General features: G+C 33.2%; 3 protein-coding genes and 1 non-coding gene across 7 annotated transcripts in view; 3 read left to right on the top strand and 1 right to left on the bottom strand.

Annotated features, from left to right (window-relative positions):
* Positions 1–7,534: 7,534 nt before the first annotated feature.
* LOC136208608 (uncharacterized) lies at positions 7,535–16,087 on the top strand. 2 transcript variants are annotated; one of them, XM_065999667.1, is made up of 7 exons: positions 7,535–7,652; positions 7,729–7,816; positions 7,934–8,024; positions 12,797–12,881; positions 12,960–13,116; positions 14,795–14,967; positions 15,656–16,087. In XM_065999667.1, exons 1-6 carry the CDS (start codon positions 7,563–7,565, stop codon positions 14,938–14,940), a joined length of 657 nt encoding a protein of 218 aa, XP_065855739.1. In that variant the 5' UTR covers positions 7,535–7,562; the 3' UTR covers positions 14,941–14,967; positions 15,656–16,087. The 2 variants fall into 2 exon arrangements, with proteins under 2 accessions (XP_065855739.1, XP_065855740.1); XM_065999668.1 differs by lacking the exon at positions 14,795–14,967.
* Positions 13,461–13,579, top strand: LOC136210046 (5S ribosomal RNA). The gene has a single exon (XR_010677758.1). It is a non-coding gene; the product is annotated as a 5S ribosomal RNA (ribosomal RNA).
* A 596-nt stretch (positions 16,088–16,683) lies between the features above and the next one.
* Positions 16,684–30,591, bottom strand: LOC136208607 (uncharacterized). 2 transcript variants are annotated; one of them, XM_065999665.1, is made up of 24 exons: positions 30,378–30,591; positions 26,672–26,802; positions 26,438–26,522; positions 26,258–26,311; positions 25,999–26,090; positions 25,811–25,914; positions 25,124–25,196; positions 24,269–24,650; positions 23,721–24,044; positions 23,419–23,613; positions 23,246–23,341; positions 23,069–23,132; positions 22,583–22,710; positions 22,097–22,343; positions 21,822–21,949; positions 21,626–21,750; positions 20,890–21,013; positions 20,754–20,809; positions 20,372–20,468; positions 20,118–20,292; positions 19,736–19,840; positions 18,428–18,546; positions 17,731–17,790; positions 16,684–17,031 (listed from the first exon to the last, which is right to left on the bottom strand). In XM_065999665.1, the coding sequence occupies exons 1-24, from the start codon at positions 30,417–30,419 to the stop codon at positions 16,927–16,929; spliced, it is 3,111 nt and encodes a 1,036-aa protein (XP_065855737.1). In that variant the 5' UTR covers positions 30,420–30,591; the 3' UTR covers positions 16,684–16,926. The 2 variants fall into 2 exon arrangements, with proteins under 2 accessions (XP_065855737.1, XP_065855738.1); XM_065999666.1 differs by lacking the exon at positions 26,258–26,311 and having other exon boundaries at positions 16,685–17,031.
* Positions 30,592–64,520: 33,929 nt separating this feature from the next.
* LOC136208951 (uncharacterized protein At4g17910) overlaps positions 64,521–72,089 on the top strand; it is a 10,793-nt gene continuing 3,224 nt past the window's right edge. The window contains exons 1-13 of one of the 2 annotated variants that reach the window (XM_066000251.1): positions 64,521–64,670; positions 64,776–64,851; positions 64,942–65,025; positions 65,102–65,165; positions 65,261–65,303; positions 65,582–65,715; positions 67,045–67,115; positions 67,235–67,310; positions 67,396–67,485; positions 68,333–68,406; positions 69,441–69,528; positions 70,685–70,811; positions 70,897–71,001. In XM_066000251.1, the coding sequence (XP_065856323.1) occupies positions 64,976–65,025; positions 65,102–65,165; positions 65,261–65,303; positions 65,582–65,715; positions 67,045–67,115; positions 67,235–67,310; positions 67,396–67,485; positions 68,333–68,406; positions 69,441–69,528; positions 70,685–70,811; positions 70,897–71,001 (922 nt within the window). In that variant the 5' untranslated portion in view covers positions 64,521–64,670; positions 64,776–64,851; positions 64,942–64,975. The remainder of the gene's footprint in view (positions 64,671–64,775; positions 64,852–64,941; positions 65,026–65,101; positions 65,166–65,260; positions 65,304–65,581; positions 65,716–67,044; positions 67,116–67,234; positions 67,311–67,395; positions 67,486–68,332; positions 68,407–69,440; positions 69,529–70,684; positions 70,812–70,896; positions 71,002–72,089) is intronic. The other variant, XM_066000250.1, reaches the window with a different exon arrangement.

Genomic DNA, 72,089 nt, shown 5'->3' on the forward strand with positions numbered 1-72,089 from the left:
GTAACTAACAATTCATACTACATCTACAAGGTCTACATTCTGATCCATCACCACTTTCACTCCATAATCATGCACTTTTGTAATACTATATTAATTGATTATAACACCAGTTAAGAAATTAATTCTATAAGACCAAGGAATTTAGGAAACAAAGTTGCTTTGCTAAAACTTCATACTCAAAGCCAAGCTGAACAGTGCGTACCGAATGCCAAGGTTGTTGACACTGGTTTGACAGAGCCAGGGGCGGATCCAGCCCAGAGCCCGTGGGGGCCGAAGCCCCCACGGCCATCGGCTCCGCCCTTGAGTGTCGTTATTTTTGTCCTGTGTAGCCCCCCAAATATTAGTATATATTTAACCTATGTAGCATTATCTCAAAAGTTTAAAATAGTTGAGTTGGTTAAAAGCCCTGTCTTAAGGTGAGAGGTTATGGGTTCAAACCAAATCAAACTCATTTTTTTGTTTTTATATGAAGCTGTTTTTATTATATCTCTTTTTTTAAGAATTTATTATCTTTTTTCTATAAAACAAATCAATTTCTTATTTTGAGATTCAATTTAACTTAATTTCTAAATTAAATTTCATGAAAGTTATAAAAAAACTATAGCTAAAAGTAAAAAATAAAAAGTTTAAAAATGTTAGAATTTTTAGCTAACATACCAAAACCATAAAGTCTAAGGCCATCTCCAAGGCTCTCTAAATATAAAGAGAGCTCTTGCAATCCTTAAAAATGTTATGTGAAAAATGAATATAATAATAATAAAAGTTTTAAAGAGTGGGTAAAATAGAGTATATGGTTGGAGAACTTTTACTGTAGCAACTCTAAAAGCTTAAAAAAAATTCCACCCCCAACAGACTGACTTCGAAAAATTACTCCCGACATAAAGTTTAAGTGTGCTAAAAGCTTAAAAAAAAATTTCCACCCCCAACAGACTGGATTTTGAAAAATTACTCCCAATAATCGGACTAAAATCAGCCCCCACGGACGTCGATTCCTGGATCCGCCACTGGACAGAGCGTCCTGATATTTCAATAAAAGAAACCAAGTGTATGAGCAGTTGAATTAGAAGCAGTATTACACTTCAATACCACTTCCACAAACCTCTATTGCCAAGAGAGGAAAAACAAAAAGAAAGAAAGCTATAAAACAATATTGTAAAATCAACATCGGTTGCAATATGATCATGTGATTTTGTTGTCATGCTTTAAAGTTCGAGATATAATTGAACAGGACTTCATAAAATTATGATATTACACTAACTGTAACTATTAATTGACATGTGGATTTAATGCTTTAGGTTTCATTACTAATGGCGTCTCTGTGTACATATTTCACACTTTTTAAACATATGGTAGTATTTTTATGATTTATTTTATTTTATTTGCATGCTTTACAGGGACAATCATGGATTTAAACAACAAGACCTTTGTTTGTGTGGTTCAAATTCAAACCAGATTATATATGGATATAATGGTATCACTATAATTTATTGAGGACTTGATGTGCCAAATTAAAATATCAAAGGCTCAATGTGAATAAATAAAAAAGATTAAGGGCCCATGTAATGCTTTGTTTCCTCTGTCAAATTCTAAATGGCTAGAAGCAGAATAAGATAGGTATTAGATCTATAAAGTGTTGAAATAATAAACTTATAATTAATAGAGTCTTTAATGTGGTTCAGTGTGTTATCCAAAAGTCATTTCTGTATCTGTATCTGTATTTATAGAGAGTTAATGTTGTTTACTAAGAGTCATGTTTGTAATCTATAAATACCTATCAATACAAAGTAGTAAGAAAAGAGAATCAGAAGAGAATTTCTTCCAGCAATTATACTCTTCATCTGTACCTCTGAAAGTTTATTTATTTGATCCAACAAATTGGTATCAGAGCCAGACAAAAATTCTCCTGAAAATTAAGAATAATGGTGAAAAGAGAAATCGCCATTGATTCGTGGGAGACCAAGTCCCAGATTTGGAAAGCTATGCGCTTATGCATAGATGACATCAAAGAACAAGTCGATTCTTTGACCTTCGAGGAGATCAGGAGGTTGTTGGAGAAGGAATTGGGATTGGAGAAATATACATTGGATGGACAAAAGAAATATGTCATGCAATGTCTGGTGGAATCCTTAGAAAATGATGATGATGAGAATTCCGAGGATTTAGGAGAAATTGGTGAAAGACATGCGAAGGTACAAGAACATGTATTTGATGATGAGGAGAAAATGGAAGATTCTCTTGTGATGGGTCTTTTGCCAGAAACTGATCCAGTCAGTAAGAAGAAAGAAGTTCCAAGTAAGTTCAACATTAGCAAGGCCATGATGAAGAGAGTTTCCTATATTAAAGCCAATTATGAGGAATTTACAACGGTCCGTCTTTGTCGACTGTTAGAGGAAGATATGGGAATTGAGAAATTTGCACTTGATCCATACAGGAAATATATAAGCAATCATATAGATGACGTATTGCAATGGGCTGATGAGAATTCGGAGTCTTCAGACAGAGAGATTGATGAGGACGACGAAGATGAAGTAAAACCAGAGAAGATAATTTGTGCAAAGCAAAATGTGCAAAATTCTGAAGTATCTAAAAAGAAGAAGAGGCTTGAAAAGGAAGTCAAAGCATCAGGCACGAAGCACATGAAGCTTATGGAAGAAGAAGCAAAGGACAACAAAAGTGCTGAAGGTATTGAGAAAGCCTCTGATAAAATCAAGCATGTGCCAGAAAACATATGTGAAGTGAAGTCAATGAAGGAACCGAGTGAGATGTTTTCCAAAGAAATCATGGAAGTTAAAAAGAGAAAGGAAAGAGTGAAAGAACTTGAGGGTATTGACATAAGTAATATTGTGTCAAATTCACATAGAAGATACACTAGTCATATCCCTCATCCAAACCCCAAAATACAAGTTGACGATAATAATAGTGATGTTTATGGTACTGACGAAGATGATTGGGATGACGATGATGATGAGGAAGAAGAAAAGGATGGAGATAATAATGTCGATGATGAAATACTCCGTGAAAAGGTCAATAACAATCAAATTCGAAGAAAACGATGGAGATAATAATGGGAATGATGAAAGCTCGGAGTGAAGAGGTCAATAACAATCAAATTCGAAAATGTAGCAAATTAAGAACTGTTCTTGGTGTAACTAAGGGATAAAAATTATAAGTTTAAGGGGGTGTGTTGAAATAATAAACTTATAATTAATAGAGTCTTTAATGTGGTTCAATGTGTTATCCAAAAGTCATTTCTGTATCTGTATTTATAGAGAGTTAATGTTGTTTACTAAGAGTCATGTTTGTAATCTATAAATACCTATCAATACAAAGTAGTAAGAAAAGAGAATCAGAAGAGAATTTCTTCCAGCAATTATACTCTTCCTCTGTACCTCTGAAAGTTTATTTATTTGATCCAACATAAAGAACATTAAATAAAATGATGACCGAAGGAACAAGTACCATTCCTGAACTATATCAAAATGCTTCAATATGGTCCAAGAATAGACAGAGGCATGTTTTAAAGATTAATAAATTAAAAGTAATAATACTACATTAATAAATTTCTATTTATAAATAAGAAAAATACCTAATTGAAGAGTAACCAATGGAATTGTTATATCTTTTGGGAGATAAAACAACAATACAGAACTCAAACAGACACAAATTAATGCCAAATGTGTACAATGAATGTGATTTTCACATTTAACTTAAAGAGGCACATACATCTTATAAGAAAAGCAAACAATAAAAAAGTAAAGAAAAAAAGGCTTTCAATTCCTGTAAACAAAAAGTAATCATCATCTTTGTAGCAGACCAAATGCTAATGTTGGATTTGATCCATTTAAATTCACATATCCCATAACCAACCCTTCAGTACAAGCTACCTCAAATGCTAATATTGGATCTGGTACATTAATTCTAATTATTGATTATCAATTTCTCTTTATTGCAACATTCATTTAAATGTTCAAAAGTCATACATAGTTAACGAAAGTTATGAGTTTGTTGATAACTCTATTCATATCTTGATCATAAAGTTTTAGTTGTTGGAGATGGTTAATCCCAAAGATAATAAAAAATTATCTTGTTAGCTTAAACTTTTTGGTTAAATATTCCCTTGATATATGTGGTATCAGGGAGTGTGTTAGGCTAAAATAACCAACAGAGGCATAACTATTGAGTGGTACAGAACATCAATTGAAATAATAGATGTTAGATTAAAGGAAATAAAGCAAGTTGTATCTCACCTACAGTAAGCCAATTTGCTCTGTTCAAAATATTCACATCAAAAGCAAATGGTGTAGTAGTCCTCATCCTTGTGAAGTTCAAACAATTATGAAGTATTATGTTGAAGTAAGTCATAGGATCATATCTATAGACTCTAGTTGTAGCATCAAATGTTAATGTCCCTTCTGCAGGAAGCTTTGGTTGGAAACTGACACATTTGAAACAGATATTGCTGCAATTACAACAAACATGATAGATCACGGTTAAGCAACCAAAATGTTTTTAGTTCCTAAAAGTATATTTGGTATGACAACTACAAAAAGAGTATTTCCTGCCCTAGCACATAAATAATATAGCACATACAGATAAATAGAGATAATATATATAGCAGATAGGTTGTAGATAGATATGGTTAATTTGAACTTGAAAATTTCGTTTTTGAAGGAAGTATAAAAAAACAAAAACAAATTTCTTCCACACAAATTAGAAGAAACCATGACCTAAGATTCTCAGAACTATACACGAAAGGTAGCAAGAACATTTGAACAACAAATACAAAGGAAACCCACTTAACATATGTATGACCCATATTAATAAACCTACGCAAAGTACATATGACCCATATACAACTGACTAAAGCTTTGTTTAAAGGCATACATACATGGAAAAAATAAGATTGATGAAGGTGGAAGAGAAGAGCTTACTAGTTACAGACTCGCAGAAGCTTCTTACTTAACACACCTGCAATTAGAGATTTAGGTTTTCGCGTGACGAGTAGCAATTCAGGTTGGAGAAGATGTCGGATACGATTACTGATTTAGGTCGGTATGAATTTCAGGCCGATATGGATTTATGTTGCAAAAGCCATGGATTGAGGTGTGGAGGTTTTGTCTAAAGCTTTATAATGATTTTCTGTTTGATGCACTTTAAGAATTGGCAATGAATTTTAAATTAGGAATTCGTGAGGTTTTGTCTAAAGCTTTAAGATTTGGGGCAAAAATTTGGGAGGGGTTGTTTGGAGGGAACACTTGGCGGTAAGTTGAAATATTGGGTATAATTATTTGGATAAAAAATAGTGAGAATAAAATGTATCATTAATATTATAGTTAAATAAAATAATAAGAATAATAATAAATGAAAACTAATAAATTGGCAAGAAATAAATATTAATGAGAATAAGATAAAAACTAATTTAATAAATATTTTTTTTTATGATTAATAATAAAAATATATAATTTATTCTCATTAAAGTTATTAAAATTATGCTTTTAGTGGAAATAGTTTTTATTCTCGCTAACCTTTTCTCGTTAATACCCATTTTTCTTGTAGTGCGTTATTTCTACAAAAACTAACCATATATATAATGAGACAAAAATGAAGCTCTGAACTAGAAAATTATTTAATAATTTGATTTATCGTGTTATATAGCTAGAAAGAGAATCAATAAAAAAAAATGCGGCACTTCTCTCTCTATACTGCAAATAGATAATTCTAATTTTCGAGGTTTATATGTTTATAAATGGTATGATGGGAAGTAAGGTTGTCAACACAAAGATAGCCCGTTATATACACGAATTGACACCATTATCATTTTTGTTACCCATTTTGACACTCTTAATGGAAATTTTAGGATTTGAATCTCTAAATGCATCCATATAGATTCTGAGTCTGTAGATATTTTAACTCTTGGGAAGTCTAGAGTAGATTGTTTTGAAATGAATTATTGTTATCATATCATAATCTGATTATGTACATTTATATATTCCACGAGATTATATATGATAGGAATGACACAAAAATCAACAAAAGAGCTATTTGGATTGAAGAACTTAATTGCATATAACAAAATAGACAAAATGCATTTAGGTCACACGTAGAGATGGCAACGGGATTGTACCCGCGGGTACCCGACACTATCTGTACCCTGTATCAAAGGGTATGAGATGAGTGTGGGATCAAAACCATTAGGGTAATGGCCGGGTATGGGAACACCCCAGGGTACCTGGTACCCATCATAACTCTTTTATATATTAAAAATATTATTATTTTTGGGATGTAAGATGTGGGATTTGAACCTCAATCTTTTGTTCTTCAACCACTGAGTAATACCGTTAAATTATTTTATTATTATTAATTAAGGTTCAATATGTTCAATTTTTAGATAGATGATTTATTAAATTTATACTTTGTTGATTTTGTAATATTTTTAGTTTTATTTATTGATTCTTAACGGGTAAAGGTATCCGTGAATTAAATGAGACGGGTATCGGATGCAAAAAGTATACCCATTAGAATAATGAGAAGTGTACAGGTAATTAAAAAATAAAGAGATAAAAGTTTGAGATTAACACTACGTGCGGGTACCCGACTCATTGCCATCCTTAGTCACACAATTTAATAACATTATAGTTCAAGTGTCGGGAATCTAATTTACCCTAATTATAGTAGTTAAATGCACTAAATTTTCATGGTTGTCTCCAAATAGCCACTCAACCAATTTTTCTCAATAAAACCATTCAATTTTGCATTTTGTCTCAATAAAGTCACTCCGACAACTTCAAAAGCAAAAAAAAATACTGGAAAAGTGACGTGACTACCACATTGCCAATAGTCAACTTTCACCGCTGACTGAAACAACACGTAACTGTCATTTACCTGGCCGAAATGACACGTGTCAACTAGGTAACAACCACATGTCGTTTCGGTGAAAGTTTACTAGTATTGACGTGAAAGACACGTCATATTTCTGGTTTCTTTTTGCTATTGAAGTCGTTAAAGTGATTTTATTAGTACAATATTTAAAGTTAAATGATTCTATTAAGATAAATTGAAATTAACGGCCATTTTAAGATAAATATAAAAATTCAATGACCATTAGTGTATTTAACCCTAACTATAAGGGTGAAATGCACCATTGGTCACTGAATTTACATAGTTGTCTCAAAATGGTTCCTCAATTTTAATTTGTCTCAATAAAATCATTCAACTTTGAGTTTATGTCAATTAGGTCACTCTGACGATTCGAGTGATAAAAAAGTCTCAAAATGATAACATACATGATATGTTTACATGAGTCAACTCAAATCTCTAACCGAAACGACACATGACATCCACGTGTCGGTTATTTTTATGAAAAAAAACTAAACTTGGATACGTGGATGTCATGTGTCGTTTCGGCCAGAGATTTGAGTTGACTCATGCAAACGTATCATGTATGTTATCATTTTGAGATTTTTTTATCACTAGAATCGTCAGAGTGACCTAATTGACTTGATTGATTTTATTGACACAAATTCAGATTGAATGACCATTTTAACAGGTAAGTTGGGTGACTAATGGTGCATTTAATACATATGAGTCGTGAGAAACATCACAGAAAAATGGCAGCTCTTGGAAAATGCTTGCTGCTGGTCACTGGCCCTCCTGTAAGTTTAATTCGATCAATTTTGTTTTTCCTTTTGGTGATTATTTCCTCTCTTTCAATGGCGATTTAAATTGCAGGGAGTAGGGAAAACCACTCTGATTATGAGGGTATTTGAGAGCCTTAAAATCTCAAACCCTAATTTGAAGATTCAGGGATTCTACACTCGTATGTTCTCTCTCTCTCTCTCTCTATATATATATATATATATATACTCGCACATTTTAGAATATATTGAAGAAAATGAAATGTTGAGGTTGAAGTTTCGATGTTTCTGAAATTTAGGTGAAATTAGGGAAGGGGGTGAAAGGGTTGGCTTTGAAGTTGTCACTTCGGATGGACGAAAAGCTCCACTTGCCTCTACTACAGTTTCTACGTAAGTTCGTTTCTCACCGTTTTATAGCTTTACAATTTGTTCTGTTTCTGTGTACAATGAGAAACGGTAAAACGTTGTTGCCGTGTGACCAGAGGTCACGGGTTCGAGTCTTAGGAGCGGCCTCTTGCCAATTAAATTGGCAAGGGAAGGCTTGCCCCAATACACCCTTGTGGTGGGACCCCTCCCCGGACCCTCGCTCAGCGGGGACGCGTAATGCGACCGGGCCGCCCTGTGTACAATGAGAAAGATGTTATGTTGCCCGGAAACTCCACTTTAGTAGCTTTTCGTGTGGCTGTGATAACTCAGTCAAATCATTTAATTTGAATTTTGTCTCAATTAAGTCTTTCCGGCTATATGTGGCTTCCATGTCAGCACCAAACCACCGACCGAAACGACATTTGGCTGCTACCTAGCTGACACTATGAAAGTTGACTACTGATGTGGCAACCACGTCAATGTTCAGATGTCTTTTTGCTCTTGAAATTTTCGGAGTGACTTTTTTGATACAAAATTCAAAGTTGAATGAATTTTTTGAGACAAATTGTAGTTGAGTAACCATTTTGAGAGAACCATGAAAACGATGCATTTAACCCATATGTGTACGTGTCCGTTTTCATTTGAAGGCTATTTACGAAGGTTATTTTACATTTACACTCCTCTTTAGTAGCGTTTCGTGTCCGTTTTCATTTGAAGGCTATTTTATAAAGTTTATGTTTTAGAAATAACGTTTCTGGTATCCGTATCGTTGTCTGTGCAAAATAGTAAAGATGTGGAAAGGGAAATAGTAAGCTTAATGCTATTGCTAGAATCCTATTATTAATATTATTCAAGTGCAAGAAGTTCTTTGAACATGAAGGACATTTTCCGCTAGATGTGGAGAATTCAATAAAAATGATTGATATATTGTGATTTTTCATGTCAATATGATTCATCTTCCTGAGTTCTAATGCTTGTTTAGAAAGGTATTCATATTGGCCCTGTTTGGCAAATAGTTGTTAGCTGTTGGCTGATTACGTTAGCTGATTACCTTTTTGTTTAGCTTATTTGACTAGCTGATTGTGTAAACTTGTTTGGTAAAACTTAGCTGATTGCTAATAGCTGTTTGGGTAAATGACAAATAAAGGCATGATAAAGTATTTATTTGGGGTTAAAGGGTAATAATTAGGGGTAAAAATGTCCTTCAAAAGAGATGGAGCAATAAGCTAATTGAAAAAGCTCCTAAAATGAGCTTTTTGGATACAATAAGCTATTTCAAAACAGGTTTGACTAGTCAAAATCTCTAAAGTGGATCAAACCTCTAATTTTACCCAAAAAGCTCCTTACCAAACAGGGCCAAAATGACAAATAAGAACATGGTAAAATCTTTATTTGAGGTTAGAGGGTAGTAAATAGGGGTAAAAATGTCCTTCAAAAGAGATGGAGCAATAAGCTAGTTGAAAAGGCTCCTAAAATGAGCTTTTTCAAAATTAGCTTTTTGAACCCAATATGTTCTTTCAAACCTCTCTCCACCAAACACCACTATTAGAGGTTTGACTAGTCAAAACCTCTAAAGTGGCTCAAACCTCTAATTTTGCCCCAAAAAGCTCTTTACCAAATAGGGTTTGACAATTTTTAGTTTGAATATTGCAATGGCATTACATTGCTTTGGGTGTATAGTCTGGATTAGATAGTGACTATGTTGCACAGAAACTTCTCTTAGTAACGTTTCCGTGTTTCGTGTCCGTAGTGTGTACCCATCTGTTTTTGTTTGAAGGCTATTTTTATGAAAGTTATGTTTTAGAAATAACGTTTCTGTGTCCGTGTCTGTGCAATGCTTCAGTGGTCGTCGAATTGTGGTATTCCTACAAAAGGTGCCGGTTTGGCCTTCTGATGCTCAAGTTCGAACTTGTATCAGAGAATAAAACAAGAGATTAATATGAGAGATTGAAATTCCATGCTTGAGTATCTCCTTCTCTACTTGTTTTGGGTAGATTTAACTTTTAAGGTATAAGCCCTGATTAGAGAGCTATGTTGCACGGACACAAAAACGAACACGGAAATGGAAACGAAACCGGACATCGAGAAAAGTTAATTCTAAAACATAGCCTTCACCAAAAACAGACATGGACACGAAACTGACACGGACATGAAACGCAGAAATGCTACTAAAGAGGAGTATCCGTGCAGCATAGTTAAAGAGTAGTTATCTTATTAGGGTGATCATGCCATTTTTCTAACTTTTTCATTTTATGGTATTTCGACCATTAAGCAATATTTGAGGTTATTGTCATATAGGGTAAGTAATTGAGTAAATAATTTATTAGTCCCTACACTTTACGTAACGCACTTTTTAATCCTCGCATTTTAATAATACATTGTTTAGTCCGTAACTTTTGTTCTATTCAACAGTTTAGTCCCTTATAGAGGGACTAAACTATTTAATAATTCAAACATTTGAGGGATTAGACTGTTGAATAGAACAAAAAGTTAAGGACTAAATTATTTACCCTATCATATATGATAGCTTTTCCCTACTCTCAGAGTTGCTTGATATCTCTATATCACTGTATAACAAGGTTGAGCTGATTGTATCGGGCCTAATACTACAACAACAACAACAACAAAGCCTTAGTCCCGAAATGATTCGGGGTCGGCTAACATGAACCATCATATAAAACCGTGAAATCAAGTCGTGTCAGCGACACAAATTCGCTCCCTCCACTCCGTCCTATCCACTACCATATTTTCCTCAATTCCCAGTAAACTCATATCACTCTCGATCACCCTCCTCCAAGTTTGCTTAGGTCTTCCCCTACCCCTCACCACTACATCCCTTTGCCACTCTTCGGTTCTCCTAACCGGCGCATCAAGCGCTCTACGTCTCACATGGCCAAACCACCTTAGTCGGTTTTCTCTCATTTTATTCTCAATAGATGTGACCCCTACTTTTGTCCTAATTATTTCATTACTCACCCGATCCTTTCTCGTATGACCACACATTCATCTCAACATACGCATCTCCGCCACCGACATCTTATGGATGTGGCAGTGTTTCACTGCCCAACACTCCGTACCATATAACAATGCTGGTCTAATTGCCGTCCGGTAGAATTTTCCCTTCAATCTATTAGGCATGCCGGGGTCACAAAGGAAACCCGTAGCACTCTTCCACTTCGACCAACCAGCTTTAATCCTATGAGTAACATCTCCATCTACTTCTCCATCCATTTGGATAATAGATCCTAAATACTGGAAGCAATCCGAGGCCTGAACAACTCTTCCATTTAGGGTGATTGTCCCTGCCTGCCTACTCCTATGGCCGCTAAACTTACACTCCAAATATTCTGTCTTACTTCGGCTCAACTTAAAGCCTCTAGATTCTAGAGTTTGTCTCCATAGTTCCAACTTCCTCTCCACTCCTTTCGTCTCATCAACCAACACAATATCATCTGCAAACAGCATGCACCATGGTATACCATCTTGAAGTGAACTTGTTAGTTCATCCATAACAATGGCAAAAAGAAATGGGCTTAGTGCGGAACCTTGATGCACTCCAATCGTAATAGGAAACTCTTCAGTCTTCCCAACACTCGTGCATGCTCCCTCATACATGTCTTTTATGATGTCAATATATTTCCGTGTATCGGGCCTAATGCAGAAGGAAAATTGTACAGCCTGGTCAATAGCACGTAGATATTGTCTGCTTTGGTCTAAGTCTCATTCCTTAGACCTCACGGATTTAAACGCTTCTATATGTATTGGAAACACACTTTTCTAATATAACTCAGTCACTCTCTCTCCATTTCCGACGAGGGATTCAGTTCATTCTTATCTCAATCATCATCCTTTAGGATCACTCTTTGACCTTCCCGGTGCCACCCCTTAACACCGGGTCATTATGAAAATATTAGTACTTCATGACTTTGCAAGAATCCAGCCATTGATAGTTTCTACTAAGCATTACAAAAATGTTATTCTTCTATATTTCTTTTTTTTCTTTCTAGAAAGTCCTTTGATCTATACTTCTGCAACGAATTCTCATTTGTTTCGTATTTGGTGTTCAAACTGGCAATTGCTGCTGATTTTTATGTTTCAAACATGATTTAGAGGTTGAAGGAATATCTTTTGATTCGATGAAAACGGCCTTCAACCTTTTGATTGTATGAAAACGGCCTCTGAATTTTTAAATTTGTGAGCGTTCTGAACTTTGTTATTTTTGTAGCTAACTAATTTGACCTCAACTCTATTTTTAACATGATCTCAAACTCTACGAATTTAATTAATTATAATTGTTTTCATACAATGAAATTTAGTTGGTTAGCCTATTTTGAAGATTAAAATCAATTATAGCATTTATTTTAAATGAAGAAACTTTTTAATTAGGTATGGGTAAAATTGTTTCATGTAGAGTTGTTTTATGATCGGGCACACTCGTATCTCTTTAAAAAGATTCTTCATTTATTCATTTAAAATAAATGCTATGATTGATTTTATTCTTCAAAATGGGCTAACCGAACTGTATGAAAACGATTATAATTAATTAAATTCGTAGAGTTGGAGATCATATTGAAAATAGAGTTAAGGTCAAACTAAAACATTTTTATACCATACGAAAATAACAAAGTTCAAAACACTGACAAATTTAAAAACTCAGAGGCCATTTTCATTGAATCAAAAGGTATTCCTTCAACCTCTGAATCAGGTTTGAAACATAAAAATCAGCAGCAAATGCCAGTTTTCGTTTAACTTGCCGCCTCAATTATCTCGTGTTAAACCACATATTACAATTGCAGGCCAGATTCTTTCAGATGGCCTACTGTTGGGAAATATAAAGTCGACATAGCTTCATTCGAGTCGCTTGCATTACCCGAGTTGCAGGTCACTAGCAATGCCTACTCATTTGTTTATTCTATGAAATAATATTAGGTGACATTAAAATGTTGATTCTGTTATTAGGTCAAAGAAGATACTGATCTGTTCATCATTGATGAAGTTGGAAAAATGGAACTGGCTAGTTCATCGTTCTTTCCTGCTGTTCTAAAAATTCTGGACTCAAATGTTCCCGTTTTAGCTTCTATCCCCGTTCCAAGGTTTGGTCGCGACGTACCTGGAGGTATGTTTTTTTCAAGTTTACGCTTATCTTGGGATTGAGAAAGTGGCTTGGGATTTCGAAAATGTATTAAATCCATTGTTTAGGACTAATTAGATTTAAGTTTGTGTATTAAATAATTTTAAGTCTTTCTAAAACAAAGGTAGTCTTAACCACCCAATTTTATTCTAATTTAGGGTTTAATTAATTCTAGCGAAAACATCAAAAGTGACGGATAAAAATGAACGAGTAGCTATTGTATTTATTCGAATAAAGGACCAATGAGCTTGGCAAGCATGATCAAATTAAGTCCCGGATGAATTTCGAGCATAATTTGGTCTTGTAACTTATCAATTTTTGTAAAAATAGGGTGCGATCATACCAGCACTAATGCACCGGATCCCATCAGAACTCCGAAGTTAAACGTGCTTGGGCGAGAGTAGTACTAAGATGGGTGACCTCTTGGGAAGTCCTCGTGTTGCACCCCCAAACTTTTAGAGGGCGAGCCTTGGCGCAACGGTAAAACGTTGTTGCCGTGTGACCAGAGGTCACGGGTTCGAGTCTTAGGAGCGGCCTCTTGCCAATTAAATTGGCAAGGGAAGGCTTGCCCCCAATACACCCTTGTGGTGGGACCCCTCCCCGGACCCTCGCTCAGCGGGGACGCGTAATGCGACCGGGCCGCCCTTTTTTTTTTTTTTTTTAATCCAAGATGACACATGTCTTTCAAAACAACGAACTACATACCATTCCGTGACATGCCATTTTTGGACCAATTCGATCTTGTTGCCAGGTTGAAGGATCAAGTTGATACTTTATCCATGCTTATCGAATTCGAGAACTATGTCATGGGGCTATTTTTCTAACCCGTGTCCGCACCCGAATCGGTGCTTCATAGGTTTATGTACATAATTAAAGAGCTATTTGCGAGCAAACTTCATAAATATAATTAACGATTTACTCACAAGCAATTCATGGCTAGATAATTTTTTTAATGAACCAAGTTCAAAGAGTATTTTGGGCTCGAAACAAGCTCGAAGCTCGGCTCGAGCTCGTTTATTTTCTAATGAGCTGAGCTGAGCTTGTTTGAGCAAGTCAAAGCTCGGCTCGGGCTCGAGCTCGTTAATTTTATAGCGAGCCGAGCTTGAGCAGGCCAAAGCTTGGCTCGATTACTACCCTACTTATATTATAGCTTTTAACATTATGACTCCTAAACTTTATGTGTAGACATAAAAATTCTTGAACTTTACATTACCCTAAAATTAAAGTCAAAATAAGAAAAAATAAGAAATTAATGAAATTATGAAGGTAAATTTGATTTTTGTTCTTGCACTTTTGTACCGAATAAAATGAGGGAAAACTGACTAAGGTGGTTTGGCCATGTAAGACGAAGAGCGCTTGATGCGCCGGTTAGGAAGACTTAAGAGTGGCAAAGGGATGTAATGGTGAGGGGTAGGGGAATACCTAAGTAAACTTGGAAGAGGGTGATCGAGACTTATATGAGTTTATTGGGGATTGAGGAAAATATGGTAGTGAATAGGACAGAGTGGAGGGAGAGAATTTATGTCGCTGACATGACTTGATTTCACATTTTTATACGATGGTTCATATTAGCTGACCCCAAATCATTTCGGGACTAAGGCTTTGTTGTTGTTGTTGTACTCTTGTACTGAGTTTGTCTGTGACAAAAGCATTGTTGGTGCAGTTGCAAGGGTTAGGAATCATCCTGGAGCTGCTATTTACACTGTAACTCCAAGTAATAGAGATGCACTTAAAGAGCAGATATGTGCTCAGTTAATAGGTTATGCAAATTTGCATCTTTCACAAAACCCAATTGCAGACATCAGATGATGGCCTTATATAACTCTTATCTCCAAGGTGATTGGATTTTACGGACATGTGTTACCATTGTTTTATGGGTAAATTTCAAATAAAACCCCTGTGGTTTCACTAATTTTCAGAGAAAGGACTGTGGTTTATTTTTAGTCAAAACGAGGATTGAGGTTTTCAACTTTAGCAAAATAAGGACTTTTTCGATTGATACTATTAAAATCACCATTGACGACTTCAAAAATGACATATTTTAAGAACTACTAATATTCTAAACAACTTTAATTCTTCAATTTTTTTATTTTGAGATTGTTTAGATGATGTTTGGTAAAGAGAGATGAAGTTAATGTTTAGAGAGAGAAAATTCTAAAAAAGATAATTTTTGAAAATCGAAAATGTAGTTCCATAAAAAATATGACATTGAACAACTTTAATTCTTGAAAAATTTCATTTTCAGGTCGTTAAAGATGGTTTTAATAGCATTAATCCAAGTGCGAAACCTCAATCCTCGTTTTGACAAAAAGTAAACCACAGTCCTTTATCTGAAAATTAGTGAAACCACAGGGGTTTTATTTGAAATTTACCCTTGTTTTATTTAAGAGTTGTTATTACTTAGGGTCTTTTTATTCTTTATTATTAAGGCAGATTTAGGTGTTTTTATTATTATTTTGGAGTTTTTTTGTTATTTAGGAGTTTTATTAGTATTTATCAATTAGAATTCTGTTTATGTGATCAGGAATCATTGTACCTCTTTAAAAGGAGAAAATATCAGGAAGAGCTGGTGATCTCTTAATTAAAAAACCCATCATTCCCAAATTAAGAAAGTAGGTACTCCAAGTAAGAGCCGTAACAAGAATAAGAAAATCGCGGTGGGAAGACCCGTGACGAGATCCTATTTGCAGACCCATAATAACAACTTGATATACTTCTTCCTTTTAGTTTTGTTCCATCTCATGTCATCTGTTGTCACAGCCTTGCTTGAAGATGATGCTAGAGTTCAAATTGCATAATTTCTCAGGTGACTCAATGTAATTATTTTACTTAGAATTATGGTTGAACATGTTGGATATTTTTTTGTCCTCTGTATACATGCCTGCCTCCTATGTTTTAAGTTACATCAAAAGGTTACTGATGCTCTTTATATATATGTATATATAGAGGTTATTGATGTTTGAAGGCCATTAGTTTAATGTAATACCTTAGTTACCTAAATGCTGAAACAAATTGAACTATATTGCTGGAGATGATAATTGTTTACAAAATACGAATTTTTAGGCCACTTAACGGAAATTTTTAGCTGAAAATTTTGAGAAAAATGTCTCTTTTGAAGAGTAAAAACATTTTTATAAACTATATACTCCATTCCTTCACAACTTACCACTTTTTCTCATTTTTTTATATGGTAGTCAAACATTGAAAAATATTTTATTTTCCAACAGAAACCCAATATTTTTCGGCAATCATACGAGGCGTTAACGGGTATTTTCTTAAAGATCTAACATGAATTTTGTGGGTTAGTGTTTTATTAACAGGGTAATAATGGAAGAAAATTTGTTGTTCCCATTTCAGTGTACCTTTCCATGTCATTTTCACAAAAAGTGGTCCTTTTTTACTGTGAGAGTCCTCTTGACTCACAAAATATATTATTTTAATTAAATGACAATCATTTTTTTGTGAGAGGGACATAAAAGGAGACGCTGAAATGGAAATAACAGATTTTCTTCCGGTAATAATCATTTAATAACTGTTGCTATAATTCACATTCACTGCAGGGAAATATCAATAAATGATAAGTCAACAAATGTTTGTTCAATCAACAAATCTATATTAGTATTAAAATTGCACTCAAAGTTCCTTTATGCACACACACCTACAACCAGTCAAAATTACATATACATGGAAAAGAATTAAAGAAAAGTGGTTTTTCAATTACTTAGAAAAAAAAAACAAATGAATGGCAGACATTAGAATATTTCTTGTGACATTAGTATGTATCTATCTGTAGATTTACAAACTTCTTTTATCCTTTTCTGAATTTCGTAGCAACTCTTTTGCCATTGCAGAGAATGTTTTGGCGGAGTCTTGCATTTCTGTAGTTCTTAAATTAATCCCCTGCCCATTTCAAAAAAAAAACTATTTTGTTAAGTGAACGTTTCAAAACTCTAACATTTCTAATCTTTCCAAGCAAACAAATAGCAATTTTGATCTTCAAATCTATCTTAATCTAGAAAAATAGATCCAAAATTAACATGTATCTAGAGGTGATTAGCACTGATGGTCACAAAAGTTCAATTTATCTCAAAAAAAAAAATCACTTAAATTTGTGTGTCCCAATACTTTAGACGTTTTCTGGTCCTCTTCTCGCCAGAGTCGATGATGTGGGCATCTAATCATATATCTCAGCGCCAATCAGCACCACGCGGCATGTTAAAAAATGTCAAAAACCCTAACCCATTTTCCAATCAGTAAACTTAACCTAACCCATGTAAAAGAAAACCTTAACCTAACCCATTTTCAACCTTTCAGACCTATCTCTTGCAATGCTGCGGCGATGACGTGGCAATTAAATATGTGATTAGATGCTATCATCAATTGTGGCGAAAAGGTGGAAGTAACGTAACGTCCATAGTGACATTGGGACAATAGTAAAAGATTTCTTGCTTTGACTAAATTGGCTGAAATGTCAAAATGTGTACCAAATTTAAATGCAAAATTTGTTTTGGCCTAATTTGATTTCCAATAATACCAAATTTAAAGAACAATGTGATCTTTTATCCATTTTGAGTAAATAGGGCGATGTCTAGCACATACCTGCAACTTTTTAACATTCTCATGCAACTTGCTTTCAGCTTCTCTAGCTGCACTTGATTCCTGCAGACAAGCATGAAAAAAAAAATATTAACAGCTCTCTGTATATGAAAGATGTTGCTGCCATTATGAAAATGAGAAATACTGAGAATAATCATTGTCAACATAGTACATGAACACAGGATAATTACTCTGCATCCTATCACGTTTACTGATATTTTATTTATCTTTTCAATACAGTAGGAGTCTCCTGAACTTGTCCCGACATAGTACATGAAAGCTGATCGACTCCCTGAACTTACAAAGTGTCTTGTTAGCCGTCGCTTAAAGTGACATGGATTAACTTCCTAAGTCCAAGTGACACAACAATAATAGAGGGCCAATGGGTCGCCTTAAGTAAGCAAGTCCAGGGGGCTAACAAAACACTCTATAAGTTCAGGAGGCTAATCGGCTTTTTGGGTAAAGTTCGGGAGACTCTAGATGTATTAAGCCGTATTTTTCTTTCAATAATAAAAGGCAAAACTCATCCTCAATGATCAGGGGCTCAATTGGATAAAACAATTGATCAAGGGCCTTATACATATAACAATTAAAGTTTTCAGGGGCCTTGTGCATAAAACAGTAAAAGTGTAGGACCTTAGGATGCGTTTTTCCTTATTAAAATAGATATTCTCATAATACATGTGTACAAAATACTTACACTAGATGAAGAGAACCCATATTTCTTCTTGATTTGATCAACTACATCGGCCTTCTCATCCTGTTCCTGTTCCTTGTTGATGATCTTCTCATTTTTAACCTTCATCTGTTTTATTTTACCTACAAATTGCAAATACAAGAATTATTCTATTTGTTAATAATCTAAAGATTGTTGAAATCAAAGTGCCTTGTCCAACTTTTGCTTGCATTTAAAGCCATGACACTATATTTCATTTATAGCAAGGACAATAGTTGAATACTTACCTCGAATTAAAGATGACAAAGCAGGTTATTGTGTCATAATCATGTTATGTGTATATTCCATATGTGATTATATATGATATAAATGACACAAAAACGATAATACGGTCAGACTCTATATAATAATGGGCGTGAGGGTGTGTTAGATATCTCATATTGCGTAATTAGGGAGATATATGGCTCCTACCTTATCTATGTGAGTCAATCCTCCTCAAGGCACCTTTTGGGGATGAGTTAGGACTTTGTTTATACTAAGCATACACATGTTTTATGCAATAGCATATTTGATACAGGGTGCCCGCTATGGTTACTTTGTTTTTTACAAAGTACCGTTACTTGGTGTGGTTTTCACCATTGGGATAGAGCATAAAATTAATCCAATGGTGAAAACCACACCAAGTAACGGTACTTTGTAAAAAACAAAGTAACCATAGCGAACACCTTGATATAGATGTCATGGACCATATTTGTGCAAAATAATAGAAACTTCAAAAAAATTGAAGAAGACATTTTCTGGCTACTGCTAGACATCAAAAACTGAGGGTGGTTAGGGCAGGAAGGAGATGCAGTCAATGTCAGTTATCATCTAATCCATATCAGTAAGTAATAAAAAGTAACAATGCTTAAATATCAATAGCAAAATGCGATCAATAACGGATTAAGGGACAAGTACAAAAAAACAAATGTTGTGATTTCATGCATTTGCAAAAACGTTCCGGTGGTTTAAAAGTTTGCACACACGGGTTTGAGGTTTCATACATTTGCAAAGAGAAACAAAAGGGAATTTTAGTTATTTTATTTTCTCCTTTAAAATATATTTATATGTTAGGAAAATTTTCATGATAAAAAGAACTGGAGTTAACAAAGGAAAATTAAATTAAAGACAAATGAAAACCCCCAACACACCCCATCCCAATGTGATTCGAACTCATGACCTCTACAGTCATAGGTAAGCTCTCAACCAACATGCTAAGATCTTCACCACGCCTATGAATTAATTAAATTTAACAAATTGCACAAGAAAACAATAATATCATCTTACACTGACCTTTAAAAGCCTGAAATTTGCTTGCCAGTTTCTGCTTATTAAGTGCTGCTGCCAAGATGTTCTGATCTTTGGGTTTCTCTTCAGGATCATCAAGATCAATATCATCTTTACACACCAGAAATTAAAAACAAATATAAATCCCATAAGTAATTATCACAGTAATGCCATCAATACAAGTAAATGATAAATAATTTGAGGAACTAGATTGAGATTTTAAAGTCAATTATGCCACTTCTGAAGCCTCCGACTATAACTTAATTCTGATTTTTTTTTTTTACCAATATCAGCATATCAACTACCTTCATTGCTTATCATTTTATAATGACTTGTAAAGTATATAAACTATCCATGAAGCAGTATAAACTTTTTGCACAGTAAATACCTATGTCTAAATCCATCGCATCTGTAGCAGTGTTATTGTTATCTTCAGCATCACAAGCAAAGTTGGCTGTTGAAAAGACCAAAGTAAGTTCTTCAATACTTTCTCTTGTATCTTCTGTTTCCACTTCAGGAACTTGCTTTGGTTTACTTCCCTTTATTACAGAGCTAAATATACCCTAGCATCGAAGGAAGAAATCATAATTTTAAAACCATTCAGTCACAGCTAAAATTCCATAATACCAACCCAAAAAGTACCTTCTTTTTTTCTTTTTGAATCATAGCTCCTGAAGCATGTCCTTCTGGTAATGACATCAGATCTTTTCTGTAGACTTGATCGAAGGAGTACAAAAGCCTAAAAAGAGATGATACCAATAATTCATGATGCTTGAATGAGCCTATCCAAAATGCACTGAAGACTAGAATAGACAGAATATTCATGTCATCTTTAGACCTCTAATATAGTTTTGGCAGCCAACTGGAACAAAAAAAAGGGAAGGACTTCAACAGAACTAATTGGAACAGCTATAAAAGATCTGTTTCCTCCTTTTCACATGTTTTCAATCAGTGACAAGGTGTAAACAATGCAATTCCCAATACACAGATAAAATGGCAAAATAATACCAATACGTATACATACCTGAACTGTTCGTTTCGCAAGATTGAAACAATAAACAACTCTTGATTGCCATTCACCTACAAAAGAAGAAAGTTCTATCAGTTCATGTAAATATTTCTTCCCGAGCAACAATTCAAGGAAGTTCGGGATGCTATACCATAACAATTTCTCCATCCTGCGAACAGCATATTGAATTATCTGATAAGGTATTAAGCGTTGGTGCAGTATATGTAAAACCTCTTACTGAAAATTCCTTTATCAATGATAACTCCGGCAAAGACCTTACATTTCATAAACAATTCATGAAATATATGCATTAGATTACGTTCAAGCCCATCTCTCACGCATGTCAGAGATAAAATATGCATGAAATTCTTAAGAACGAACAATTGTAGTGCATTTGTTCCTTATTTTTCAGAAAATTCAAATTTTTTAGAAAAAGCGCACAGCATGCTACAATGTAATTGTCTTGGTGCTACAACTGGAACTGTCATAAATTAATTACTTGCCTATGAAGTTGTCTTATGTTGCTATGTTCTCATATAACATAGAAAAATTATAATCCAACTTGTTTTAATTTCATCTCATTTTCTTGACATGAACAAATATCAGTTCTCATTAAACATAAGAACATTCACAAAATTGAGAAGATGATGCGATCTATACAAAAACGCTATGCATGGAAGCATTATTAGGTTGTTGACAGTAGTTTTGTTTGACTTTGACCTTAACTAAACTTGGTAAAGTTATGCATCCTTGTTCCTAGTAGGAAAGAATTCCCATAATGGAGATGATGAACTTATTTGAAGTTGACAGTGTGGAATAAAGTTTATTATCTTCCAGTCATCCAATCAGTATTTTAGTGATGGAAACCGTTAATATAGAAATAACACCTTAATTCAATTTTTCCAGTGGTGAAGAGGAGTACAAGGCCAACATCTGATGCACTATAGAATGTCGAAGCCCAGCAACAAGTAGAGGAATGGAACTTCTTTTTGTAATGAACCTTCTTTACTCCCTGATATACAATACCTAATAATATAAATAAAGGAAACGGCATAACTAAGTTATGGGAAAAGCAGCTATTACCTGGACTACATGATTTAATGAGTAGACATACACAGCTTTCTCAGAACATATAAGTAAAGAGGGCTGCTTTACACTATCCTCGGCACAAGTAAGTTTACTTGATCCTCCAGCTAATGTGTCCTGCCCGTCTGTAGAACATGAATGAAAATTCTTTTAAACTAATCTTATATGGTACGGAAGTAGTTCAAGTAATAAAATGGTCATTTTCATGTCAGACGTGCACATATTGACCAATTTCTACATGTAGAAGACAGCATGAAGAAGCTAGTTCCTACGTAATATCTGCATGAATAAAGCTTTGGATGGTTTCTTGGGATGCACTGTGCTGGTGCCCATCATGTTCCCAGTATCAACATCAACAGCCAAGACCGATGAATCCTTTGTAGCAACTAGTAAAGATTTCTTCTCAAAACCATGCACAATTAAGGTTTCAAACTGCAGTGAGACGATGCCAGTAGAAAATTCACTTGCAATATGTTTTTCATACAGTAACGTAGGTCCTTTCAGATCAATTAGTGAAACCTGTAATATACAACAATTTGGACCAAGTTAGTTGACACAATATATGCAGAATCACAGAATTTATCTTCCCACTTTCAGCACTTAAATGATTGTTTTGAGCATATAGATAGCAATGTATAATTATACAATTAGATCATGATGCTGTGTTGACATTATCACCTTAACAATAAAAACAGTGCTTTAACAATAAACATAAAAGGGGAAAATACTAAACAGAAAAGAAGAGAAAATTAGCTTACATATCCTTGATCAGACCCGACAGCCAGATATCCTGAGTTGTGGTTTAAGTTCATAGAAAGCACAGAACCATTCACCTTCATGAGTTTGACACTCTGGATGATGTGGGTGTTTCCTTTCTTGGAACTTCCTGCAAGGAAAACAATGGTTATAACCAATAAAATTAAGTACATTAGGTAAAAAACATAAGTGGGAATATATGCATGAAAGTAATTCTAGCTCCACATCGAAGGAAACATAATAATCATACTGATAATTAATTATGTTAAAAGAAAAACAATTAAACATAATAATTTAATCATCAACAAACAAAAAAGCAAGTTTAATTTGGCTTGTAACAGACTTCAACATCTTGTTATGTTGGCAGATACAGTTAGAAGCAATTCATCATCGCTGAAAGATAAAGATGACTTAATATACTGCTATTCCAGGCTCTAAATTAAGGAAGTACTCATAACAAGCTAATAGAATTATACACTTGGTAGCACCTTGAAAAGGCATAAAGCTGTTATCTGTGGCATATGGCTCAGGTTTAAAATTGAAGATGCGAACCTGCATATAAATGCGCAAAGTAATGAAAACACCAGATAACATTTCAGAAAAAAAAAATGTATAGGGATATTATGTGAGTGGTATGTGTAAAATCCAACAAAAAGAAATTTCACCATTCCGCTGTGATCCCCCGAAATAAGGATCCGAGAATCGCCATTAAAATACAACGCCGTTAGTGCAATACCACTTAAAGAAAAATCATCTTCACTCTGCAAAGAGAATTTCATAAGTAGAATAAGCTAAATAGGGAAATAAAAAGAAGCAAAAAGAACCGACCTAGACTTACCTGTTGCTTTATTGAAAAAATTGGGACTAAAATTGGATACGACGCATCCCAGAAATTAATAGCTCCATCACTGTGTCCAGTTATGTACAAATTCTCAATCTTTGAAAACCCACTGAAGGGGACAGGATTCGTGTCTTTAGGCTTTGTCTCAAAAGCAAAAAGTGATGTCATGTTTTTGGAAAATAGAAGGTAATCCTGCATGATTAGAAAAATCATGTAGCCAAATCTGACAATTAAGAACGAAACATAAAATTATCAAGAACAATGGGACGATTCCAGCTTACTATTTACCATTGTATTACCTCGTCTCTAAAAGTCAAGATGTGAGAGTTATTGATGATGAATTTTGCTGTAGTGATGATTGACTCAGTGAAAGGCATCTTCACCATGACCTCCTTTGGCAATGAAGGAGAACCCCTCGATTGGGATTGTAGAAGGTACTTTTCAATCTGACAATCATCGTAAATATGAACATGCCCTGACTTTCCAAGCAAGAGAAAACACTCCTGTTTATGTTTGCTTTGATCATAAGAGCTTGAAATTATTTCCATGTCAATGCAAGGCTCAGACAAATGAAGCCCTAACTTGATTGTGCGAGTTTCAGTATTTTCATTCAATAAGACTACCTGCCCAACATAACAAAACTTCTAAAAATACAAAGAAAAGAACAGATAATCTATTATGGGGCAAAAGACATGATTTTTGACACTGGAAGCTAGAGGAAATGGTTCTTATGTCAAAAGAAATCAGTTGCCAGGGTATAAGAATCATAAATAATGGATCACAGGGACTTGAACGAATAAAATTCATATTTGCTTAATAGTAGTGAATATCATGCAAATCAAGCTACCTGTAACAAGTTGGTAGATGAAAACTCAGGGGCACCCATAACATACAGTCGACTACCCTTCCCATCAGCGTGAAGCCATTTCAGTGATGATATAGGAATTTTGTCGGACTTGTATCCCAAATTAAGTTTGTACAGAGGAGAACTCTGAATGCCATTGTCTGGTAAATTTGGAGTAGTAGCAGGAATGCCCCAAATGAAAATATCTCCGTTGATGTACCCAACAGCAACTTTACTTCCAAAAGGACATGTCCAGCATGCAGAAGTTACTTTCTTTGTTTCATTATATTGTGACCGCAACAAGCTTCCACCAGTTTCCATAATGGTTCTACTGTCTCGGATTTCCCATAACGAAATTAGCCCATCTCTGAATATTATAAGAACCCTGCATCATGGCAAATGAAAAATAGGTCTCAAAAAATTCCATAAAAGAAAATGCACCTAGCAAATATATTTAGCAAGTCTCGAAAATAAAGGCCTGCAGTATCTGGTCCAAGCAAGGCTCTAACAGTTAGAACATATTGATCATATAAAAACCAAGTTGCTTCTGCATTAGCTGCACATTGTCTTTAAATTTGAACTTTCTTTAGCTGTTCAACTTAATAATTCTGTTATGTCGAGTCTCTTTGCTCAAGCTTTATCTTCTCATCACACTTACACTTTTATTATCCCCTACACTCACACTTACGCTTTGTCTTCTGATATATTTTCCTAGTTTTCTTTTCTTAGTTCGTAGTTCACCAAAAAGGAAGCCAGCTATATGGATAGGAAGTTGACAAAATAATTTACCACAATCATGGTAAGCTATCACTATTAATCTGACACCACTTAGTAGAAAATCGAAAAGGGAGTGACTACCTCTTGCTCTCAGCTGTTGGTTGGGGCAGTATGCACGATACAGCATTATCATCAGAAACTTCGTTTACATTCCCTAAAAGTGCAATTTATCAGATTATGTATCACTTACATTGGGTTCTTGCAGTAGAAAAGTCAGGGAAATAATTAGTTTTCGGATATTTTGAAAAGAACTGACACATATATGCTCCTTTCTCACAAAATTGTAAAAAATACATATATATAGTGCACATGTTTCACACTTGAATTTCAAGTTATGGAAGAAAATAAGTAAACGCAAAAATGATGCTCTGGGAGCCTTTTCCTTACCCTGTGATCCTTGCTATTTACATAAGAGAAACATTCATGAGAAATTTAATGACACCATTTATTGCACATAGTGCTGTTTGGGGAAATAGACTTATAGAAGATCAATTATGTGCAATCATCAGAATCTCTTTATATGCAAACCACAGGTTATAAGCATCTTGAGAATTGAAAACATTTTCAGTCAGTATTGTAAATCATAATACATGCAACACTTAAGCTAACTCATGCACTTCAGCATATGCTGAAAGCAACCCTCACAATGACACACACAAAAATCATGTGTATAAACCACGATAGCATTTAAACATCATAAAAAGAGGACAAAATAGAGTAAAAACATCAGTTGTGTCAACGTATCTAGACAACAGAATTAAATCTTACCATGAGAAGCAGAAAAAGGAATAGAGTATTTCATTTTATCTATACAGGAGGTTTCTTCATCAAGCTTCAAAACTGACACATTACCGATAGAATCTCCAACATACCTGATAGATATCTCACAGATAATTTAGGTTAAAGAATCTTATGCAGATAACTTAGAACTCCGCATGAAATTCAGAAGCACTTACATGTAAAGACAGTGTTGCATTACAGCAAATGCGGTGATATCATTATTAAAAACATGAACATGAGACAACAACTTCTTGTCAAGATCCCAGACCTGTAATATTATTTTGAAAAATCAAGCCCTTTGACCATTGAAGAACAAAGTAACCATATGAATAAACATTCAATTGCTCGTCGCATATAAAAATGGATGATGGGAAAAACACAAACAGGAAATAAAAGTGTATGAACCAGAAACAAGTGAAGTTTTTAACAACTTGCCTCAATGTGGTTCTTGGAATTCACATTTAGAAGGATGCCTTTATTCTGAATGAACTGAATATTAAAAACACAACCATGACTGATGTTAGTCTCTTAACAGATTTAAAATATATATATAAGATATTTAAGTTATAAATATATGGAGTTAAAAATGCAAGCAAAAAAGGAGGAACATTAAACCTGTAAAAACTTGCTTGGTACTGCCTCAGGACATTCAAGAAGAACTTGAGTATTATCTTTACCAAATAATTTGATTCTTCCATCTCTGAACAGGACAAGAAAATTATGTAAACTTGGTTGGTATGGCTTAACCAAAGAATCAGAAACGTCAAATTACATCTATAATTGAATAAATGATAGAGAATATGAGTTGCATGAGATGAGAAATAGATTAAAATGTCGCTGTCACCTTACCTGGTAGAAACAGCAAGAATCTTTTGAATAGAGTCATAAGCAAACATGTTAGCTCCCGATGGTATCCCATAATGGAATGTTAGCCGTGGCTCTACGTCAGTGGATTTTAAACCATCCGAAGCCCCTCCAGGCTACAGGCAAAATGCCAATAAATGTCCGTCAGGCTACATGGTATCAAAGTTTCTTAGATAGAGAGGTCGAAGAGTTTATACGTCAACTCCAAAAGGAGTATTTGCGTGAACAGTATAGAGATAATAAAAACTATTAGCTTAAGCTTGTAGTATGACAGTATCCCATTTTTATTTTTAATCAATTTCTAACAAGAAGGAATTTGCAGCAATTAAAAGAAAAAGAAAAGAAATTTACAGCAATTAAAAGAAAAAGGGCTTGTATCATTTGTGTAGTTTGGCTATTCTGTCTTTCAGAATGAGAAATGAAAATCTTAAGTTCATTCATTTTGAAATGACACTTATTACATTCTACAATAAGTCAGAAGAATTTTAACAAACATGGTTGATATAAAAGCAGAATTTTAATTATCATACAATAAGTTAGAAGAATTTTAACAAACATGGTTGATATAAAAGCAGAATTTTAATTATCATACTCTTGTGTTTATTTATTCTTTCAACTTCAAACAAACAAAAAAAAAAAAGTTCATATTTGTCCACAATAAACAGATTAAACAAAGCCTTATTATAAAATTATTGAATTAAGTGGGCTGCTAAATACCGCCTCCAAAGTACTTATCATCGTCCCTATTGGACATTTTTGCCCTTCTCATAATTTTGGTCAAAAACTGAAAATTCTCTCTCCAAAGTCATAAACCCGAACAACAATAATTGAAATTATGAAGATGTGTGACGATCCGAACCCCGAAAATGAATGATTACGAGTCGGAAACATTAAAATTTACATTTTTTATTAAAGAACTCATGAAAATGATACATATTTTTCATGACAATTTTGCATTTTTCGTCACAAAAAATTGAACGATTTAGTATTTTTCGTCACTCAAAATTGGAAAAAATTTGGTCTAAACGGATGCGGCATCCACCCGACCCATGGTGGGGACGGATGGCGCATCATTTTAGATAATATACACGTAATAATCTTGAAACGGATCAAAGAGAACAGTAAGCTTATCATTTTAGATAATATGACAGAAAGATGTTATTGTAAACTTGGGAGCAGGATAATAATCCAGTTTCGTGAGTATGATCTGGTACATGCAGTGCATGGTGCTACTAAAGGGAGTTGATTTAGTAGTACCGATGCTATTATTGGCCGAGGTAGTGGGCAATTGCATTCCGTGGCAGGACGGCATTGACAGTGGGCCTGTCCGATCGACATTTTGGGCCCATCTGATAAAATACCACCGCCCGTCACATGACACACTGATGGTTCCTATTATTAAAATCTATACGTGGCAAATGCAGCATAATCTAATCAGTCAATATGTTTAGATAAGATGGTTGAGATTGCATCTTATAGAAATGATACTATTAAAAAAGACAAAAAAAAAGTATTTGAGACCCCTGAATTTTGAATTTTTATTTGTCCAATCCTTCAATTTAATAAATTAAGCTTCGTCAATTACAATAATATACATCAAATTTTGTAGTTATTCAAAAAGTTGATATAAATATAAACGTGCCATTCATTTTATTTATGATTATATTTTTTTAATATTTTAAAACAATTTTTCTTTAATACAAACTACAAAAATTTAATACTATATTTTTTTACCATTAAATGATGGGATATAATATTTATCTAATAAGAAAAAATACATAAAGTAAAATTTATTTTATTAAAAATAAAATAAATATAGCCTCCACTAAAATAATTTAAACTTTATCCTTTAAGACATCAAAGCAAATGAAAACAGTATAAAAGCAGACAAGCTACGTGGCCAATTTTGCTTTGGGTTGAACAACCAACATTTAAGCTAATTAACTTTTAATTGGTCTCACAGTAAAACCAAAATTAGTTGAAAGTTAATTGTATTCATTGTTTAAAGTTTAGAATCATTTGATTTATGGTTTCATAAAAAATAAAAAATAAAAAATTAAAGGTGGCAGTTAATAAAGTTGACGTAGTCTTCCTCCTAATCTTTTCAAAAGATATAATATTAATAACATAGTATCCAAAGTTTGGATAATCAATAAAAAAAAGTAGGATTAGTACAGCCAGATAGAATTTTCCGAAATACACATACCATCCCTTCAAAATATGATTGACCCATTTCATTGGAAATTCATATTTATTTCAATAAAATTATTTCCATTAATATATAATCAAATTAATAATATAGTATAGAAAATAATTAAACATATACAATCAATTAACCACCGCTTCAAATAAGGATATAATTTTTCAAAAGTAATTTTTTGACATTTAATGTGTCAAATATTTCTATCATGTCAATCAGAAAAATAAGACATGTCTGATTCAACCTTAATTATATAGTTAATTATTTTCACGGTAAAAACAAGTTAGATCAAAATAATTTTATTGAAATAAAATAGAAAAGTATAATTATTTTATTGATTTTATATATACGTATATAAAGAGATTCAAGTCTTTTTAGGGTAATTGAACTTAATTCATAACTTATCACATAGAATTCATAAAAAAAAAAAAAAAAAGCTTATCACATAAAATTCATAAAAAAAAATGACTTATCACATAGAATTAAATAAAAACAAGTCAAATGTGGAGCTAAATCGGTACAGAAAACCTAAATTATAATATCAGCTTTAAACTAAATTATGCATCTACTACTTATTTCGAAGTCAAAAAATGTTGAGCACGTTGAATCTCAGTTATCCAAGGCTGAGGCAATTACTCATCTTAAGCCTTTTAAAAGGCTTGCAACATAAAGAAGAAAAAAATTCAACACACCGCCCTTTTTAATCAATTTAATCAAATTGATTGAACAAAAAAATTCAACACACCAACGTTTACTAAATTAATATATTCTTCCAAGCACACAACACATTTTAACCATATTCAGGGGTGCATTGGAAAAACGAAGAAGCACAGTTTCAATTGCAGAAGCAAATCCAATGTTTCTGAAATCAATGAAATGAAAGAGCATACACAACACAGATTTCTAAAATGAGTTATGAATTTCTTCAAAGAAAAAACTGAGTTAGTAGTATAATATATCTGGCAACTTCAATGCAGTTAACGAAATTTTTTCCTTCAAAGGAAAATCAATAAATGCTATTAATGAATACATAAGGCAATAGATGATAACAATAATAATAATCACAATATCCGCACAATCTGATGCTATTTTCAGAAGCAACAGAGGCAAATATTCTTGATCAAATTCTTTTCGTTACTCTAAAAAGGGGAAATGCAGCTACTTAGAAATAGATATACGACTGATTAATTCTTTATCCAGGTTCTGTATTCCCAAACGTGAAGCATCAAAATCCAGAAACACTTAAAACGCCTAAAATTTAGAACATCAAAATTCAATTCAACTAAAAGAAACTTAATCGCAACTCAATAAGTAAACATGCTATCCCGAATCAAAATCCAGGAAACAAGTACGGAAAACACGAAGATCAAAGAGGCAAAATAGAACGGAAATCAAAGTTCAAATCCGAAAAAGAGTAGATCGATTTCATAGTTGATGAATCAGATCAAATTAGAACAAAGAAAATTATTGAGTTGAAGAACCAGTACTTACCTTCATGGAAATAGAAGCCTTTTCCACGAGCTTCTTCAACATGATGAAATCCCAATGCTGAAATTGGATTCACCGAATTCAGAAAGCGAAGAACAAAATCTTCTTCGGTAAAGATAAAGAAGACGACGAAAGGAATAAGACGAGAGGGAAGAAGAAGGAGAAGAAGTTGATTTGTTTCAGTGAGTAATACTAATGAAGGGGACGGTTGTTTGGCTTATTGCAGTTTCTGTTAAGAGGGACAGAATGAGCGGTTTTGTTTATATATAGAAAAATCAATGGTCAAGATCACTTGATTCTCCACGTGGACGATGATTAGGGGATGTAATCAAAAGAAAGGCTTAAATCCTTATTTGGTTATTGATTTTCAAAAAATTTCTTTTGCCATCACCTATTATTTGATCAATTGGTGAACTCAATTTGAATGTAAAATCAGGAAACTTGTCTCAAAAAGTTTGATTGCCCAAGATTAACTTATACGTATACGTAGTCTTTTTAACTTGCTTAAAATAACTTATATGTTTAAAATGATTTATTCGACCTTTAAACTTGCTTACACTAATCCATTCGTCCCTCTAAAACTTATTTAAAATGTTATACATTGTAATTTGTCTAAATCTGAAAAAAAAATCAAAATTCAAAAAATAAAGACTTAATTCATGATTTTAAATCTTTAAAACAAATTAACTTTTTATTTTATACATTTTTATGGTGTTTTTATAGATTTAAGGAGTTAGGTGTTGTTTGATAAAACTGAAAAAATAAGTATTGAATTTTAAGTGATGAATATTATAAGTGTTGAAAGCATTAATCATGTAACTGTTTGATAAATACTAAAAATAAGTGCTGAATATAAAAATATTAGTTATAATGTTTAAGTTAAATATTTTGACTTATCAAAATAAGTGATTTTTAACTTAATGGATTAATTTAAGTGGTAGAAAAATAACCTTATCAAACACACTTAAATTAAATAACCTTAATTGTTTCAAAAAAAAATTAAATAACCTTAATCATGACACTTTAAGTAAGTTTATGAGACTAATAAGATGTTATGTAAGTTCAGGAGGTCAATCAACTTTTTTGAATAAGTTCAGATGGCAACTTGCTTAAAATAATCTATTGACCACCTAAATTTGTTTAAAATGACTTATTGGCCCCTTGAATTTGCTTACAATGATCAATTCGCCTTTAAACTTGTTTAAAGTGACATACATTGTAATTTGTCTAAATCCGTAAAAAAAATCAAAACTTAAAACATAAAGACTTAATTTATGATTTTAAGTCTTTAAAACAAATTAAATTTTTATTTTATACATTTTTATGGCGTTTTTATAGATTTACGGACTTAATCATCGCACTTTAAGCAAGTTTAGGAGACTAATAAGATACCATATAACAATGGGTCAATTAACCTTTTTGGACAAATACTAACGTATTAAGCCTAAAATTAACTATTGATAAGTGACTATATTTTGACACATGTACACTTAATAAATTTTATTTTAAAGGTTTCCTTTAATTTTTTTAATCTAATTAATTATTTTCACATGAAAAAATCTATATGGCAAAATCAATTAAAGTTGGTTTGAATTGGGCCTTGACTAATAATGGTTCTTATTCTTGCAAATCGGCCTATGAAGCTTTTACCCCTAATAGGACCGATCCTCCCTTGAAATTTGAAAGTCCATTTGGGCCCTCAAAGTCCCCTACCGCATTAGGAGTTTCCTATGGCTGGGAGTGAGAGACAGGCTCCTCACGAATGCAGATAGACACAGAAGGCACTTGGATGTATCTGGTGCCTGTAGCAGATGCAGCGGCCATGTGGAAACCTTGTGCCATGCTTTGAGGGATTGCCCGAATAGTTGAAAGGTTTGGGAAGGGGTCCTTTCTCACCACATCCTTCCTTCCTTTATGGGGTTCTCTGATATTGACTGGTTCTTTGAAGGCGTTAATGGGAATTTGTTGGCCAGTATGGAGCACGGGGCTATTCTCTTCGCTATTATTTGTCACCAAATGTGGAAATGGAGGAATGAAGAGTTATTTGCTGAGAAGACTGTCTTTATTCCTGACCTCCGGTTTTACTTCTCGAAAAAACTCTCTGTTATTACAAAGAGTTTTGAAGGAGAGCCCCTGGTTCACCCCTCCCCGGTTAAAGAGGTCCAGTTAGTTGGTTGGAGGAAGCCCATGGAAGGGGTTGTCAAGTTGAATACGGATGGCTCCTGCCTTAGTAATGGCAGAATTGCTGCTGGTGGAGTTTTTCGGGATGCTGGTGGCGCCTGGCTGGCTGGATTTACCCATAACTTAGGTACAGGCTCCTCCTTTACTGCGGAGCTCTGGGGGATCTTGTCTGGCATTAAACTCGCCATTCGCATGGGTGTTAAAAGACTTTCGGTGGAGTCCGACAATTTGGAGGCTATCAACAGGATTTCGGATAGACAGGATGTTTGTCTTAAGAGTCAGAATCTCATTAAAGCCATCTTGAGGCTTCGTCCTGCCTTCGATTCTCTTACCTTCTCCCATATTTATAGGGAGCAAAACCGCGTGGCGGATCGCTTGGCAGCTGCTGGGCATGGGGGGTGTTAGGTGTTTCTACCCTTTCCGTTCCTCCTTCTTTTCTGTTACCTTCTCTTCTTGAGGATAGGATTGGGGTCAGTCTTCCTAGACTGATCTCGGGTTAGGTTTTTGTTTGTTTGTTTTTTTCTTCCCTTCTTACAAAAAAAAAAAATTAAAGTTGGTTTGAATGATAACCGTAATGACTCCCCTTTAATATCTTTTAATGAAGTGTAATGCTTTTTTAATGTCACTTAACTCTGGTCTTTACCTCTGAACTGTTATTGCTTTTAAGGTACCATTAATGTTTATTAATGATAGTGATCCTGTCGTGTAACAGCTTATTGTCCTGTCTTGACGGATCATGCAATGACGTATCCTTCTATATGGTGGGCCTAGGATCATCCTATGTGAGCTATGATGGTCAAAGGCGTGTCACCGTATACGTATCCCTCATCTGACTGTACGCTGCATATACTGAATTGGCGGATTCTTTATGTCTTTTCTTCCTTTTAATCCTCCTTTCAGGGAATATTCCCAGTGAGGTCCTAATAATAACATTGCGGATGTTATCAATTATGTAATAACGTTATAAGATGCGTGGAATACACTTTCTGCTTTTAACTTTTTTTTTTTTACAATCGAGTGATCAATTGATTACGTTTTACGCTAATTCAATAAGCTAACTGAATATTTTATATAAGTTAAGGAGGCTATTAAAATATTTGAAAGTTGATATCCATCGTCCCAAAATAAATAAATAAAAACATGTTTGACCTATCTTATTATGGGTCGCGGACCCTCAAAACGACAAAGATTAAAGGTAAATACGGTTGAAGAATAGAATTTTGAATTATGTTGACTTTTGACCTTTTTAGACAAATTAAATGGTGCCACGTAGCTAAATGGCTTGTCCCTACGCTCCCCCTTGCTTTAGGGAAGTCTGTTGGAGAAGTGGTTGAACAAAGAAATTGACTCTTATTCTAAGGCACATTAATCATGCCTTTCCCTTTAGGGAGTTGGGTTTGCTTTTTGAATTAATTAATGAAGGGCACATGAATGAATATGGATAATATTAATAGCCACTTGGATTAATGAGAAGAATCCCAAATTTGTTAGATGTTCATGTTTATATTAATATCCACGTATAAATACCCCAAGGGGATTAATACGGTTGTTACAGAATAGCATATAAATACCCCAGTATCCTAAGATCAAAGGTACACAATATTCTAACCCAACTTTGTGATTACAGATTATTCTTTCAAAAATATTACTAATTTAGGCATCGGAGTGTCCCCGGCCGATCTCAACGGTGCCTCACAGGAAACTGCTCTGATCAAGGATTTTTTCACAAGTTATCATATATGGTTTATGATACATTTTCAAACTTTGTCTATTTAAATATTTTTTCAATAATAATGTTTTGAAGATTTTAATTAATAATAAATTAAAATACAATGAAATGTCAAAATGTTGTTTATCTTTATTTTAATAATCAAATTTATTTTATGGCTAAATTAACTTGAAAATAAATAAAGGTTTTTTTCGAGTCAACATTAAAATTGATAAAGAGTATAAGAACATATGAATTAATTTTAAAAAGAATTATGTAATATTACATAAATGTTGAAATCTAACATTAGCTAATTTCTATTTTCAAAATATATTATAGATATTATGATAAAATTTGTTTTTGCTCAAGACACAAACATTTTAAGTGGATAATTGTACTGTTGTATGTTGTATGCTAACAATGAAAGATATAATAAACAAAATAATAAAACTCCATTTTTCTGTATATAAGTCCCAAAACTACATAGAGTAATTTAAAACTCAAATCAATACCATAATAAGGTAGAAGTCACTAATAATTAGGGGGAAACATACGTAAAGACGTTTAAATAAATGTAAAACTAAGTTACAATTTTCTATTTAAAATGGTGATAACACTTGGGCACAATCCCATGGGGAGCCTCTTTCATGATATACTCTAGGGATAACTCCGAATCAGAAAGTGTGAGCACATGGACATCTTCGATGGCTGCCCCACTATCTGAGTCGAAGCTTCAACATTTGGCTCCACAGTAGGTTGCGTAGCAGATGCATCCTTAGTGAGCACACATACGTACCCTAATCTCAACTAGAGATGTATAACAAAAAAAAATGATATCGGGCTCGGGGACTGACCCCTACTAGACCGGGAATAATAGGCTCTGGTTCGAATGAATCTGTCTTCCTAAAAGAACAGGTATGTCAAGCCTAAACCGCACCCAACCTCCCCTAACCACACCCACAGATTAGATACTTGTAACATCTTCACGAGGACCGCCCACACCAGTAGATCTGGTATGTGTAGCGTCTTCATAAGGATCAACCACACCGACAGATCATGTACACGTGGCATCTTCACGAGGATCAACCACACCAGTAGATCCAATCCTAGTAGCATCTTCATAAGGATCAACCATACCAACATATCTTATATGTGTGGTGTCTTCATGAGGATCAGCCACACAAGCAGATCAAATCTGAGCAACGTCTTAATAAGAAACACCATCCTGAAAACAAAGAACTGCAATTTTTCTGCAGTCAATAAAAATGGCTTCTCCTCAGCCCGAGGGTTAACCTTATTCACAAACAACTTATTTACCACTTTCTTCCCATATGATTTTGTCGGCCTTTGGAGGCTTCTTAGGGTTTTGCTTTTTGGATGCCATAATAAAAAAAATGAAAGTACTATAAAAGAAAAAAAAAACAAGATCAATAATTCTAACCAAATCACACGAAAAAGAAGCGCAAGAAGCAGGAAGAAAGCAATGAACAAAATGTAAAAATAAACTCATCAACCTCTTCCTCCTTTTTGTACAGTTGAAGAAGAAATCGAAACGACGACCATCATCATTACTAAATAGTATTGATCAAAAAGCATTAACTACTTTTGGCACACCCCTTTAAAAACACGAAACACGATATATGGCGAGCAAAGATAAACTGTCGTCAACTCGAATGATGCCTAACATATATAAACGTGTCTCAACACATCCATAATTAAAAGCAGATGAAAATATGGACAAATCAATTGACAGAAGCCCGTACAATCTCTCTATCAGCCCCTCAGTTCTAAAAAATCCTAAAATATCAAGACTGAACTCCTTCATATAAGGACCCTAACCCCTTTTGATTCAGCAAGAACAAAACAAGTATAGCGCCCCCCTGAGGGGCTAGGACTTTTCCATCCTAAAGAACGATAAACTCAACCCCAGGGGGCATATGATATCAGACGAATATAAACACACCCACGTGGCATCTACGAAGCCCGAGCCACCATTCGGAATCACAACTCACGTGGAATCATAATAAAAAATTAGTTCCCCATCTGACCCACTCTCATAGTCTTGATCCAGGCGATCACCATCGACCCCGTCAAAGATCAACATGTTCCAACAATCATGTTCAATTCCGTTAATCACGGACCAAGTGGGCTTGAGAGATATTGAACCTTGATTTGTGGGCACATGTTCGCCTATCAACATGTGACACATAACACAACACACTCCAAGGCTTATATTATAACCGCTTCTTCTTGTTCGATCACAATATAAATAGAGTAAGACATCCTCCAAGATACACAATTCATTCATATTCATTAAAAGGATGTTTGTTATATTATGGGATAAATTGGTGGGATGTAAGGATTGAACACTTCAAGTTCATTTATCTTATATTTATTTTAGAGATAGGGTAATGAGATAAAAGTTTTATCTCTCTAATCTTATAGCTAAGGGGATGGTGGTATAAAGGATGAGATAAACTCCTACAATTTTAATGAGATGGAAAGTCCATTTTATCCCTCAAATCAATGTTATGTAGTGTAAATAGGGATAATATAGTAAAATATATTATTTTATCCTTATCCCACAAACTAAATATAAAATAATAATTCTCAACTATCTTATTTGTATCTTATCTCTATCTTTTATCCTTATTATTATCCATATCCCAATATCTATTTTTATCCTATCCTCATCAAATAACAGACACCTCTTACGTTTATATTCTATTTTTTATTTACAGTTATATTCATCTTTAACTTGTTCCTAAGAACTCAATTAGATATGAGAACAGATTAATCGGACTCTAACCTCTCTTTTAATTATGTTTCTATCTTATTTCAAACTACATAAAAACTTACGCAATTTATTATCTAACGGTGAATGATCAAATCATTAAGATCCATGTAATGAAGAGACAGTGATTCACTATTTATTTTCCCATCTTTGTGTTGGACACTTAAAATGATGTCACGTGGAATATAAAGTGGGACCGGGGATGATTGAAGAGGATTTGGTGGTGGTGAGATACGTGTAGAACCGAAAGGGGTTGCTTTTATTTTATTTTATTTTTATGAAAATTAGGAATTTATTTATCAAAAAAACAAAAATAAAAAATTGTTGCGTCGTAGAATTCAAACTAGCCACGTGTGAAGCTAATAATGATTGTGTGGCTTGTCCAAATGAATTAAGGATTAATTTAATTTTTGAAGTTGGGTAGTTGGATTAGTTTAGTTGAAGATGGAGTATCAATCTAATCATGTAAGGCTTAAGGCATATTTACACCTTTAAACTTAATAGTTTTATTTATTGACACTTTGAACTTTTTAAATAATCTATCATTATAGTTGGCATTAAAAACCTATCACACACCTATAGTTGGTTTTAAAAACCTATCATACATTTAAAGTTGGTTAATTCAGACCTCTTGCACACAAAATCATTGATCTGTCATCTTTAACAGACGAGATCGATGTGCGTGTTATAGAAAAAAAAAGTGTATTAGTTTGTTTTGTATGTCACATTATACGTCAAAGATGACATATCAACAATTTTATATGCAGGAGGTCCGAATGAGCCAACTTTAGGTGTGTGATAGGTTTTTAATGTCAATTACAGGTGTGTGATAGGTTTTTAAAGCCAACTATAAGTGTGTGATTGGTTATTTAAAAAGTTCAGGGCGCCAATAGGCAAAACTTGCCAAGTTTAATGGTATAAATATGCATTCAACCAATCATTTAACTTAACACTCTACTATTTAAAATCAAGGCCATTTGGACTAGGGAGGCAAACGGGGCGGGACGGGGAATGCATTTCCCATCCTCGTTCCCGACTAGTCGGGGATTCCCCATTCCTATCCTCGCGAGTTAGATGAGGACAGATTTGTCTCCTATCCCCGTCCCCGTGGGGAATCACCATTTATATTTATAAAAAAATCAGTATATATTCCTTTTCTCTTCTCCTTTGCAGTTCTAGATTTTGTTCGAAAGAATGACAGAGACACTATGTTTTTAGTTTAGTTTAGGTTAGAAAAAAATATTAATTTAGTCATTGGTTAATATTTTATTTGAAAATAAGTATATTTAATTTAATTTAAATGTTATAAATTATAATATTTAAAGTATAATTTTAATTATAGTGGGGAATAATTAGGGAACTGTCGGGGATTCCTCATCGGGGATTAACGAGACGGAGTCGGGGATTCCCACGGGGTGAGGATACCATTCCTCATGACCGTCCCATCCCCGTCCCATGGGGATTCTTATCGGTGATTCCCCATCCCTGTCGGTGAATCCCCACCCCACTTGCATCCTTAATTTGGACCGCCTAAGTCGCTTAGACGTTCGAAATTAAAAATTCATTTCGATTTTCTTTGATTAGTTTTTCTAAACGTTTTTTTTATCTTTAGACAATTTTTAAGCAAATGGGCTCCTCTTAAACCGTCTAGATGCCGCTTAGGATGACTGAGTACTGTCTAAACTACGATGAATAAAAGTGTTTTTCTTATTGTAAATTTATTTTTTACTTCAAACTTCCCAAATCCATCGAATTTTTAATTATATCATCTATACTATATATAATAGCGGAAGCAGAGAGAAATGAGGAGAAGTGTTTTAGAGATATTTTTGATGAGTTGTCAACGTAGTAAAAAATCAAGATTAAAAAGATTTAATTAATTAAAAATAACAAATTTATATTTATAATATATTAAACAATTATTATAGCTCATTAATTAAAATAATAAAAGAAAGTAAGAGTTAACGGAAGATGAAAAAACACAAAGTAAAGGAAATCCAAAAGTCACAAATAAACTTCTATATAAAGCATGATAGATAGTATTCTACCATTATATTCATTGGTCATTATAGATAGTATTATATTTCTGAAGGTAATTATTCAAATTTTTTCATATGTTTTGTTATTTTGTTCTCAATTGTGTTATTGTTTTATTTTTGTAGTTTTATCTTTCAGATCCATTTCTACCGCTATCCATGTTCTATACTTTTCGCTACCGTATCCATGTTTTCTTTTTTATTTGTCCTTTTTCTTCAAACTGGTATCTCCAATTGAAGAAATCCGATAGAAGTGGAAGATGCATGGACAACTAAAATCGGGAAACACAAAAGTGCCAAAAATTACAAAAAATTCTTATGTTTTCCAAGGTAATTATTCGATTTTTTTTCATATGTTGTAATTATTTTTGTTCTCAATTGTGTTGTTGTTTTATTTTTATTAAACAATAGTTATAGTTTCATCTTTCATATCCATTTCTGGCATTAACCAGGTTCTATACCTCTCACTACCTTATCCATGTTTTCTTTTTTATTTGTCTTTTTTTCAATCTGATATCTCCAATTGAAAAAATCCGATAGAAATAGAAGATGCATGGACAACTAAAATCGGAAAACACAAAAGCGTCAAAATTTACAAGAAATTCTTACATTTATCAAGGTAATTATTCGTATTTTTTTCATATGTTGTAGTTATTTTTGTTCTCAATTGTGTTGTTGTTTTATTTTTATTAAACAATAGTTGTTATAGTTTCATCTTTCAGAAATGAAATTCCATTTCTGTCGTTATCCAGGTTCCATACCACTCGCTACCTTATCCATGTTTTCTTTTTTTATTTGTCTTTACTTTTTCAAAATGACTAAAATAAATATTTTGTATATTTGCATTATTTTTTAGTATATGTTGCTAGGTGTTATCGTTTCGATTGTTAACTCTAACTAAAATTTAGATTTTCGGTTTTATATGAACTCAATTTTTAGCTTTAATTGAAATTAGATTAATTTTTCTAATTCGGAACTTGTTGAAATCCATTCATTTTTTTAGTTTGCGTTTATCTAACTGATATGGATTGTATTTTTTTATTTTTATGCATTTTGGTACAAATAGATATAAAGTTCTACACAATAGATGTTCATTGAAGTTGGAGACATATTGAATAAAATATTAAAACGGTATTGAAATATTATACTTACAATAAAGTTTATTTCAATTATAAATTATGTTATATTAATATTATTATTATTATTATCAAGAAGTTATTTTTTCCCAGTTATCTAGATAAAAAGATTTTAAGCGTTTAATACACTTGATAAGATGTTTATTCTTGAAGAATTTGGATTATGCTAGATGCGAATTCAAAATGAAGGTAAATAAAAATAAATTTTGATGCTCAAAACCCTAAAAATATACATTAATTATGAGATATTGAGATAATTGTTTTTGCAATATTGGCTTATATAGTTTTTAACTATTATATTATGATTTGTACAAAATTGTTAGTATTTCAAGAGTCTTTAACAGATGAAAATGAAATATGATCATAGAATAAGTTGTTGGAAAATATTAATTAAAAAATAGTATTATTTGAATCTCTTCACGTTCTCAAATGTTGAGCATAATGATTCTAATTATTAGAATTAATTTCACATATTAATTATAAAGTATTTTTTTGTACTGAGTGGACTTAATACTTCATTAAGAAATAATAAAAAATTTAATTAATAGGCAAAAGTATTTTCACTCTCCTCTTTATATGCTTATATATTGCCATTCTCTCTTTTTTTTCAAAAAAAAAACAAGAGGAAGCATAATTATCTTTTTTGTCCCTTCATTTTTGTTTTCTATTCTTTTTGTTTGTTTTTATTGCGTACGAAAAAAAAGAATATATAATTACTAGAAAAGATTAATAAAGAATTATCAATAAAAATATATATATTAATTTCAAATATATATAATATAAAAATTATTCATGACATGATATAATATTACTTAAAAATAAATATGTCAATTTTTTTATTTATCTAAATTATATAAAAGTTTCATATCCCGTGCATCACACGGGGTTTCGGCTAGTAATAATAATAATGTAGCTGAAATCCCTAAATTGACACATTAAAGATACAACTTTGCTTGTGTTTTATCAATTTAGTTAGAATCTAACCCAAATTTTGTCAAAATCTGAAGAAGAAAACTAATGGTCCAGAAACTATGTTAAACAGAGTTTTCATAACATAGGTCCTAAGTTATTTGTTCGCTTAATACATCATTTTGCTCTTTGAATTTGTCTAAAAAGCTTGATTGATCCTCTGAACTTACGTAAAATGTAATCAATTGATCACTTGATTGCAAAAAAGTAAGTTAAATGCGGAAGATATATTGCACGAGTCTTAAAAAAAAAGTAAAACAACCAAAATCGGGGTATGCAGTTCTAATATTAGAGAATAAAAGTTTTATAATTGAGCAAGTAATAACTTTATTTTTAATCTATTTTTGAATTATGTAATAATATTCTAAGATTCGTGGAATACATCTGTTGAGAAAAAAAAAAGGGACTAAAATTATAATTTTTTCAAGGGTCAAATTGAAACTTATACTAACACAAGCAAACAAACAATTCTACTTATTACATCACACGAAAATTACATCCCCCAAAACCAAACACATTACAAAACTAAATTTATAGTCACAAAGTTAGGTAATAAATCAAACATTTTTTTGACTACCCATAACATTTTTGACTACCCATACATTGACTATCCATGACTACCCATGCTTTCAATTATTTGTCATAATAAAACCTTACCATTATTTATGAATGGTCCTTTTTCTTTTTTCTTTTTTTCTTTTTCTTTTTCTTTTTTTTAATAATATAATTAAGTTTATTAATTTTAACATGCCCCTTTAAACTTAATTTTTCGTGACTCCCAGTTGAGCTCTCAAATGGCTGAACGTATCGTACTTCAACGGCTTCGTGAAAATATCTGCAATTTGATCTTGAGTCTTCACGTACTTCAATTTCACCTCTTTTTGCTCAATACACTCCCGAATAAAATGATACCTCGTATCAATGTGTTTACTTCGATCATGAAACACGAGATTTTTCGCTAGTGCCAGTGCAGACTTGTTATCGATAAAAATCTACGTTGGATCTCGTTCTTCCATCTGAAATTCTTTTAACAATTTTCGGAGCCAAATTGCATGACAGACACATGAGGTTGCAGCAACATATTCAGCTTCACAGGTTGACAGCGTCACAATTGCCTGCTTCTTCGAACTCCATGTAAATGCGGTATTACCCAGAAAAAATACAAAACCAGTTGTACTTTTTCGGTCATCCTTGTCACCGGCCCAATCACTATCACAATATCCAACTAATTTGAAATTGTCAGTTTTTGAATAATGTAATCCCAAATTAATTGTACTTTTCATGTAACGGAGAATTCTTTTTGTTGCATTCCAATGTGACACCGTTGGGGCTTCCATGTATCGACTTACTAAGCCGACTGCATAAAGAATATCCGGTCTCGTACACGTCAAATATCTGAGACTTCCGACCAAGCTTCGGAATAATGTCGGGTTGACTTTGTCTCCACCTTCATCTTTTGTCAACTTGATTCCGCATTCGACTGGCGTGCTGACAGAATTACAATTTTCCATCTTGAACTTCTTTAAGATCTCTTTTGCAAAACCACTTTGAGAAATAAAAATTCCGTCGTCATTCTGCTTCACTTCAATGCCAAGATAATATGACATTAGACCAATGTCAGTCATCTCGAACTCACGAGCCATTGTCTTCTTGAACTCCTTAAACATCTTAGGATTGTTCCCTGTAAAAATGAGATCATCCACATACAAACAAACAAGTAACATATCTCCATTTTTCACCTTTGCATACAGGGCATATTCATGTGGGCATTTGACAAAACCATTTTCTTGAAAATATTTGTCAATGCGACTGTTCCAGGCTCGTGGTGCTTGCTTAAGACCATAAAGTGCCTTTTTCAATTTTAGCACTTTATTTTCTTGACCTTTGACAACATACCCAGGTGGTTGTTGGATATAAATTTCTTCTTCCAGATATCCGTTGAGAAATGCGGATTTCACGTCCATTTGATGGATTCTCCACCCGTGTTGAGCAGCTACAGAAATTACCAGTCTGATACTCTCTATTCTGGCAACAGGAGCAAAAACTTCATTGTAGTCAATTCTGGGTCGTTGACTGAACCCTTTTGCCACCAGTCTTGCTTTATGTCGGACAATTTCACCGTCTGCATCTTTCTTTGCTTTGAACACCCATTTAACTCCAATGAGTTTTTGACCGGCCGGAAGTGATGTCAGCTCCCATGTTTTATTTTTCTCGATCGAATGAATCTCCTCTTCCATGGCTTGTCTCCATTTTTCATCCTTCATTGCTTCTTCTGGATCTGTTGGTTCATCATTAACAAAATGACAATAAAGAGTTAATTCATCATCAAGATTTCTTGTTACATCATAGAGATCTTTAATATGTATGAATTTTTTTGGCTTTCCGGGCGGATGTTCATCTGAACTGTCTCCATCACTCGATGACGAACTCGAACTGGATGAGCTTGCTGATGTCGAACTGGTTGCTGGTGTTGTGGCTGCGACTGTGGCTGGTTCTTCCTGATCATTGTCTTCATCCATGAAAGGATAAAAACTGTAGTTGTTTTCTTTTTCACCGGTCTAGTCCCAAACTGCTTCTTCATCAATGGTGACATCTCTACTGATTACAATTTTCTGAATCTGCGGATCGAACATTTTGTACCCTTTGGAATGTTCTGAATAGCCCACAAACAAATATTTCTTGCTTTTATCATCTAGCTTCTTGCGTTCTTCATCTGGTACATGGACATGAGCAACACTGCCAAAAACACGCAAATGAGAAATACAAGGTTTTATTCCGCTCCATGCTTCTTGTGGAGTTTGATCCCAAACATTGACAGTTGGCGATCTGTTCAACAGGTAGACAGCACAGTCTACTGCTTCGGCCCATAACTCCTTCGGTAAATTTTTGCTTTTTAACATGCTCCTCACCATGTTGAGCACCGTTCTGTTCTTTCTTTCTACTACGCCATTTTGCTGAGGTGATCTGGGGACTGAAAGGAAATGACGGATTCCATGTTGTTCACAAAATTGCTTGAAGGAGATGGACATGTATTCACCGCCTCTATCTGATCTGAGTGCTTTAATAAAATGGCCACTTTCTTTGTCCACTTGGACTTTGAATTTTTTAAATGTCTCAAAAACTTCTATTTTTTCCTTCAAAAAATACACCCAAGTTTTTCTACTATAATCATCAATGAAAAGTAGAAAATATTTATTTTTACCCAGAGACTGTGGAGTAATCGGTCCACACACGTCTGTATGAACTAGCTCAAGTGGTGCCTTTGCTCTTGACATGGACTTCTTTGGAAAACTGGTTCTGAATTTTTTTCCAACAAGACATCCTTGACACAGTTGATGAGGTTGGTCAATGTGAGGCAATCCGTTTACCATCTGCTTCTGTCCCAACTGCTTCAGTCCTCCAAAATTGAGATGTCCGTACCGTAAATGCCAAAGCCAGGGGGAACTTTGCACACAAGCTTTCAAACATTTGGCCACGTCCGTCTGAATGTTAATTGTGAACATTCTGTTTCTCGCCATGGGTACTCGTGCAATTAGCTCCTTTTTCTCATTCAACATGAGTAGTTTCCGGTTCACCATGTGAACTTCAAAAATTTTCTCCAGTAACTGTCCCAAACTCAAAATATTTCTTTTCATGCTAAGAACATAATAAACATTATCAATAAACTGGTGAGCGCCGTTTTTTAGCCGAATAAGAATTGTTCCTTTGCCTGTAATAGGAACCTTGGAGGAATCTCCAAATACAACATTACCGCGAACAGATTCATAGAGCTCCACGAACATCTTCTTGTCACCACACATATGGTTACTTGCCGCATTGTCAAGATACCATATATTATTTTCACGATTTTCTTCACCTTCGTAGGTAAGTAACACAGTGCCAGTTACTTCCTCATCTTGAATATTATTGGCAGTCTCCTCTACCTCCTTAGGCGGACTCCAACATTCTACCGCGTAGTGACCATACTTGGAGCAATTATAACACTGAATATTAGACTTGTCGCGTCCTTCATTCGGCCTCCAGTTTCCTCTTCCTTGACCGCGTCCTCGGCCTCTTCCTCTGCCTCTGGTGAATTGAGTGCTTCTGTCATTGTTGTTGTTGCCATTTTCATTTCTGCCTTGACTTCTGCCACGTCCTCATCCTCTACCATTTCCTCCTCGACCTCTTCCGCGTCCTCTGCCGGACTGACTACTTTCGCCATTTTTAAACACAGCCTTTGTTGCTAAGACTTGTTCTGCGGAATCTTCTCTTCGTTTCTCAAACCGCTCCTCTCGTGCTTGTAGTGACCCTACAACTTCGTCAACTGACATTTCACTGATGTCTCTAGACTCCTCCATAGCCACCACTACATAATCAAATTTTGGTAGTAGTGATTGCAGAATTTTTTCAATAATTCTGGACTCTTCAATTTTTTCTCCATACTGCCGCATCTGATTTACGACAGATTTTACTTGGGATGAGTAATCACTAATGGCCTCCGTGTCTTTCATCCTCATCATCTCAAATTCTCCTCTCAGCATCTGCAAACGAACCTTTTTAACTTTCTCATCCCCTTGAAGAGAAACTCGTAGGATTTCCCACGCTTGTTTGGCGGTGGTAGCTTCGGCTACTTTCTCGAACATTAATTCATCTAAACCTTGATGGATGAGAGTAAGCGTCTTTTGATCGCTTTTGCGATTTTTCTGCAGAGTATCTTTTTCTGCTTGTGTCAACGCTGCCTCATTGGCTGGGACTACGTAGCCTTTTTCAACACTGTCCCAGACATCTTGACATCCGAGTAACGCCTTCATTCGAATACACCAACTTGAATAATTGGTTTTGGTGAGCTGAGGGTATTGATAAGGAAGTTTGAGACCGTCTGACATTTTTTATAGGGTCTGTTTGGCGGAAGACTGGCTCTCGTAATATGGCTCTGATACCACTTTGTTGAGAAAAAAAAAGGGACTAAAATTATAATTTTTTCAAGGGTCAAATTGAAACTTATACTAACACAAGCAAACAAACAATTCTACTTATTATATCACACGAAAATTACATCCCCCAAAACCAAACACATTACAAAACTAAATTTATAGTCACAAAGTTATGTAATAAATCAAACATTTTTTGACTACCCATAACATTTTTGACTACCCATACATTGACTATCCATGACTATCTATGCTTTCAATTATTTATCATAATAAAACCTTACCATTATTTATGAATGGTCCTTTTTCTTTTTTTCTTTTTCTTTTTCTTTTTTTTAATAATATAATTAAGTTTATTTATTTTAACAACATCTTCCGCATTTAACTTACTTTTTTTGCGACCGAGTGATCAATCGATTACATTTTACTCAAGTCCAGGAGGCTAACTGAACATAAGTTCAGGGAGCTATCAGAACACTTTGAAAATTCAAGAGACCAAGGATAAATTCAGAGGGCAAATGATGTATTAAACTTTTTTGTTTAAAAAAACTTTGGTTTTAAGACAATGTCAATCAATGTTCACAAATAAATATCTTCGCAATGAACAATGATCGTAACAAACAAATAAACTCCCACCAAATAACTGTGAATTGGTGGTTGAACATCTGTATTTCTCGAAGGTCATTCTCATTCCCCAGACAAAATCAAAATATAAAATGTTATGGTATTAAGTTATTTAGGCTTGTGTCAAGAAGGCCCAACATGATTTAAGGTCCTGACCCATTCAAGACAAGGAGGAATGCTACTCTTGACCGAAGCTTGGACTAAGGTCAGAGCTTCGGTCATCTTAACATTGCTGAATGTAGTCTTCAGAGAAGCATTTTGGAAGACACATGGACCAATTAATAATGCACGCTCCTCACTTTCATAAACATGTTGGCATACAAAGATAAGGTCCATTGATCTATCATAAGCTGTCACGTGTCCAAAGATGCAAACTATAATTACCTATAAATAGTAGAAGTATCACAAGGATCCAGGTATCTAATTTCTTAATCACTCTCATATATTTCACTCAGTCTTTGATATTCTCTATGTATTATCACTGACTTTAGCGAGTTCGTCGATCTCCGATCCTTTTTTTCTGACGGTTGTTGTGTTTTCAATCGATCAGAGTTCTAATAAGAGGTCTATCACTCATAAGTATGGAACATAAAATTACTGAAATTAGATATATAAGAGATCACAGATCTAAAAATACACTTTAAAATCTGATAACAAATATGAATCCACTAATTATAGTAAGAGACTTATCACAATTTGAAACCATAAGATGATACCGAAATTAAAATTGATAAGGTTAGAGATCTTATACATCATCAACTTAAGAAAAAAGTTTTTAAACTTGGATTGGCTGTTTTTAAGTTTCAAAACATACTAACAACGAAATTGGTGAATCAATATTTGTAGTGAGTCGCGAATATAGGATTACTTAGTTGGGGGGCGATTTTATACGTGTGTTAGCAAAAAAAATAAAACTTCTTTTCGCTAAATCGAATTTGTTCCTTTTTTTTTTGTATATATGCGTGTTATAATTTGACTGGTCGATAAACCAATTTTTAAGTATTAATGTACAATTTCTCGAACTAAGCTAGATTTTGTTTAAGATTCTCTTAGCATGTAAAAAAAAATTGGATTTAGGGAGGACCGAACAGGTAAAAAAATTAAAAATTTTGATTTGAAAGGGTCTATAAGGCCAAAAAAAAATTAATAATTTGGATTTAAATAGGGTCTAACAGGTAAAAGAAATTAGAAATTTGGATTTAGGGAGGTCTAGCCGGCTAAAAGAATTAGAAATTTGGATTTAGAGATGCGTAACACGCCCAAAAAAATTAGAAATTTGGATTTAGAGAGTACCTAATAGGTCCAAAATATTAAAATTTTGAATTTTGGACAAGCCTAACACTTAATGGACCATCTTGGAGGGCTAATTCAACATCCCGGATAATTTTTTTTTTTTTTGAGATTGGAAGGCCGAAACTACCCAAGATCAAGGTGGTTCCGACTGCCGGTGGGGTCCAGACCCCTTCTGTCTACGCCCCTGTTTGTAGTCTATAAGATAAACCAGAGATGAGCTGGAAATAATGATGCCAGCAATTATTTCTCATTTGACTTCAAACTTCTCAATTGACACATTAAAGATACATATATGTTTTTGTTTTATCAATATCGTGAGAATCTAACCAAAAAATCCATAGAAATTAAAATTGATTGGAAAAAAACTCTCACCGCTGCCACAAAATCCAGATAACTGTATTTGAATTTCTTAACACAAAGAACGAATTTCATTATCAGAATCGCAACTCTTGCATGCAGGAGAATATAATAGAAACACATAACTAGATTTCATAAGCAGAATCACGCCTTTTTCATGTAGGAGAAGATAATAGAATACAACTCTGGATGCTAGATTGAATGTAAAATCAGCATGATCCGATAACTGTGTTTTAATTCCTTAGAAAGACCACCAAGAGAATGAATTTCATATTTAGAATCGCAACTCTTGCATGCAGGAGAAGATAATAGAAACTTAGAGAATGAATTGTATAGCTAGGAAGATAATGGTCTTATCAGAGTGAAAGAAATGTACGAAGGAGATTATAGAAAGACAGTGGTCTTGAAATCAGAGTGAAAAATATGTACGAAGGAGATTATAGGAAGACAGTGATCTTGAAATTAGAGTGAAATAAATGTACAAAGGAGATTATCCTCGGTGAATAGTAATTCAAAACTTAAAACTTCAAATCTTGTCTTCTCTAGATGCTAGATCGAGCAAGGATCACAACTCTTGCATGTAGGAGAAGATAATTTAATATTGTCTTCTCTAGATGCTAGATCGAGTTTGAATCACAACTCTTACATGTAGGAGAAGATAATTCAAAACTACGAATCTTGTCTTCTCTAGATGATAGATCAACATGGTTGCTAAAGATTCAAATAAGATTCTGCGAGATAGTTGGAAGGAGTTGAGGATTTGGATAGTAGGGTTGGGCACAGTTCGGTATAAATCTCTAGTATTAAATTGAAATTCGGAGATTAATAAAAAGAAATCTCCAGGATTGGATTAAAAGAATAAATCTCCAGAATTGAATTGTCCTAAAATTTCAGTTCAGTCCAGTTCGGGGATTCGAAGATTCGGTTTCGGTCCAATCCAATATAACTTTTCGGTGATTCGGATAAATATCTAATATTTTAAGTTCTAAAAAATAAATTAAAAATTTAATTTACAAGATTTTTTAATTGAAAGCTGGTTAGCGAGGAAGAGTTAGATACGGACATCCCAGCCATGCTGCACCCCCGAACCGAACCCCAAAGCCCTCGAACCGATATTATTAAAAAGAAAAGAGTTCCGAATACAAAATAATGAAAGAATAAAATAAAATATAGTAAAAAAATCATGAAAAACGATAAAAAAAAACCTTGTCCTTCAATGTTATGAAAATAGGCCGAACTACAGAAGTCTGGAATATCGCTCCACCAAGAGTAGCCAGAAAAAGTTCGTCCATAGTTAGCAAGCAAGTCGGCAACATGATTTCCTTCAAGATAAATATGGGAAAAAATACAGTTCATAGCTTCAACCTGTGATAAACATCAGAACCATTTCTGTCTAAGCATCCAAGGGATAGATTCCGATCTTGATTTCGGCATTTGCACCACGTACATTGAATCACTTTCAAGCCAAATTCTCCGCCATCCGTTACTGTAAGCCGTATCAATAGCATGAACAGACCCCACAATCTCCCAAAAAAAATTGAAAAAATTTCCCTGTAAACCCATAAGGTCCAGGCAAACTCCTACAATCAATTGCGAACACAGCCATACGAACCTCATTCATATCCAGACATCTAGTTAGCGAATCATTATCCGAATCCGACACCATATGCGGGACAACCTCATAAACTAAATCATAGTTTTGTGGCAAAGCTTCATCATTTGTAAACAATTTGGAGTAAAAATCAGCAATGTGCGTCCTAATTAACTGCGGGTTAGTGACCAGCTCATCCTCAATTTGAAGAATCTGAATTCCAGAAGCCGCAACTCGAATGGAAGCCATACGGTGAAAGAAACTGGTATTACGATCTCCCTCTTTCAACCATCTAATCCTGCTTTTGTCCCGCATGAAAGCCTCTTTCCGACGCAAAACACTATCAAGATGAGCATGGGCATCCATCTCAACGTGATGACGGTCATTAGAAAACCCATTCTCCGAGATATCCGCTTGAACACGAGCTAATTGAGTCTCCGAGATATCCATCTCAACGTAATAAAATATATTATCTTACATAACTTGAAATAAATAATATTTTTTTAGGAAGTAAACAACATTCATTAAAAGTTTCAGTAGATAACAAGGCTAAACAAACCCACAAAATCAAACTTACAAAATAACAAATTGATAAAAACAAACAACCTTTAATTCAAAAAAGACAATACTTTATTAGTAAAATATGATCAGACCACAATCTCTCCAATCAGCATCCCAATAAAGAAGGGCCGATGGTGAAGAAGGAAGACGAAAAGAAGAACAGAAAGATTTTTCGTTTTACATTTCGATGACAGCTAAGGAATATAATGTTTAATAATGATTTTTATGACTTTTCGTTTTAATGATTTTTATTTAATAATGTTATACCTCATTAACCTTATTAATAAATTATAAATTTATATTATTGTAATTAGTTTACCAAACCTTACAAAATATATAACTATATAGTATATAATATTTCTCTTTATATATATATATAATATATAGTATATATTTAAAATAATATCAAATAATATCATTTAAAATTAAATTAAAAAAATATATAGAGTGGAAATAAAGGTAATGTATAAAATATAAATTTATTATTGCTAAACTTTCGGTTATTTCAGTCCAGTTCAGTCCAATCTAATCCAATTCGGTTATCGGTCCGGTTCTGGATAAATTTCGGTCCAGTTCTTTGACGAAAAGTCAACGATCTAATCCAGTTCGGTAAAGTCAAAAGCCCGGTTCAATTCCGTAGTTTTTTTCTCGGATATTCAATCCAATCTAGTATTTTCAGGATTCGCACCCGGCCGTAGTAGATAGTGAAAGAAGCCGTTAACACCATGGTTAGTCGGTGTAGTTGAGGAAGTTTAAAAATTGGTTCAATAAATTATAATCAATGTATTCTTGAAGAATAGAAAATACTGTAATCACCAATTAGTCTCACAAAGAAGGAAAATGAGTAATTTTGAAAATAAGATTGATCAGCAAATAATATAAAGACACGTTAGCAAATAATATATAAGAAAGCCACTCACCAATTTGTCTACATATTTATATTAGGGTAATTAATTTATTAGTCCCTATATTTTGACAAAACACATTGTTTAGTCCCTGTATTTTCAAAAACACACGGTAAAGTCCCTAACGTTTTTCTCGGTGAACTGTTTAGTCCCTAACGTTTTTCTCGGTGAACTGTTTAGTCATTGCCGTTAGACTCTCATGAAGATTTTGTTAGTCAATTTGGATTTGCGTTCTTCTTTTCCTTTATTTCCTTTCCTTTAAATTCTAATGCATCTGAAATCAACTTTGAGTGTTCTTCTTCTTGATTTTCTTCTTAATCGTTCAAATTCGTAAGTATTGGGTCTGTTCTTTTTCTTGTTCACCATACAAATAGCTTCTTCTTCTAAATTGGATTTCCTCTTCTGAAGTTTGAAGGTAAATAGTAAAGGGTAATTTAGTCATTTTCGAAGTCATAAACAGTAAAAAATCTAACAAACAGACGGAAGGACTAAACAGTTCACTGAGAAAAAGGTTAGGGACCTTACCATGTGTTTTTGAAAATACAGGGACTAAACAGTGTGTTTTGTCAAAATATAAAGACTAATAAATTAATTACCCTTTATATTATAGTAATAGACCTTACCTAAACTTTTTAAGATCAAAAAAATATTATAGTAATAGATAGATTATACATGGTCATTGAACTTTAGTCGTTTTCATGACATTATTCTATATATAATTAAAAGAGAACATACAAATGAACAGTAAAATTGAAAATCAATTTCAATTGAACCTAATTCTAATTTTGCCCTTACATTTTGAAAAATTCACAAATCTATTTGTCAAAACGACACAGTTCCATGGAAATATCTCTAGAACATTATAGTGACTTTATTTTATATTATTTTCATTCAACTGTCTTCTTCTTTTGCTTTTATTTTTTTCTCATTATTATTTTGAATTGGCTTAAATATCATTTGCCCCTCTAAATTTGCTCAAAAAAATTTATTGGCTCTTTAAACTTTCAAAGTGTTTCAATAGTCCTGTCAACTTGCATTAATCGATCACTCGGTTGCAAAAAAGAAAAGTAAGTTAAATGCGAAAGATATATTAGACACTTCTTAAAGAAAGTAAAACGATAAGTTTGAAGTATGAGGTTCTAATATTAGAGAAGATTAGTTTTATAGTTGAGCAAGTAATAACATTTTTAATATATTTTTTAATTATGTAATAACATTCTAAGATGCGTGGAATACATCTTCCGCATTTAACTTACTTTTTTGCAATCGAGTGATTAATTGATTACATTTTACGCAAATTCAGGAGGCTAACTGAACAATTTATGCAAGTTGAGTGAGCTATCGGGACACTTTGAAAGTTCATAGGTCCGATCAAACTTTTTGGACAAGTTCAGTGGACAAATGATGTATTAAGCCTTTTGAATTTCCTTCTTTTAGTGGATGCGGATTCACCTTTTAAATATAAAAACCTATTAAATCTAAATTCTAAAATTACATCTTCATCTATTCCAGGTATAGCTTTTTCTCTTCTCATATCTTTCAACCTATTATAAGAGTTACTATTGCAGGTTTGAGAGATCGAATGGATGAGGATTGAGAATTAGTATTGTGATTTTTATATTTAGTTGTTACCGAATAAGCAAGTTTAGAGAGTTGGTGAGACGTTCATAAAATTCAGGAAGCTAATCTATTTTTATGGACAAGTTTAGGGAGTTGATGATACGTAATAATCAAGTTCAATGAGCTGGTGAGACACTTGCAAAGTTCAGAGAGTCAACCTATTATTAAGGATAAGTTTAGGGAGCTTATGATGTATTAGGTCTTTTTTTCTTTTTTTAGTTGACTGGCTCCACTGATCATAGTTATTTGCAGAAAACTAAATATGGTATTGAGATTTGTTTTTTTAAGATGGATTGTTCTTTCAATTCAGTAAACTGATATTTGATTGGATGAATAGATTGAAACAGGGCCGGCGCTGGGCCTTGGCCAGGAGTGCGCCGGCCTAGGGCCCAAGGTTGTAAGGGGGTCAAAATTTTTATTAGTTATAAGCATATATATAAGTTTTAGAAAACGAATTTATATTAAATGCAAATAAGTGTCTTAGTGCTAAAGCTTACGTTCCTCATCCAAAAAAAAACCTGTGTTTGATCCCCAATAAATGCATTTTTTTAAGATATTCGCACCACAATAATGAGAGCTTACCTGGAGAAAGAAAACAACAAATTCCAAAAAATTTATTTTTATTCAAATTCACTTTTAAAAACATGGAGAAAGCAAATAAAAAATTTCCAAATTTTTTTATTTGAGTTAAAAACTCATTTACAAAGTTTATTTAGGATATATTTATTAAATTTAGGGATAAGATACTAAAATAGGTCTAAGGTTTTTGAGAAAGTATCTATTTAGGCTCAACGTTCAAAATAACACTAATATAGGTTTAATGTTTACAACATAATATCAATTTAGACTTAACGTTTACAATATAGCATCAATTTAACCCTCACGTACAAAATAGCACCAATATAGGCTTAACGTTTACAAAATAATACGAATTTAAGCCTATATTGATGCTATTTTGAACGTTGAGCCTAAATTGGTATTTCCCCAAAAACCTTAGGACTATTTTGGTACCTTATCCCTTAAATTTCTGAATTTATATCAAATAATACTTTAAGTTATGTCAAAGGTTTATGATATATTTATTAAAGCTTAGAATTTATGAATTGAGATCTAATTTTTTTAAATTAGAGTATTAAATCATATTTTAATTCTTATATATGAAAAGTAATGACATATTGAAAAGTAATTTTGATGATATGATTTAATTGCACTTTTTGTAACCAATTGTGACATTCATGTAAAAAGCTCTAAAAATTATTTAGTTTTTCTTTTTATCCAAATGAGTTAAATTTCTCTTATGAAAATACTACAAGGGGCAAATGTTATCAAATAATACCACATTAGCTAAATGATAAAAATTTAGATACGACATGAGTCAAATAGGTGTTTAATCCATAATTTAAAGAAATTGTGAAACATCTAATACTTTTTTATGTATCATGTATAGAAATACATTTTAATTATTTTTTACGTAATTTTTTTTTTTATTAAAGGGGCTTTTATTTATTATTCCATCTAGGACCCACAGATTATCAGGACCGGCCCTGGATTGAAATCTACAAATAAAACAAATCAATATAATTTGTATTGCTACTTAAGAATGAATAAGCATAACGACCCAACAAGGGATTTAAGCACAGATGATATTGATTTGTTTCATTCCAATTAATTAGTTTCAGTTGCTGCTATTTAAAAGGAATCACGGTTCATCTGCAAAGTTTGGTGTTCAAGAATGAATAAATGTAACAATCCAACAATGGATTTAAGCACGGATGATATTGATTTGTTTTTGTCATATTTGTTCTGATTGGATCAAATGGATTAACATAAGTGTACAATGAGCTAATGATGAGATGAAAATGACTGATTGCTTTCCAATTTAACCTGACCAACTACGGTGAAAGATTAATTTATCTCTATTTGTTATTCAAATTTGAAGTTTACCAACTCTCTAACCATATTACGAATTGAATATTCTTCATATTGAGTTATATTTGTAGCTTAAAAAAGTTTCCAAAGCATCATATCATATTGAGCAGTATGGCTTTTAAAACCGTCTTTCTAACTTTCACAACTATTATATTTAGCCATCATGTTTCTTAATTTTAACTAGATCATGTACAATTCTTTAAATTATGTTATTATATTTTTTATTCTTCTTATTAATTTTGTTCTAAATGTAAATTACTTTTTTTTTAATACCCGAAACAACGTGAGGATATCGTCCTAGTTGGCATTAAACTTCAAAATATAATATAAAAATCATTAAATTTTATATTTTTTTTAGCATTATGACTATTAAATTTTAATTAAAGTTTAATATATCATTTGTCTCATGAACTTGTCCAAAAAGGTGGTTGATCCTTTAAACTTTCAAAGTATCTCGATAGTCCCCTGAACTTGTATAAAATGTTCAGTTAGTCCCTTGAACTTGTGTAAAATGTAATCAATTGATCACTTGGTTGCAAAAAAGTAAGTTGAATACGAAAAATGTATTTCACGCGTCTTTAAAAAAAATAAAACAATCAAGATCGGGGTACGAGGTTATAATATTAGATAATACAATGTTTATAGTTGAGCACATAATAACTTCATTTTTTAATCTATTCTTGAATTATGTAATAACATTTTAAGACATGTGGAATACATTTTCCGCATTTAACTTACTTTTTTTGCAACCGAATAATCAATTGATTACATTTTACGAAAATTCAGGGGGTTAACTGAATATTTTATACAAGTTCAGTGGGCTATCGAGATACTTTAAAAGTTCAGGGGACTAATCAAACTTTTTAGACAAGTTCAGGGGCAAATGATGTATTAAGCTTTTAATTAACTTTAAAAAAGGGAAAAGTACAAAAATAAATCTTGTGGTTACACCTGTTTTCGAACAACACCCATGTGATTTAAAAGTTTGCAAAATGGTACCTTGAGATTCATTCCGTTAACAAACACGTACTTGATGAAGTGGAGGATTCTTTGATCACATCCTTGATGAAGATAGTCAATTCCTTTAGCGACGCCAAGAACAATATCATGAAGTCTTTTCCATCCAAGGAAATTGTCCTTTGCATCTGCTAAGGAGATGAACTTTTGCAGTGAATCATTTGGCAAATACTCGTAAACTAAAGCTCGTCGAAACCCTTCTGCACAAAATCCGATCAGGCGAACCACATTGACATGATGAATTCTGCCTATGGTTCCAACTTCATTGATGAACTCTTCACCATTTCCTTTGGAGTGATTGAGTACTTTAACAGCTACCACAGAAGTAGATGAGGGTGTGCAAGGAGCGTTTGTGCACGGGAAGGGCCTTAAAATTTAAGATGTGCTTAGTCAAATATACATCTTAGTTTAAATTAATAATAATAATAATAACATAATGTAATAAGATTTATTTACACTTTTTCATCACATTGAGTGCGTATGTGATTTAGATATTCAACCATTCAAAATTTATAATTTTAATACAAAATTCTATTAACTATTAAGGGTTTTAAAAAAATTAGCACATTGTCCCCAAAAAGTTTAAGACGCCCTGACAGCTACAAGAGTTTCATGGATTAAACCTCTGTGTGGTGCAATTTTAGGAGATAAATAGGGAGGTGGAAGTAGTTAAAACATATTTACAAGGGAGGGGCTGTTTTTTAACTGGGGTTAAAAAAACATAGCCATTCCGGTGCACTAGGCGCCAGAATGGGTACCACCCGTCACTTCTCTGCGCAAAGTAGTACTTCGCGCAGAGATGTGCCCATTCCGGCGTACCAGACGCCGGAATGGGTACATTGTACCTTTCTGCACAAAGCCTAATTAGACTTTACGCAGACTTGTACCCATTCCGGTGTAGACGCCGGAATGGGTACAAGACAATTTATTTGACATTCCACTGCGCAAGTTTGACTTGCGCAGTGGTACCCATTCCGGCGCCTAGTGCGCCGGAATGGGCACCCCCTCCCATGGAATAATTTCCTAATTATTCCTATCTCCCTATTTAACTCCTAAATCAGCCCCAAACAGAGGTTTAATCCGAGTTTCATCAGATAACTTTCCTATATATACACAGTTCCATAAGCTCTTTGGCCTAATTCATGATTGAATTGGTTTGTCATTCTCTTAAGATGAGCATAAGAAAATCTTGTTGGCTTGAAAGATTTGTAATCTTCTAAGAACTTTTCAATCTTTGTTTGGTAGTCTTTCTTCAATTTGTAGTAGCGATACAGCCTATACTGCTCCAACAAGAAGAATTGAACCCAATGTTGTACTTACTGCTATGAACTTGGTTAATGAGCCTGCAAAATACAAAATCATTAGCTCTTAAATTGAATTCTCTCAGAAATATCAAACGTTACCTCTCAAATTGAATTCTAACTGGACAGGATCCAAATCCGAAAATCATAATATAACCCCAAAGAGGAGAGAAAGAAGAAAAAAAAATAAAAAAATTAAAGAGGAGATGGTGTAATTGATTTTTATCCTCTATTTTGAGGTTTTTTGTGATAATTAAATAATAAGGGAATTTAAATTATAAAATAAATAAATAAAAGGATCAAATTAACTTTTTTTCTTTTGATTTTTAATACTGTTTGTCAATTTGATATCTATCTATTATATATATAAAATGTGGAACAAAAAAGGTACATTTATCACAATTTTAAAGCTTTAGCTGATGTGGTGGAATTATAGAAATTTGAAGATGTGATTTTATTAGAATAATTCATGTATTAAATCTATTATATATAAAAAGTGGAACAAAAAGAATACTTGGCAAAAATAAAACTTTCCACTATGTGTAATTTTCTAAATTCCTCTCTTTCTATCGGTTGAAGCATTTTGTTTCACAACTAATGACTTAGTTTTTATTATATTTATTAAACCACTTACTACTCCTATTAGCAACTAACCACTTTCACCCCTAACCCACAACTTACCGAAAATTCAAAAGGGTTTCAATCTATTTCTCTTTTTTGTTTTGTTTGTTAAAAAATATACAAACTATAATTTTTTTTTTCTAAGAATTCTATTAACAGGGAACTCTAAATTCACGCCTAAAACTAATTTAACTCTAAATTCTTTCTACTTTAGTTCTACACAACTACACATATTTCTTATTTGCTATTTATAGGAGTTCACTTTTTTTCTCATCTCATCTTCTCTGCTGTTTTCATATTATTGATGTAATTTTCTCTACTCTTTCCATATTACAAAGATGATTATATTATTTTTTCATGCAAGTAAATATGTCACCCAAAATTTATTAATTTGTAGCTAAGTTTTTTTTCTATATCATGGAATTTCTATGTAAAACCTATATGGGAAAATTACAAGAAATTCAGTAAACTGAAAAGCAGTGAAGAAGCTTGGGAATGCTAAGTTGCTGAATTATTGGAAATCCTCTCCTTATTTTGTTGAAGAGAGCATAGGAAAGAGTAAGCAAGTAAAACTTATGAACTCATTTTAGAGCAGAAATCCTTAATTATAAGTTATCAGCTTCCATCTGCGAAAGTGAATAGCCACTGCTATTGGCGGTGGATACACTTACGAACCAAAAAAAAAAGTTATCAGCTTCTTATGTCAAAAAAGACAAATGCATTAATGATTCTATTTTTTTTTATTAGAGCTGCATTTTGAAATGTGTTTCTGTATCCGCTTTCCTTCTTATTTTATTTAATGAGCTTGAATTTACTTGCTTTGACAGATTTGGCTTTGGTGTAGTGGACATGTAAAACTTGCTATTTTTTGTTGCTTTGCTGCATTGGAGAAGCTGATGAAATGAGAGAGGATTCGGCTATGAGGAGATTGGACGGATTGGAAATGATATTTTGGTGAAGATATTCAATTCTTTTGACATATTTCAATTAACTTCCGGGATTGGAAATGATTTTTTGGTAATTCAGATCTTCCTAGAACCTCTATGGTAAATAGAGTTTATTTATTTAATAAAAATAGGCATGAAAAAGTATTATATAAAGTAAATTTTAAAAAGGAAAACTCCATGTAATAATCAAATATTCATCAAGAAGTTAGTAATGTGTAGAGTAAACAAATTTTCAAGACTCATTGTAGTATTCTTCGCAACTTACTTTTTTGAAACCAAAAAGTTAAATTGGAAGACTAATTAGTAAATTTTATTAATAGTTCTGTTCTTGATGGTTTAGAAAGTTCTATTGTTTGTTGCACTGTTTTTTTTTAACATATTTAGGTAAATTGAAGTTATATTTTCAATGGCAACTGGTAGAAGGTATATGGGCATGTTATTGTACCTATTATGGTCTTGCTGCAGCTATTACATTCAGATTTGCATAGGTCTAAGAATCAGAGTGCCTTAAGTTAGATTGCATGGATTAAGAGATAGAGATGTATGGAGAAGGTGTATTAAAGTCCCTTCCAGACTCCCACAAAGTTTACAAATTTGTTATCAAGTCCTTAGAGACAAGTTTGGAAAACCATGTTCATAGGCGGAGCTGGGTTTGAACCGGATTTAATCAGATTCTACATCTGATCCAAGCCAACGTAGCCTCACTATATTTATATCGGACTCGGATCGAATTGGATTAAATTATAAAACTATTTTCCAAGCCCAATCTAGACCAACTCATCTAATATATTTATATTAATTAATTAAAATTTAAAATTAACATATCACTATAGATAAATAATATTAATAAAATTTATCAAAAAATATTAATATAACAAATTATTTATATAAACATCTAGCTTTCTCTAGACCCCTCCAAAAGAGAGTTTGAATTAGCAATCGGAGAGCAGTAGGATTCGGAGCATTGAGAGCATAATTATTATGATCAAAGTGTCCACATAATAAGCATATTTTATATAGAAATATATCTCAAAAGCATCAACTAAGTACTCTAACTTGAAACTTAAGAATTATTTGAAAACCATAATAGAATAATTAAAAAAACATTGAAAATAAAAAGCGAAATGGTAAATGTAATTAAATAAATATACCATTTTTTTATATGCCAAATCAGGTCAGGTTGAATTTGGATTTTGAGACAAATTTCAAATTCAATTCATTTTATGTTTGGATTTTTTCCAATTCAGACTGAATTAGATTAAATGTTATTGAAGAGGAACATTATAATTTCAAAATTATTTTATAAATTTTATTGAATATAAAATATATATTTAATTAAAAAATTAACAATGAAAATATGAAACCCGTGCATTGCACGGGACTGCATCTAGTGTGTTTGCTAACGGAATGAACCTCAAGATACCATTTGCAAACTTTTAAACCACATGAATGTTATTCGAAAATAGGTGTAATCACAAAATTTATTTTTGTACTTTTCCCGATCACCTCAATATAGAAATGCAAAAACTAAAGTTGTTTAGACCTACATTTATTTTGGAACCACAATTTTTATTTTCTAAAAAATTATCACACCCGACCCTAAACAACCTCAATCGGCATCAGACGTGAAATAGAAAGATCATAATCAATACTTAAGAGTCTCCAATTTATCCAAATATCATTATATTACAATTGCAATACGAAAGTTCTAACTTTAATTCTAACAATAAGCAGCCAACTTCCAAACCTCGCCTAATCGATCGGTAACCTTCTCTATATCCTGGACTTTCTCACCTAAAAACATTAAAACATTTAAAAAGGTGAGACAAAAATCTCAGTAAGAAACTATCAGCTATAAAACCCAACTTTACTTAACATAGCTACATATATACGTTTATAAAGGGATTTAATCAAAACCTTATAAAATATACTCAAAACTTAAGTTTATAATATAATCATCAAATCTTATAAAATATACTCAAAACTTAAGTTTATAATATAGTCAAGTAGTAAACCAAAAACATATAAAATATATAATATTGTATCCATTCTTGAGTTCAAAACCTTCTAAAATATTGTAATCAAATAAGTGTTTTATCAAACCAACTCGTATTTAATCAAACGTAAAACCTTATATCAAAATCAATAATAACCGAAAACATAATCCAAATGAACTTAAAACATTGTATCCATCCCCGAGTTTCTCCCCTTAAGTATCAATCCATAACCACATATATAATCGAGACGTCTCTTAACATTGCCTATCCCATATGGTCTTACCCGACACTTCTTTGCCATACCCAATAGATCTTTCACACTGTGTACACAGGCCATGTCCCTCACTGAACATGGTCTTCAAATATAAAACCACCGATCCGGATAACTCTCGATGGATATAAAATCATAAAAGCATAAAATCATAACGTGATCAAATATCCTTTCACAATCAAATTCCAAACTATTTAATAGCCAAAAATCATTTGGCTTCAAATAGCCTTTTGTATCATAAAAATCATATTTGGACTTCAATCCAAAATAATAACAACAATAACCGCAACGGATTTCTTAATCCAAAAACAATTCGTAAGAAATCATCAAATTCATTTTGTTCAATATAGATATATATTGAAACCAAAATAAATCAACCAAATTAAGCCTTACATCAACATAATCAAGTAAAATCTGAAATTCACATAGAAGCATAGTCAATAGCTCCATTTGAACCGTAATTTCATAATAAAAAGAAAATCATAAAAAACCCCAATTTTACATTCCTACATAACCCTAAAATATCAATTTCTAAAACTTCTTTGATTATATATATATATTTGTATACATAAAACTCAAAATATAGGTGATAGTTACTTACCTTGGTCACTAAGTAAAGACCACAAACCCGTTCAATTCGCCTCTAAACTCTGTCTAAGCCATTTCCCTCCAAACACTGCCGAAACTTAAAAACTCTTCGGCTAGGACTTAGACACCAATTTCAAATGATTCGGCTAGGACTTTGATCTCCGTAAATCAAAGAAACGGTGGAAAAACAATCGAAGAATAATTTGATAAGGATAAAATAAAATAATCAGAGAAGAAAAGAAAAGAAATAGAAGAAGATGGCGGAAGTATGTGGAATTTGGGATTTATATTCCAAATTCGGCAAATATCATATTTGATCCTTCATCTCTTTATAATCTTTTATAATTATCCTAAACTTTTAATTTATACATAAAATCACCGAATTAACCCCAAACTTTTCCTATAGCACCAAATAAAAATCACACATCTAATAATTATCATATATACTAATATCAAAATATACATTCTAGAAATTTAGTCACGGACGTGACAATTCTCCCCACCTTAAGAAATTTCGTCCACGAAATTCATATTCTCTAGTCTATCTTAATTTCCTTCCGAAACCATTTTCAAGATTGCGAAGTTATTTCCATTAACTTCATCATATATCCATATCGACATCATGATAGCAATTATTTAAATATATCTCTTCGTAACTCTAAACTTCAACCTAGTCAATTCCATCACCAATAAATCCACAATAAAACTCCAAATATCATATATTCAATTTTATATAACATGATACACTTTATATTCATATCTTCCTATCATTAAACCAAATCTCACTTTACTAGATTTAAATCACAATTGATTTCATCAATTGCATATCAATCAAATCTATTTCACCTATCTCCAAGTTCTATAGACTTCAAAAATAGCACTTTTGAACCGTTAATATGTGTGATATTATATTTTTCTTAAACTTCAAATAATTCGAATAATGATTTGCCTCCATATATAATCTTACTTCATCATAATAACAATATTTGTATCTATAATTTTTCACTCCAATCATTATTTATATTATAATCTTCAATCATTAGCATCAACATCACTATCACTCTTATAAGAGTCATTTCATAAACACCAACATCAACATCACCAATATAGACCTCATTATGATGATACAATTTCCTATCAATAAGAGTCATTTCGTAAATTCTTAATATCACCATCACTCTTAGACTTCTCCGTTTAACTCCTCAAAATCAATTAAGCTAACATGCTATTTTTTTCCAAACTCCAAATAATATCTTTACACCCATAAAAGTCAATAAATCTATAATATCATTCGATTTTCTTATTTGACCGATAAACAGTTAATTTGATCCTTATATAAACTTAAACCGTAATCACACAAGCTTCAACTAAAAATAACTTCTATTAACAATATATGTACTACAAAACTTCAATTATCAACATATATATCATCTTATATCATATTTATCACTTAATTTCATACCTCAAAATGTGCTTAAGATCAGACAAATTTGTCATCAAAATTCATATATTAATTATTTCCTCAAACATCAAATATAGTCTCCCACTTTACTTCTCATTGATCACTAACATCGGTATCTCTCTAAACATCATTTATATAACTCTCAATAATTCTAAACCTCAACCCGATAAAGTTCAACAATAGATCTGCAATTTGAATTCGGATATCATTTATTCAAATTAAGATTTATAACTTATTAAACTCCTATCATAATAATCTTCAATTAATCAACCTCCAAAACAATTAATTGACATCTCCACTTTTTTTCGCTTTCTTAATCACATATATATTATCTTCGAAACTCATCATATCATTTCAAAGTCTCATAACCTTACTTCACATCTGAGATATGTATATTTTTCAGCCAACTATTAAACTCTCAAATATCAATTCCAAGTCACACTAAGGAGAAAAATCAAACAAAAACCAAATTCTGGTTTAAAGCTCAAATGACCAACATATATCGTTTCCATCATAACTTTTTCATACGGAGTCCGATTAAGGCGATTCAATCACCGAATTAACCCCAAACTTTTCCTATAGCACCAAATAAAAATCACACATCTAATAATTATCATATATACTAATATCAAAATATACATTCTAGAAATTTAGTCACGGACGTGACAAAAATCACCATTTCTCAAATTATCTCTCTAAAACTTCACTTTCTTTTTCCTAGTTAAACATCTAAATGACATTAAAACGAAAATTTTGAAGCATTAAAGTTGCTTAGATTATTACAAATTCTTTGAATTTTCTATTTGAGATAAGGTATCAAAATACGCCTAAGATTTTTGGGAAATATCAATTTAGGCTCCACGTATAAAATAGCACTCATGTAGGTTTAATGTTTAAAAAACAATATCAATTTAGGTCTCGATAACGAAATATGACACCTCATTTGTATTACTCTGTTAAGTTCTGATTTCTTTCTCCACCTATAATTGACAGAACTTAACGAAGTAATGTAAATGATGTGTCACGTTCCGTTATCGAGGCCTAAATTGGTACTCTTTCTTAAACATTAAGCCTACATTAGTGCTATTTCGTACGTGGAGACTAAATTGATACTTTCTAAAAAACGTTAGGCCTATTTTGGTACCTTATTCCTTTTCTATTTTGTGGCTATTAACCGTAATTTTGGTGTGTTAATTGAAGTTGAGTAGTCATAATGTTAGAAATTGTGAAGTTGAACAAGTTTTATTTGGTATTTTTAAAATTTAATGGCCATAACATAAAAATGTTTAAATTTATGTGGCCATGGGTGTAATTTACCCGTTGAATAAAGAAATCCTTGAATTTGTTTTCTAATTCTAATTTCTTTTGCTTTTGTTTTGGGTCTTCTTTTCTCTCAAACCTCCGGCAAGGTTGCTCCAACCGGCGATTCGATTTCAACCACCGTTCAGTGTTGACTCCGATCTACTCCGACAATCTTGGTAAGACTTCGAAATCTTTTTATTTCATTAATTTTTGGTATAAGCAGTCTGAATGTATGATTTGAGAAATCCATATTTTGAGTTCGTTGATTTCTGCTTCATTAGGTTGTGACTGATTTTGGATTCTTTTGGATCCTCTAACTGATCTATTGTCACTGAAAGATTGATCTTCAGATATCTGGTATGACCACTCTATGGAGTTTTGCATTGGTTCTTTGGTTTAGTGTTCTAGATATGGATAATTATACTGTTTTTTTTTTTTTTCTAATAGTTTATGAACTTTCTCAATTTCTCCTTTCATAGCTATGGATTCTCACTCCGACTCTTTCAATAGCAACAAGCACCTCAAAGAAGAGTAATATATCTCAGCCAATTTTCTTTTCTCTCATTCTATCTAATAGTTTTTAATTTATATATTTTGTTGTTTTCAGGTTTGTTAGCAATTTGAGTGGTTCTTCTATGAGTGAAATTGCAGCACTTTCAATTGTTGTACCTGTAGGTTCATTTTATCCTTCCTGCTCTTTAATTTCCTATAATGTACTTCCACAATCATTTATTCTTCTTCTTCTTCCGTGTATTTCCTTTTTCAGCTTCTATTTGTTTTGAGACACTCCATCTTCTGCTGCAAAAGTGGTAATCTTTACTCCCATTTTATTTTTCTGTATCAATTCACTACATTTGCCTTTTTTTTTGGGCCTCGCACTCTTACTGGACTTGATCTTTGTTGTTAATAACTTTTTATATGGGCAGTAGTTTTTCCAGGTTCACTGAAATTGGATCACAATGAGCTTTCTTGCATCCTTTTGATTAAAAAAGATGTTGCTGTTGTCTTGTTTTATGAATCCAAGATGAAAAGATTATAGTGCACACTAATTTATTGTAATGATCATTTTATTTTCTGATTTCTACAGGTAATGAGATTTCAAGCATATCAAACAAGAAAACAGACGATGCAATTCTTACTTCTAAGAATTTGGGAAAATATATAGCTACTGTCAGTGTGGACTTCATGTTCATTGTTCTGCCCATGCTTTTATTTTTTACTGTAAGTTCTGCCAAGTTGTACTTCCCATGAACATGATTGTTATAAAAAAAGATATCCTATTTTAGATAGGATTTATCTAGCTGATAGTAGCTGTTCAGTTAAGCAATTGGTAGAATATTTGTTAAGTAGCAGTTCATGAGGGCGAGCCTTGGCGCAACGGTAAAGGTTGTTGTCGTGTGACCGAGAGGTCACGGGTTCGAGTCTTAGGAGTGGCCTCTTGCCAAAAAAATTCGCCGGGGAAGGCTTGCGCCCAGTACACCCTTGTGGTGGGATCCCCCCGACCCTCGCTTAGCGGGGACGCGTAGTGCACCGGGCCGCCCTTTTTAGTAGTTCATGGCATGCGAGTGAAAAGGGAAAAGTTTAGCAAGATAATTATGGTCTAAGTTGATACTGTTATCCGCGCTGATATATACAGAACGATTTTTTCTCTACTTCATAATTCTTGCATTTAGTAAGAGATAATATTGAAAATGCTAGTATCTTTCTGAACTGACAAAAGATATAAATAGCGAATTGAAAATGCCAATTATATTGCTGACGCCAACCAATTAGGGGGGAAGGCTTCATTGAGTTGATTGACTCGATTATTCTCATAATACTTGCAAGTCGCAATAAAGTTTCATGAGGTAATATGTATAATACTAATATCACTCTTATAGTAGTTTGAAGAATATCTACTTGCTATTACTCGTGATTTAGATTCAACTTCTCAACTAACTTTCCTGCTTATTTCTTTACTGAGTGGCTATGAACGAGCTTGACGCCATCATCTCGCCTCTCTTGATATTTTTCCTTGTCTGTTGATATTTTTCCTTGTCTCTTGATATTTAGCCGACCCCGAATCATTTCGGGACTAAGGCTTTGTTGTTGTTGTTGAATTATTATTTCATTGAGGGAATGTTCGTACTGGGTCTCTGGTTAGTAAAAAGAAGGGCGGCCCGGTCGCACTACGCGTCCCCGCTGAGCGAGGGTCCGGGGAGGGGTCCCACCACAAGGGTGTACTGGGGGCAAACCTTCCCCTGCCAATTTATTTGGCAAGAGGCCGCTCCTAAGACTCGAACCCGTGACCTCTTGGTCACACGACAACAACGTTTACCGTTGCGCCAAGGGTCTCTGGTTAGTGATTTGTATTTTTTCATATGCCTCTGTAACATTTCAGTCACTCTACTGATTTAAAATGTGGGATTTTTTTGTTGTTCCAAATTAGCTGTGCTGTAGTTTGATAACGTCTCTCATTCACAGATTCACCATATTATTCTGTTGTGTTGTTTATGGACTTGGTGGTACTAGATTCTGTTTTTTGAATCGTTAACTAATTATTGATGGCAGGTTCTAGCAGAATGGATATTTGTATCCGCAATCCTTTTCATGCTGCTCGTTTTCTCTATTGCAGCTAAAAGGTAGAGCTTGTAAGTCACAAAATTTCCTCATTGGTACTTATATTTTTATTATATCTGTAAGCGTCACATGTACTGTGACTCTGAGGACATGATCAAGTATTATTTGTACTTCAATGCAGGAACATAACATCTGCTTCTTATTCTAAAGAGTCCCTTTCACTCAGGACAATCATCTCCTCATACAGAGTTCTTGTGGTACTCAGTCGCATACTTGTAAACAGTATTAAAAATTAGCATCCCAGTACTTTTGCTATACTATTTTCTGGGTTGGTTACTGCAGATGGTTGTGACATGCATTTCTATCCTAGCTGTTGATTTTAGAATATATCCGAGAAGATATGCGAAGACCGAGACATATGGTACTAGTTTGGTAAGCTTTTTCATGCTGTAGCTGATATTGATAGGCTAAAATGAATTACTGGAACTAAAATGATAAATTTTTTTCCTTTCTGGTTACAATTGCTATTCTTTGGTTCTAGATTCGAGCTAAAGCAGACTTTTCCTAGCTTTATTTAGCATGTAACTGCTGCAAACAATAGAAAGTGTTATTTATTAGTTGATAAATGTTTCATTCTTTCTGTGAATCACGTCTTTGTACTTGAGATAACAATTAGTGGATTATTAGCTTTCCTGTATCCTGTTTACATTTACCTGTCATTTGCCTAATGCAATTGCTTGACCAACCTTTTTCTTAATGAAGTTCTATTCATGAGATTATATTGCATTAGCTGAAATTTCTCCAGTTCTACATTTATGAATGTTGGAATATCAGAAAATTTGCAGCTTTGAAACTTTGCTGCAGCCTTTTTGTATAGGGCTGTCTTATTCTTTTATGAGAATTGTCTTCGTCCTTCATTTAAATCTATTGATCAACGACTGAATCTTACATTTTATGCACAATATCTGAACCAAAAACCTATCCCTATGTTGAACTCTATTCTGTTTTCTGTTCATACCTCCATAACAGTATTAGGGCTGTCCTACTGAAAATTGCTATCCAAAAACTTTCCAAGATTAGTATCTGTACTGAGTATTGAATTTATTTTTATTGGTTTACCTGATCAACATATTGTACTGTGGGAAAAAAAATAATCTCTTTCCAATCCAATTCATCTTGAAACTTCTCAAGGAAAAACTTCTCTCTCATGGGAAATTTGTTCTGTGATGACTATTCCCTTTTCCACTTACAAGTTTGCACCTTTATGTTGCAATCTCAGATGGATCTCGGGGTTGGTTCATTTATATTGGCAAACTCTCTAGTTTCACGGCAAGCTCGAAGCGTATCAGTGGTGTAAGTCTTTTTATGCTTGATGAATTTGAACATCTTGTACATGCTGCTGTTAACTTCATTTTTTAAGTAAAATAGAAGGCTAAACAGATGATCTCAATGTATGGCTCTATGATTTGTCAGAACTCAGAAGGAGTTTGCAACTTCAGTTCTAAGTTCAATTTTTGCTTTTTCCAAGTTAAAGAAAGAGCATGTACTAATTGGATGGTGAGAGGTGAAGACCTCTCAATTACATCCTTCAATTATAAAATTGAAGGATGGTTCCTATGAAAAATATCGATCACTCATGTAGCTAGTGATTTTCATGTTGCTATGTTTAAAAAGACAGCCTTTGATTTTGGGTTTCCATTATCATGTTTTACCTAAGAGCCCCCTAATTATTTGTGGTAGAGATGATAATTATAATGTCTGAGGTCTTTCATTTTGCCACTTGCCTGGTTCTTTCAGCAACAAGTTCTCAGTATGGACATGCCAAGACCCTCTTTGGGATTTCCATTGACGCAGCAGACTTTCTTTCTCTCTCCCACCCTCATATGCGCCTGCTATATATGTGTATTTATGTGTGTATATATGTGTGTGTGTGTGTGTGTGTGTGTGTGTGTGTGTGTGTGTATATATATATATATATGAGGAACTATTGAAAATACAGGTTAATTGACTAGGTTAGCCAATTCTAATAGATTAGGGTTTAGGTTTTCTATTTTTTTTAAATGGAGTTAATGGTTAATTGATCAAACATTTCTTAATGGATTGGTTAACCGACCATGAGCCCCTAATATATTCTGTATTCATATTAAGCTTGTACATAAAACCCTTTGAGTTTTTAATAATCAAAGTGGAAAGGATATATATGGATATGCAGTTGCACAATAGGTAGCTCAGAATCAACCAAAAGATCCCCAAGAAATACTCCTAGTTTGGTTATGGTTGCCTGAATAATCTGTTTCATTCTGAAACCATATCATATATACTTCTTGTATTGGATTGCATTAATGATGATGCTGTTGTTTGTTTGCGCTTTGTTCATGCCATTTTAGGAGCTTGAAGGCTGCAATCAAATCTACTACTCCACTGCTGCTACTGGGTTTTGGTCGAATTTTATCTACTAGAAGTGTGGATTATCAGGTATATTGTATGACATGAGTTACCCTAAATACTGATCCATTTCTCAAAAATAATTTTTAGTGGAGTCCCAGGAAATTGAACTTGTTGATAAGTTAACGTTGTACAATAGTGATGAGCTTTGCCACACAATTGTATGAAATTATAGATTTCAACTGTTTGCTTGTTTCAAAACTGTGAAGTGTTTAATGATCAAAATAATCAATATTTATGGATAATAACTGACAAATTCATGCCTATAAATATTTTCTTTCTAATAAGAAAAGGTATGACTTAGAGAAAGAAAGGAAAGTACAACTTAGAGGACTAGGTGTCCTGCTATATAATTCATTAGAAAACTAAAGGAGGAAATACAAATTGTAAATTATAAACCCAGAAATTTCTTCACCGAAAAGAGCAAAAATAGAATGTGAAAGTTTAACTTATTAAGGTTCTTTAAAAGAGTAATTTGTTTTATCTACAAGTTTTTAAATAGTGCAGCTGACAAACTTCATTTTGAATTTTTTGTCACCACATAGAGAGATTGTCAAATCCTAAACAGATGGTATAATTCCCAGCATAATAGTGAAATAGTTTGTATCAAGCGTATGCCTATTCAAAATTCGTGATTCCACTCAAACGAGAAGAATATATCAAAGTTGATATTATTGGATGTGGATGTGTTCACATGCTGAGTGAGCCTTTACCAATGTACATGGACTCTTTTGTAAGCTTCTTCCGACAAATAAATTATTAGGACTATACATAAGCGGGGGAGGATTTGATTTCACGATATTTTACTTTTAATTTATATTATCATGAATATGTCTATTGTAACTTCTCATCTATTAGATCTGAATAGTGCCAGTTTGGCACCAGTTCTGTGTTAAACTAAATTCGACCTGTCAAAATTGCATTCCAGAAAACAGGAACAATAGATCAAATGATTAATTTCAGTCAATTCTCATGAGAATTAATAGAGGGAAATGTCAATAAGCCGATACTAATGAGCTAGATTTAAACTGTTAGCTTCTTCTGACAAATAAACTTCTTAATAATGTAGATGATTGACTCGTTCTCACTTTCATATATAATATAGTACTTCAAATCTGTTTTGGTATGGATTTGTTCTCCCATGAACCGCTGTTTTTGTACATATGTTTATTCCTTTTCTTTATAGGTTCATACAGGGGAATATGGAGTGCACTGGAATTTCTTCTTTACACTTGCTGCTGTGTCAATTCTTACATCCTTAATTAACATTCCTCCACAATACTCAGGGATTCTGGGTTTAGCAATTTTGATTGGTATACTTTTAAGCATATATTTTAAGTTGTACATGTGGATAATCCATTGATTAGCTTCTGTTGATAGCTCATTTTGATTTGCCAGGTTATCAATCTTGGTTGATTAGTGGATTAAATGAGTATCTGGTTTCTGACAAGAGGGGAACAGATATCATTAGCAAAAATAAGGAAGGAATATACAGTATTCTCGGTGAGATGATTATGTTTTGTACCACTATGTTGAAAAGAGTAATGGTGCTCTTCTTCCTTTATGTTATATGCACTCAAGCATTTTAAGATATCCTGATACAGAAACATCTTTTATTTATTAGATTAGGTATAGCTAATAAAGTACTTGGGTTCTGACCTCTAAGAACGTTTGCTTATAGTTCCACGTACTTAAGCAGCATGTCACTGGGTTAAATGCACGGTTGGTCACTGAACTTTCATGGTTGTCTCAAAATTGTCACTCAACTTCAATTTGTGTCAATAGAATTATTCAAGTTTGAATTTTGTCTCAATATAGTCACTCCGACGACTTCAAGAGCAAAAAGATACATCAAAAGTGACGTGGCTGCCACAACAGCTGTAGCCAACTTTCACTGATGACTGAAACGACACGTGGCTTCCACCTAGATGACACGTGGCTGCCACCTAGATGACCGAAACAACACATGTCAGATAGTTGGCAGCCACATGTCGTTTCGGTCAGCTAGGTGGTAGCCATGTTTTGTTTCGGTCAACAGTGAAAGTTGACTAGTGCTGACGCGGAAGCCACATCATATTTTCGGTGTCGTTTTGCTCTTGAAGTCGCCAGAGTGACTTTATTGAGACAATTCAACATTGAATGATTTTATTGAAACAAATTGAAATTGAGTAACATTTTCAGACCGGCAAAACAAGCCTGGAGACTACTAACTGATTCCTCTTCTCTACTTTTAAGGTTCTCAAAAGGCGAGACTTTTATAATTCAGTCTTTTCTGGATGCCAGAACAGGTCGTAATCCCTCATATGTTTGGAGTAACCATAAATGTTTAGTGACCAATGGTGCATTTAACCCGTATCACTAGCCAAAGCACTTTAGTTTCTTGAGAAAAGTGTGAGGGTAGAAGTTCCACAGAAGTTTAGCACATACATATATATATATATATGTATATTATTTCTCTTAAAATACGTTAGAAGAAAGTCTCAGTCATGCATTACTGGGCAAACAAGTGCAATTTCTGATGAGATCGCTATATTATCCAGCAAGTGCAATGCTGTAGGTCTGTCACATTAATTAATTGAACATAATAACTT

The sequence above is a fragment of the Euphorbia lathyris genome, chromosome 10, assembly GCF_963576675.1.
Source record: "Euphorbia lathyris chromosome 10, ddEupLath1.1, whole genome shotgun sequence".
In the NCBI taxonomy this organism is placed as follows: Eukaryota; Viridiplantae; Streptophyta; class Magnoliopsida; order Malpighiales; family Euphorbiaceae; genus Euphorbia; species Euphorbia lathyris.

Excerpts from the sequence above, each read along its gene's own strand:
- LOC136208608 (XM_065999667.1), top strand. The coding sequence starts at position 7,563 with ATGGTGCATTTAATACATATGAGTCGTGAGAAACATCACAGAAAAATG. Across the intron at positions 7,653-7,728 it reads TGCTGGTCACTGGCCCTCCT|GGAGTAGGGAAAACCACTCT; the intron begins GTAAGTTTAATT and ends TTTAAATTGCAG. Across the intron at positions 13,117-14,794 it reads TGGTCGCGACGTACCTGGAG|TTGCAAGGGTTAGGAATCAT; the intron begins GTATGTTTTTTT and ends TTGTTGGTGCAG.
- LOC136208607 (XM_065999665.1), bottom strand. The coding sequence starts at position 30,419 with ATGTTGAAGAAGCTCGTGGAAAAGGCTTCTATTTCCATGAAG. Across the intron at positions 24,651-25,123 it reads CCAACAGCTGAGAGCAAGAG|GGTTCTTATAATATTCAGAG; the intron begins GTAGTCACTCCC and ends GCCATGATGCAG. Across the intron at positions 21,751-21,821 it reads CATTAAATCATGTAGTCCAG|GGAGTAAAGAAGGTTCATTA; the intron begins GTAATAGCTGCT and ends ATTGTATATCAG.